This window comes from Apium graveolens, chromosome 11, assembly GCF_009905375.1.
Source record: "Apium graveolens cultivar Ventura chromosome 11, ASM990537v1, whole genome shotgun sequence".
NCBI lineage: Eukaryota > Viridiplantae > Streptophyta > Magnoliopsida > Apiales > Apiaceae > Apium > Apium graveolens.
In genome coordinates, this window is record NC_133657.1 from 198663035 (window position 1) to 198735123 (window position 72089).

Below are 72089 nucleotides of genomic sequence, written 5' to 3' on the forward strand. Positions count from 1 at the left end.
TCTCCAATTCAAATGGAGGTTCTCATTATTGATGAACAACAACTATCATAACCACATTATCTACTGTGAGCCTAATTGCGAATTCACAAGGTATAAATACTGGTGTTACTTTATCAACATTTATTTTAAATACTGATTTAGTTATTTCAGTATTAATAGTATGTTTTTCATGATATAAATCCTGTTGACATGATTACATCTAGACCTTAATTAAGGATTACCTCTAGTTGTATGATCACAAATCACTCTTCTTTAGCCACCTCTTATTTCTGTAGGACAATCTTTCTGAGCCTTTTTCTGTGAGATGTGCGAAAAGATTGAGAGAAAAACAGAATATTAAAGAGGCAGGATCCTTCCTGGCAAAAGGAGAGGTAGACGAGAGATAGGATTTAGTAATCCTTGTGAGGAAGCTCTGACCATTAAAAGTCATGAGATGTGTGGTGTGAGTAGTAGTGAGACTACTGTAAAAGAATAGAGAGATTAAGTTTTATTTTCTATATGTTTGCAGATGCTCAGAGTACTAAAGGAATAGATGTTGAACAACAGTCTGTTGAATCTCAGGAAAACTCTGATGTATCAAAGGCTATTAATCTCCCTGCAAGTCTAAGTACCGATACTTTCTTGCAGTCCATACATTCTACTATTCCACCATAAGTGATAATCCCTGTTTTTGTTGAAAAACAGTCCAAAGATTCTATTTTTCATCACCTGAGGAAAATCCATGTTGTTGCTGAAGATGTAGTAGCACAACAGTCCATTCATAAAGATTCATCCATTTCAGAATCACCACAACATTCTACAGGACCTGAGCTCTTGGAAGTTAATCTTGAAGCTCCAATTCATTTATCTACAATATTTGAAGACATGTAGATAACTGCTGAAAGTGTGGAAGCTTCTGAAGCCACTGGATCATATGTTGCACCAATTTCTCATTTTATTCTACATACTGAAGTTGGTGATACAGTTCAGCAATTAGTGCAAGATCCAGCTGCTATTGAAGAATTTGATGATGATAAAGAAACTCATGTATCTAATATTATTTTAGATCTTGAGGATGACCTTTTCTTTCCTGAAGATATGCCTGACAAGTCTAGCTGACCACTGACATTTGCACCAATGTAGAAAAAGATATGTAGTATCAATTCCATTTCTAAATATAAATACGAAAATGCTAAAATCATGAAATTGGATACTTCCTCTGTTCCATTAATGGGTAAACAAACCGTCTGGGCACGTAGTTTAACAAAATATGTACTCCCTCCGTCTCATTGATTATTATATGTTTACTATTTACAAGCATTTTGAGACCTTTGTAAAATATAGTTCCGTAATATTTTTTTCAAAAATTTTTTCTTTGAATAAAAGTTTAAATATGAAACTTTTATTCAGAAAAAAAAATTAAAAAAATATTATAGAATTATATTTTAAATGAACATTGAAAAGCGTGCCAAAAAATAATGTATAGAAATCAATGGGACTGAGGGAGTAATTTATTGTGAAAAAATAATAAATATAAATAAAATGATGGTTCTAATCAATATTTAATATATATAATTGTGTAGTCGAAAAAATGAGTTGACTTAAGTGAATGGGGTTAATTTTTATATTTTAAAATTTTACTATTTAGAATGTATAAACAGGAAAAAAAGTGTATAGAAATGAATGAGAAAAAGGAGTAGAATTCTTTTTACAAATTAAAATCTGATCGAGGGGTACATACATATCCAATCAATCAACCGCTATATGATCGAGGGAGTTCTTGTAAAATTTTAAATAGTTTCCTTCGAATTTTTTTGGTTAAAACTTATCCTTTGAAAAATTCTAAGGAAAATGTCACACGCATTTTTATTTACAGAACAAAGCTGTATGAAAATGTCAAATTATCATTACATTGTTTTTTCAATAAATATTTTGTGTGCATATATTAGGGACAATTTTATCTTTTCACTCATTATTAGTTAGAAAAAAAAATCTTAATATTCTAAAAATAATATTTCCCAAAATTATAACTTTCAAAGCTTTAGTATCATGTTGTAGAGTTGCACATATTATGGCCTGGTTGGCAATTATTTGGCAGGAGTAGAGGTTTATATTAGCCGTTTTTACAAGTTTATAGTTAGTTGTTTTGATTATATGATTGAATTTAATTATTTTAAATTTAATTATTTTGAATAAACGGCTCGATAAACACATGTTTTAATTAATTTTTTGTACTATTTGCTTGAAAAAACTCTTTCCAATAATATTTCAAAATAATATTTTTAAAGTAAAAAATTTACTTCAATCTGCTAACTACCAAACACTAGTTTTACACGTTCAAAAAAAGACACTAGTTTTACACTTTCATTTGACGAAACCACTACTTCTATACGAATGAGAAGTGAGTTTCAATGTACAATTATAAACCAAAAAAATAAAAAGGATGATTTTTCAGAAATGGAACTGACCGGAGGTTTGACAAACAAGAAACAAGTAGAAAAATGGGAGAGGATAAATATAAACCGAAGAGTTCAACAGTGTGTGGTCAGTCAAGAGTGGCACAGAGACCTAAACATATCCTTCGAGATTCTTCTGCCTATATACAGTACATCAAGAGCCGGCCAATCGTGCGTGTTTAAATCACCTATTTGGCACCTTATATGAAAATTCAATTTATTTGCATTAATTCGGGTTGGTTCAAAAACCGCACAACTCTTATAATTAAAGTATTAATTACGAATTTGAAAATTAAAAATCAGAACCAAACCAACCCGCACATAAATTGCAAGGGCAATTAAAATTGCACGGACTGGCTCGCACAATCCACACTGCTCACCCACACTGCTCACGAATTTCATATCTATAACTCATTTTCCGTTTTTTTTCCTTCGTATTGTTGATATATGATAAGTACACGTACACTGTTTATTCTCTTTCTGGATTCATTTGATTTCTTCATTCTTCACATCCTATTTTCATCCTATTTACTTACATGTAAATTATATTTAAAATAATATGAAGGTGTTATAAATTTTGTTAAAATACATAAATGTGAAAATGAATTATAAGTACATAAAATTTATTTTTGATGTCAACAAAGTAAGGCGATTAGATGACAGCATAGACATATTTATATTGTATCGTTATAATTAAATTCGAAATTAAGTAATTTAGTTTATAAAAAATGAAAGTGGCCATCACTACATACATCCCTGCACTACCACAATTTTATTTAAAATCTCAAAAACTAATGAGGCTCCCAAAGCTATATGATCGAGGGGTCCTAAGAGCAGCTACAATGTTGTAATGTCCATTTCCCTTTTTAATGTTAATTCGGTACGTCCATGTGAAAAAGCTGGGCAGAAAAAAGTGGACAAACTCTTTCAATTCAAGTGTTCATTTTTCATATTTTGCGGGGTCGTTCTTTCTCATATTATATTATGTTTCAAATTAAATAAAATTTTATAATATTATTTTAGTTTATTAACTAATATTTTAAATTGTAATTATTTTAATTAAAATGATTAAATACTAAGAAAATTAATATCAAAACATCCAACTGAATTAAAAACATTAAATTACAAATATAACACGAGAAAACATTAAATTTAAAATAATACAATAAAAAGAAATAAACGACTATATAGAACTGCGAGATGTGCTCAAATAAAAAAAAAATACTAGACTCCACGGCTAAATTTCACACAAACTCAACTTAAACAACGATTGTTTGGAATGGTTGAACTTCATAATGCAGCTTAAAATCACCGAGGCAATAGATTGAATTAAATCTACTTTGTAACTAATATCACCGATGAAGTAGATTGAATTCAATCTACTGCATAAATAATTTTATTTTATTTAGTAAAAAGACTAATAATTACGTTACAATTTATAACTTTACACTGCTTTTATGTATATATCAGCTTTTTTCAGTTTTGATAAAAATATATTAATAAAATAATAAAAAATAATACAGAGCATAGAGGTCACGCCGTCTCTTTTTTCAAATCTTCCGGTACCGTGTAAGATGAAAAGTTGAAGTTGATGACCATTTTGAGTACCCAAAAAGCAAGTGGCTTACCCGGCAGCTGCTCTAAGCAAGTACTCACACGTCCCATCAATCAAATTCCTTCTTCTTGTTGCTCACGTGCCTCACTTCAATTTTATATATTTTCCTTACATCTAAAAATAGTAAATTTTAAAAATATAAAATTAATTACACTTATTTACCATTAGTATTTTTTCCCAATACATTCACTATATATATATAATATTTAACATGTCCCACTATTTTACCCACATTTCTTACATTTTCTCACTAAATTACATTTTTTTTAAATTTCGTGTCAAAACCCACATGCATACTATCGTTGGGATGTAGAGCGTATCAAATTTAAATAATTTCCCTCGACTTTTTTTATTAAATTTTTCCCTTTGGAAAAATCTAACTTTCAAAAATATAATTTTTAATCAAGTTGTACTTGTACAGGTTATGGCCAGAGAATTACTTCCTATATTTATTTATATTTAATGTTTAATTTTTATGTCCACATCTCAAAGTATTTTGACGGTATTGTAAAAATAACTTTTTTTTTTAATTTTTCTTTTTCTGACTCAAATTATATAACTTGTACTAAAATTTACAAAAAAGGAATTTTTCAAAAATAATCATTTTTATTACCTACTCAAAACACTTTAAACTATCACTAGTGCAGAAGACACTTTAGGAGTCGCACCTATAGTGTCGGTTAAATAGAGAATCGACACTCTTTTCAAAGCTAAAGGCGTCGGTCGTTTCAATTAACCGACGCTGTAGAGTTAGAATAGCGTCGGTCAAGTTGAATGTCGTCGCTAGTTTGGTCTTCTGTGTCGGTTGGTCAAACGACCGACGCTGTTGGTGTTGCTATTGTGTCGGGTTTTTTTAGCCGACGCTATTAAGATAATATACAGTGTCGGTTTTCTTTTTGACCGACGTAAGAAGAAATAATTTAAAAAAAGATTAAAAACAAACGCGGGTTAACACAAATACGCGGGTGACTAAAATTTTCATTTCACTCGTCTCTACTACTATTCTACTCAATTACGCTCTCATTACAACTGCAATTTCAATCTCAACTGCGATTTTATCTCAACTGCGATTTCATCTCTACTGGCTCTACTGCGTGAATTGAATATATTGCGTGAATCTATTGTGACTCTGCGATGGCTTTGAGAAAGAGGGTCATCGATTTCTAGGGTTCGATTGTTGGCTCTGAGAAAGGGGAATCGATTGGGTTTATTCGATTGTGGGGTTTTGGTTGCTGCTGCTTAAACAATCGAAGAGGGTGCTGCTTCATAGAGGGGAATCGAAGAGGATGTTGCTTCAAAGAGGGGAATCGAAGAGGATGTTGCTTCAAAGAGGGGAATCGAAGAGGGTGCTGCTTCAAAGAGGGGAATTGATTGGGTTGTTGTGAAGTTTGAGACTTCTTCCTTTTTTTCCTTCTAATTGGGGTTATGTGCTGTTATGATTGGGTTATTGTTATCTGTTTCTAATTGAGGTTTGAGACTTCTTCCTTTTTTTCCCACAATGACATCTAGTGGATTATTAGCCCTTGCTTTAGAAGTAGTTGAATCTCTTTAGAGTTAATTAGCATCAGAGTTGCTGTTAGACAAGTTAATTAAAATGATTTGCAAATTGCAATTCATTGATTCTTTCCAGTCTCAATTGCCGGTATGTGCTGTTGTTCAACATCAGAGTTGCTGTTATATTAGTTTGTCTGAATTGTGGTGCATTCTGAGTACTAGCCATAAAGCCAATTAGTTATGCACTTGTATTTGAATTAGCAAAATATGCAATTTACACATATGCAATTTACGCATAATCACAATGCTCTGTGTTCTAATATTGTCGTCTTAAACCTCCCTGAGTACACTCTGACAGAAGTTTGTGAAGATAGAAATTAGGAGGACGCGTTTTTTGTAAATTTCTAGAAATTATTCGTTCTTGCAACTTCTAAAAATTTTCAAATTACAGTTTCCAAAACTGTTCGTTCTATATATCCAGTTTGGTACGTAACCTGGTAGGTGTGGAAAATATTAAAAATAAAATCGACTCTCAGAACAGAAATATAGGTCAAACAAACTACCTTTAGAAAATAGCAGTGAAGACATTATAGGAGCTGATATTAGAATAAAGAGGACTCATAATTTAAATTATCAAGTTGAAGCAATTAAATTATAATGTTATACGTTTGTTTACAGGAAAGCTACTGCCCGGGGATTTCAGAAATAGTATAATACTTACAGGCATAAAAGATATGTTAACCATTAACGTTTGGTATTTTGAATCTTCCCCTTTCTCTTGTCTCTTTTACTCTGTGGTTTTGGCCGGGATTTTCTTCTTTCAACTCTTTTAAAAGGTTTTTTCTTACTCACGGGAATTTTGTGTTGCTTCTCTTTGGACCCTGTAGCGAGACTTGGTATAGGAATTTTGAAAGGTTATTTTGAAAGTATAATAGTATAATTCGTATGACTCAACTGTTACACAGTTAGTGTCAGTGGTCGTTGTTGATACCTGGAAATATTCGTGTGCTCAAATTTTATAAGTATATGATTTATAATCGTGTAGTATCTAGTAAATTAAATTAAAAGTAAAATAAAATACAATTGTAAGCTAAAAATTAAGTTTAACTAAATGTCATTTCCTGTACTCAAAACCCGGATTATTTCTAGAATTCTCATTAGCTTGTTAAATGTCATTTTCTGCCTTGCTCACTATGCTTTCTGCTTTTCCATATTACTCTATCCCAAGTATTCATATTTTTTGTATTCTTGTTAATAATAGTTTTGATATTTATTGTGTATTTTGTTGTGCTGTTTATTTTACCACATCACCTTAGCATAGGATAGTATGCAGCATTGTGTATATTTTAAGTACCCGAGTGCCACAAGCTTTGTTTGGTAATATACCCCTTTGTTTGGTAATATATCCCTTTGTTTGGTATTAAAATGACAGTTCTGTTACTAAGTGTCTTGAATGCAAATTTGCATACTTCAGGCAGCTTTCTATTCGCTGGAGGGGGACCAAGTCCACGATCACTGAAACGCTCTGCTTCCGGCCCGTGTGATCCCTGCAAAGCATACACAGGCAAAACACAAGTACGTAACTTAACTGTTAATTAGTTCATAAATTGTTAATCCGCAGTTAACTAAATTCTGAAATGTGATTACCTGTATTAAATATTTCCACTATAATGTCGCGCTCCAGCTTCTCTTGGTATTTTGTGCTAGGCCAATAAAGTCCCATGATTTTGTTGTGTGAAGTTAGTGATATTCTGGAAAACTGAGAGCACACCATCCATGCTTATATATATAAAAACCATGATGCATATGATCTTACCTTGTGATTTATAGCACAATTTTACCAGTTTCAGGGGTCTGATCTTTATATAGATTATTAGTAGAATTAGACCTTACCTATCTTGTATAATTTTCTTGTATATTAATAACTAGTTTTGACTAACATGAAACTTTTTTATCTTTATTAAACAGGAAATAAGCGAAAAGGCAAAAGAAAGTCAGAAACATAATGAACATGTTCATTACCTAGGGCCTAGTGGATATGCTTCAAAAAGAATAAAGTGGTGTATTGATGACCCTATCGCTTCCCTCAATGATCCTGATTGCAGCAATCTGTCATTGCTATCAACTGAGCGTACTGAACGCGGTTTTGATTGGCTTGGAGCACGTGCAAGAGCTGATGGACAGGGTGGTCATTACTTTCCAAATAAGAAGATAAAGGATGTGTGCCTGACCATGGTAATTCACTATACTTGTTAAAATCAACAGGGGTATCCTTGTGAAATGAAGTGTTTCTAATGAATGTTTATTTTACAGAATGAGTTGCACAATCCAGCATCAGAAGGTTCATGGACTCCACAAGGCCATGATGACTTATTAACATGTGTACTTGGGAATAAAGAGCATGGGGGACGTGTTAGAGGCGTTGGTGGAGGCGTGAAAATGAAAGATGTATTTAAGTCAGGGCCAAGGAGACATAGTGGTCTTGTATCGACAGATGAATTGGCCACCATTACGGAAGAAATCAGAAAAAAAGTTCAGAAAGAGTGTGAGGAAATAATGAATTCAAAATTGGAAGGCATCTTCAATCAGTTGAAGCAGATGGGTGTGTCACTCGAGGCTGATCAATTTGTAAATGATGTTGGTGCCTGAAAAGCTGATAATGCTCGAAGTAGTTGTCACTCGGTGGATCCGGAAGATTATTTCTCAACTATCAAGGTATTGTCTGTTGGGAACCACGGACTTAGGGTGTTACTACGTTTTACGATAAAAATTACGAAAAAAGGATTACCTTGTTAATGGTTGATTCCACGCTCTTCTATTGTATTCCTAAATTCCCTTGAGCGAAGTGTGGCCTCCGTCTTCTCAAGTTATCCTCTCTTCTTGCTCCTTGGTGGCTACAATATGTTTTCACACAATTCCAAGCAAGAAGAGAATAAGAATATATATAGGCTACAATAGGGACCATGGATAATTAGGTTGGGCCTTCTAATTACATCTTGAGCCTAGCCCAATGTAATTAAATATTAATTCAATCCACTAAAGAATTAATATTTGCACTACCTTTCCTAATACCGTAATTTAATTAATTCGGTTCCAATATTATTTGCTTATTAAATTCTCCATGTTTAAAATATCACATGTCCATTAATTAAATAAATTACTGATAATTTATTTAATTAATATCTTTTATCCTTGATCATCCACTCAACCTTTATTTAATTATGGCAGAATAAATTCCACCTGCAGGGTTTCACATAATTAAATCTTTTTGAGCTTTCAAGGGGACATCATTAACCCGAATATTATCAGGACATGGATTCCTTCAATAAATAATATCCACCATGTATATAATTCCATCACCCAAAATATAATGATATAATTCAAAAGAATTATTTCATATATAAATCAAAGCATGTAAATAATATACACGTGTCAATTACTATTTCCGGATTAAGAACCTAAGCATTAATAATAACATAGAATCTTAGTTCTTCTTCTTAATCAGTATTAAGGGAACAATTCTAAATTTGATCTTGTTCAATATACACAAAGTATACTAGTATTATTTATTAGTCAATATAAACTAATCTAAATAATACTACAGCCATACCAGTGGATTGTCCAACACCACCTGTGCTGTGAACCTTATTATATTATATAACCGTATTTAACAATCTAATATTCTGTATCCATTTGATACTAGATTGTTCACAATATATAATATTAGACAACATGTAAACATTCAAATGATTCTCAAATAAACTGGCCAGAAATAAATGTACATACTTCAAATAAATATTTTCAGTATACACTAACAATCTCCCACTCATACTCAAAATATTCTATGTGTACATCAGTGTTTATTTAATCCACGATTTCATAAAAATCTATGTGTCCATCCATCTGACTCCTATCGCTTCCACATGCTTGTCAAAAACCTTGGTTGGCAAGCTCTTTGTGAAAGGATCTGCTCGGTTGTCTTCTGATGATATGTGAGCCACAATTATATCTCCTCGCTTTATGATTCCTCGTATGAGATGATACTTACGTTCAATATGTTTAGCTGCTTTGTGGTCTCGCGGTTCCTTTGAATTTGCCACAGCACCAGTGTTATCACAATACACCGTCAAGCTCCTAGGCAAATTAGGTACCACATCTAAGTCCAAAAGGAAGTTTCTGAACCATACAGCCTCCTTGGCAGCCTCAGAGGCCGCCACGTACTCGGCCTCCATGGTGGAGTCTGCAATGCATTTATGCTTTACACTCCTCCATATAACGGCTCCACCTCCCAAAGTAAAAACATATCCCGAGGTTGATTTCCTCTTATCCCTATCTGATTGGAAATCTGAATCAGTATATCCCAAAGGAAATAGATCTGAGGCCTTGTAAATTAACATATACTCCTTAGTCCTTCTCAGGTACTTGAGTATAGTTTTTACTGCACTCCAATATTCATGACCTGGGTTCGACTGATATCAACTAACCATGCCTACAGCAAAGCAGATGTCAGGCCTCGTACATAACATAGCATACATTAAGCTTCCACATGTTGAAGCATAAGGAACTGCTTTCATGCTCTCTCTATCCTTAGGTGTCGAAGGACACTGCTTCTTAGATAGAGCAACTCCATGCTTAAAAGGTAAAAAACCTTTCTTGGAGTTCTGCATGTTAAAACGAGCTAATACTTCATCAATGTAGGGCTCTTCAGATAAAGCCAACATCCTTTTCTTGCGATCCCTTATAACTTTGATCCCAAGGATGTATGCCGCTTCACCTAAGTCCTTCATGTCAAATTGTTTGAACAACCATGCCTTTACTGATGACAACATCTCAACATTGTTTCCAATGAGTAAAATATCATCTACATATAGTACTAGAAAAACCACTGCATTACCTTCACTTGTCTTATACACGCAGGATTCGCTTGGACTTTGATCAAATCCATATGACTGGACTGCCTGATCAAAACGAATATTTCAGTCTCTAGAAGCTTGTTTAAGCATGACTACCGGTGAAAAGGTTTCCTCATAATCGATACCTTCTTTCTGAGTATACCCTTTCGTAACAAGTCTTGCTTTCCAGGCTTTCACCTTTTTATCTAATCCCCTCATTTTCTTGTAGATCCACTTACATCCAATAGGTTTTATACCTTTGGGTGGTTCCACGAGCTCCCAGACCTGATTAGAATACATTGATTCTATCTCAGATTCCATCGCCTTTTGCCAAAGATCTGCATCTTTGTCTTGTACTGCCTCTTCGTATGTACGGGGATCATCATCATGTTCACCAGGGACCAAGTCTGAAGACTCTCCCAAAAACATGAATCTATCAGGCTGTTGAACAACCATCCCATTACAACGAGGCACTGGTGCGGTATTAGTGACAGGTTGTACATTATGTTGTGGTTGTTCTACTTGTACTACAGCTTCATGGGTATTATTTGTCCCTCCCACTAGTTCCTCTAAAACGACACTACTCATGGGTTTGTGATTCATTATATAGTCCTCCTCCAAGAATCTTGCATTGGTGCTAACAATGACATCCCGATTCTTCGGACTATAAAATAAATATCCTTTCATTCCCAGGGGGTAGCCTACAAACAACTTTACTTCTGTACGAGATTCTAACTTAGTCGCGTTCTTGTTCAGCACATGTGTTGGACAACCCCATATTCGAATATGTCTTAGACTCGGTTTATCCCCGGTCCACAATTCTAAGGGGGTTTTAGGAACCGACTTAGAAGGTACTAAGTTCAGAAGATAAGCTGCTGTCTCTAAGGCATGTCCCCAAAACGACTTGGGTAAATCCGAATAACTCATCATCGATCTAACACTCTCTAAAAGAGTTCGGTTCCTTCTCTCTGCTACACCGTTCTGCTGGGGTGTGCCTGGTGCAGTTAACTGGGATTCTATCCCATTTTCTGATAAATATTCCCTACATTCTCCAAGCAAGTATTCGCCACCACGATCTGATCGTAGTGACTTGATACTTTTATTAAGTCGCTTCTCCGTTTTAGCTTTATACTCTTTGAACTTATCAAAGCACTCAGACTTACGACGCAACAAATAAACGTACCCATATCTAGAATAATCATCAATGAAAGTGACGAAATATTCATAACCACCTCTTGCTTGGATATTCATGGGTCCACATAAGTCAGAGTGAACCAATTCTAATACTTGTTTGGCTCTATTCCCCTTTGCCTTGAAAGGTCTATTAGTCATTTTACCTTCCAAGCAGGATTCACAAACTGGAAATGCCTCCACTGCCAATGAGCTTAAAGACCCGTCTACTACCAGTCTTTGAATCCTCCTCAAGTTAATATGACCTAATCTCAAGTGCCAAAGATATGTTTGGTTCAAACTAGAAGGTTCCTTTCTTTTAGTAGAGTTAGAAGATGTATTGTTCAATTTCCTAAATTGCAGCTGCAGTGCAGGTCGACTAGGATTAATTATATACAAATTGTCTTGCAATGTACCAGAACATATAATTCGTTTATTCATCATAATAGAAACATTACGATCCAAACAAACATTATAACCATCCAAAGCAAGTTTAGAAACCGAAATTAAATTCCTTCTAAAAGAAGGTACATAAAGACAATTGTTCAAAACCAAAATCCTATCAGAACCAAAAGATAAATGAATAACTCCTACTGCAACTACTGCTACTTTCATAGCATCTCCCATGAACACGTATATCTCACCATCTCTAAGCATTCTGGATAGCTGGAACCCCTGCATAGAATTACAAACATGATCAGTGGCTCCTGTATCTACACACCAAGTGCTCGTAGATATAACCACTATAAATGTTCCTGTAACTAGAGAAAGAGACATACCAGTATTGTTTGTCTTCTTAGGAAGAGGACAATCCTGTTTCCAGTGACCTGACTGTTTGCATCTGAAACACTTTCCCTTAGGTTTTTTCACACCATCCTGAACTCCCACTGCCTTCACAGCTTTTTTTGTCTGAGCCTTTTTCTTCTTCTTAATACCTTTCGGCTTAGAGGAAGAACCTTTCTCAGCCACATACACTTGAACACTCTGCCGAAATAATCCTTCAGCTGCCTGAAGTTCTGTCAGCAGTTCCGCGAGACTATACTGCCTCTTGTTCATGTTGTAATTCAAGTGGAACTGCTCAAAACTCTTGGACAAGCTCATAAGGATAATGTCAATCTGGGTTTCCCCGTCAAGTTCAGTACCAAGGATCTCTATCTCATTCAGATGCGACATCATCTTGAGAACATGATCCCTTACAGGTGTGCCTTCAGCCATCTGAGTGTTCATTAAAGCCTTCATGGCTACTTGCCTAGCAGCCCTATTCTGATCTCCAAAAAGTTCCTTGAGATTAAAGAGCATATCAGAAGCAGTGACCATAGACTGATGCTGATGCTGCAAAACACCCGACATTGCTGCCAGAATGTAACATCGCGACATCTCATCAGCCTTAATCCGCCGTTTATAATACTCTTTCTCATCTTCAGGAGCATCAGCAGCAGGCTGTTCAGGCTTGGGTTCATAAGTGCAAAACTTGTACTCCTCAGCAGTCAACACAATGTCCAAATTCCGTTTTCATTCAATATAGTTAGGTCCGGTAAGTTTGTTATCCTTAAGTATGGTGAATAGTTGATTAAAGCCCATTTTATCCTGAGAATCATGCATAAAAACATCACATAAATAAGGGTGCATTAATTATTAAGATCTAAATTATTAAAATTTAATGCACTAACATCTAAACACCATAAGCTTCTGGTACGCCACGATGTGTGACATGTATACCACCTAATTTTTTTTAAATGTTACTTCGGTCCTATTACTAAACAATATGCCACGTTGGGGTGGACTATATTATTTTTCATAGCTAAGTGTATACCATCATCAAATCTTAAATTATTCGAAATCTATGGAACTTGGTACGCCACGATGGGTGGCGTGTATACCTTCCAATATTCGTAATTTTGCCTTGAATAGAATACTTCAATTCAATATTCATCAATGGTTTGATTTCCAGGTAGTGGAGGAGTCACATCGGTCTCGCTTAAAACCCACAACCTTACAAGTTCGATGAACCCGTTTTTGAAAAAATCACCCCAAATAAGAAATAAAGAAAATCCGTATTTATTCCTTTCAAAATTTATTAATTTAAGAAGTTTGTTCTAGTAATTTCTATAACATTCTAGACACCATAAATTACATGTCACGATGGGTGACGTATATATAATTTATATTCGTCTTTATGTTAAATTACCTACAACCAATAATGGAGACCATGGGATTTAATTTCATATTAATTCCCTCTCCCACTTAGAATTTTTTTTTAATAAAATTGAGGAATTTTAAAATTAAATGGGCCCTACGTTGTTATAATTATGTCTAATCATGCATTCAAAATACACACATAATTTTAGCAACATATAACATTTAATTAAAGCAATAAATAAAATTTTATGTCCATGTCGTCCTAAATAAGTTAAACATGCAATTTTAAAAGAATTACACACATAATTAATGACACACATAATCAATAAATTAAAGCAATAATTAAAATTTAATGGAAAAAATTAAAATAAATTTTCCACTATTATGGCCCTTGAAAAAAAAATCCAGCTCTCAAAAAAAATCTGCCCCAAGCGCGCCCCGACGCCCCCAGCAGCCCCAGCTGCCGCAGCGGCCGCAGCACGCGCGCCTATTGCTTTTCTGTGAGTTTTGTTTTGATTTTGTTCGATCCAAACGTCAACAGCAGCCCCTTGTAATCGCACAGCGGAACAAAAAACTACCGGAATTGATTTCCGATCGTACATAACTTGTTACAAAATACCCGGAACAATTACAAAAAAAATAGATCTAATACAAAACTAATTTTGTAAAATCTATTCTAACACGATCAACCCTCGTGTAAATTACAACCACGATTAAACCACGTGGAAACCAAAACAAAAATTAACCACGATTAAACCACGTGGGATCCAAACACATAATTAAAATATACATGGCCATAATAGTGGATTAACAACCTGCATCAAAAACAATACAAGCAAAATACTATATACACGCATATATAATTACGACATGGACATTATATCATAAAACGTAGAACCCATTACCAGGCTCTTGATACCAATTGTTGGGAACCACAGACTTAGGGTGTTACTACGTTTTACGATAAAGATTACGAAAAGAGGATTACCTTGTTAATGGTTGATTCCACGCTCTTCTATTGTATTCCCAAATTCCCTTGAGCGAAGTGTGGCCTCCGTCTTCTCAAGTTATCCTCTCTTCTTGCTCCTTGGTGGCTACAATATGTTTTCACACAATTCCAAGTAAGAAGAGAATAAGAATATATATAGGCTACAATAGGGACCATGGATAATTAGGTTGGGCCTTCTAATTACATCTTGAGCCTAGCCCAATGTAATTAAATATTAATTCAATCCACTAAAGAATTAATATTTGCACTACCTTTCCTAATACCGTAATTTAATTAATTCGGTTCCAATATTATTTGCTTATTAAATTCCCCATGTTTAAAATATCATATGTCCATTAATTAAATAAATTACTGATAATTTATTAAATTAATATCTTTTATCCTTGATCATCCACTCAACCTTTATTTAATTATGGCAGAATAAATTCCACCTGCAGGGTTTCACATAATTAAATCTTTTTGAGTTTTCAAGGGGACATCATTAACCCGAATATTATCAGGACATGGATTCCTTCAATAAATAATATCCACCATGTATATAATTCCATCACCCAAAATATAATGATATAATTCAAAAGAATTATTTCATATATAAATCAAAGCATGTAAATAATATACACGTGTCAATTACTATTTCCGGATTAAGAACCTAAGCATTAATAATAACATAGAATCTTAGTTCTTCTTCTTAATCAGTATTAAGGGAACAATTCTAAATTTGATCTTGTTTAATATACACAAAGTATACTAGTATTATTTATTAGTCAATATAAACTAATCTAAATAATACTACAGTCATACCAGTGGATTGTCCAACACCACCCGTGCTGTGAACCTTATTATATTATATAACCGTATTTAACAATCTAATATTCTGTATCCAATTTGATACTAGATTGTTCACAATATATAATATTAGACAACATGTAAACATTCAAATGATTCTCAAATAAACTGGCCAGAAATAAATGTACATACTTCAAATAAATATTTTCAGTATACACTAACACCGTCAACATAATTTTGTGGTTATAATGTAGTACAACAGTGTAGTTGAAATATGATACTGTCACCTATAAGACCAACATAAAGACTCAAGTCGGCAGTGAATCAAACATATAGTACTTGCTATACGACTGAATTATTTTATGCCCTCAAACGACATGACTTGAACCTGATATAAAAATGCTCTTTCTAATGAATTTTTTTTTTGAATATTGCAGGTTCCAACACTTTGTCGGCTATGTGTAATACATCCAGAAAGAGGAAAAGTTGTTGCAGTTAGATGGACTCTTTTCCCAACAAACAATCAGGGAGAGATGATCCATAATAACCCGATTGCCCCTCAGAATGTTAGAGTATCAGTTGATGATGTTATAACTGAATACCAACTTACTCCACTTCCTGTTCCATGTTACGAACACGAGACAATAGGAAATGCAACTGGTAGCTTTGTTCAATGGCCGAAGGACCTTGTGATGTTGGGACAGGTATATCTTGTTTGGTTCAATTATTAAAAGTTTCCATTAAATGGTAATAACCCAATAAATATGTCTTTGATTGGGATCCTATATTGGAAAAGAAAAAACTCTATGAGATGACGCCAATTCAAAAGTCATCAAAGGTTGAAAGTAAAGGTTCGGTGACTCCTCTGAAGCAAAGCCCTCAAGTAGTTGGTGATGACATAAATTTGAGTGATCACTGTGCAGGTTTAAGTTTCTTTCTCAAAAAGAGACCCCCTTCTAAAAAATCTGATGCATTCGTTTTTGAGGAAAATGGAGATGGTCCAATATATATCACACTTGAAGATGTCAATCAGTTTTTGAGAATGAGTTGGTTAATCACACCCATTGTGGAACTGTTTCTAAAGTAAGACTCAGTATTTCTTCCTAATTCACTTTAGAATCTATTAGCACACACTTATATATTGTGATAAATAATATTTGTAGGTATGTTAGCAAGTTGTGCAAATAATTGAAGGACGATAAGTTTGCATTCATGTTGCCATCTAGACTAGCAATACCACATAATCATGAGCAACAAAAATGCAAGGAAGAAGCAACTGATTACATGACAAGTTTTTTGGTTGCTAATAAGGATACACGTTATATCCTAGCCCCTTACATCCAAGAGTAAGAATATAATCATAGTAATTGTCATGCTATATATATAATTATATTCCTGCTAATATATTATATATGTTTTCATTGTAGAGATCATTGGATATTGCTACTTTTTTGTCTCAATGAAAGTGCTATATACGTGTTTGATTCGTTGAAAAAAGAAAGGAAGATACGGTTGACCACACCTGGATGAATGTATGTTAAAATTTCAAATTTCATGCTGTATAATTACTACATAGAACCTAGTCCTATAAGTGATGTGATGAAAATATACGTATTTTACAGGGCATTTAAATTATATGTATCTTAAGGTGGAATGAAGAATAACAGAAAAGAGTTTATTTGGCATCACACTGAGGTTCAGGTATAACTTACTTTGGTTTGTTTATTTCACTTATATTATATGCTCCTCACTTTTTAGTTATTATTTATGAATCTTGTTTGTTTATATGTAGTGTCCCCAACAAAAAGGAGGACATAATGTGATTTTTTCGTAATGAGGTACATCTATGACATTGTCATGCTTTCTCAAAAAAATGTCAACATGAATTGGAAAGTGGTAAGGAAACTAAAACATCGTAAATATTGGTTTACAATTTTTAAAATCAAGTACTAATATTTGAAGTATGTTAAATTTTTGGTAGGGTCTTGGTTCTAGAAGCTATGGTAGAAAGGAAATTAGCGAGATACAAGAGATTTGGGCTCAATTTTTTACTCTTGAATGTCTTTAGTCAGGTAATTTTTTTCAGTACATGTCATTAATTTTGTCGAATAATTTATTCCATATATAATTTTATGTACTAATATAAACTTCTTTGTTCAGGGCATGGTACTTGGAGATACAAGAAGAGAGTGCAGAACAATTACAAGGAGTCTAGATATCATCAAGAATCGAGTTAGTGTGAGGGATTTGCCATGAAAACATTAGCTTTGGATGAATTTTTGTAATTATTGGGTTGTAAACTAAAATTGAACAATTCCAAATTTATTTTAATATAATTTGTGAACTTTTTTTAATTTTTGGGTGTACCGCTATTTTTAATATGTGTAGTAAACAAGTTAAAAATGATCAGGAAAAAAAAATTGATCAGGCAAAAAAAATGCAATTATAGACCTAAGGCGTCGGCATTTTGGGACCCGACACATTTGCTCTACAACTTTTAGCGTCGGCATTTTAGTGAGACCGACACAGTTGGTTAGTTCAATTTATCGTCGGCTTTTTAAGAAGACCGACACAATTGATAAGCACAATAGCGTCGGCATTTTAAGAAGACCGACACAACAGGTCTAAGATTTAGTGTCGGTTGTTTAATTGACCGACGCTGTTTGTAAACCTATAGTGTTGGTTTTCTTGCCTTCTGTGTGTGTTATCTAACCGACGCTAAACAGTTTTTTGCGTCGACCGTTTAACCGACGTTGTAGGAATGTACCTACAGCGTCCCTTGTATTTACTATGCTAAAAAACCGACGCCTTAGGTCTTTTCTGTACTAGTGTATGTACATAAAATTCCATTATATATTTATAAATAAAAAAATAAAACGGTTAACTTTTCAGAAAAAGGAATAGACTGGAGGTTTGACATAACAAGAAACAAATACAAAAATAAAAAATGGTAGAGCATCTTCAAATAGACTCTTTTTAAGGAGTTGTATGATTGAACAAATTTTGGAATCTGAGATTTAACTATTTCAGTGCCATATTTAATATTTGATTCAAAAAAATGAATTTAATACTCATTCATTAAATCCTAAAATATGGGTTTTTCATATCTAAGTACGGAGATGGTTACGAAAGGGTAGTATGAGTATCAACTTTAGTTCTTTTATTGTATTTTTTAATTTAACAATTAAATGTAAATATTTAATAGTAAAATAAATCTATGAAACAAAAATATATTAAAATAATCATGAAATTAATATTTATAATTAAATTAAAATTATTGACTTAAAATATTTTAAATTAAAAATATTGATTCCAACACTTAACCAAACACATGATATTATATACGAGACCTGATCCCATACTACTTTAACACAATTCCTAATTTCAACCCGATACCCCATATTGAACAAAACCACCGTTAAATATGCTCTTAAATCTAAAAATAAGAAGTATGGTTTAAATCTAAAAATAAGGAGTATGGTTCAAGATGAAGTTCAAAAGACTTTTAGAAACTCTTTAAAATATGAGGAGTCTCTTCTTACTGCTCTCTCTTAAAAGCAACCGGTAACTCTTAACTTATATTTTATTAAAAAAATTTGAATGTTTTACAATTATTGCACAAGTTCTGGTTATAGTTGAGTTAATATAATTGTAAATTATGAATAAAAAGCTATTATAAAGAGTATCGTGGGAGTTTGACATATTAAACTATGTAATAATTTATTAAAAATAATTTTTTTAATTTAATTTGAAGAATAAATTACGAGATCGACAATTGAAGATGTTTTTAGAGGACGAATATAAACCGAAGACGGCGACAGTGTGAGCCGAGGTGAGTCAAGAGAGGCAAAAAAACCTAAACATATATTGGAAAACGAGTTCGAGTGAGTTCGGGTAGTACGTTGCGAAGTCGGCCCGCTTGCTGCCTCCGTTTATGTTAACGATACATGTGTTATTTATTTTTATTCACTTTTTCAATTTTTTTTATTTTCAATTTTTATATATTTTAAAATTTATTAAAATTGTAAAAAATTTATAATATAAAATTAATTACAATCACTTATATTTACAATTTTTTTTTCTACACCAATTTATATCATAAATATTAAATACTTCCGTCATTTTATTCACATTTCGTTCAGTTTTCTCATATTATTTCATTTTTTTAATGTTTCGTATCTAAAATCACATCGCATTAGTACAGAAGGAGTAGTCTTGCACTAGTGTACTAGCCTACATATAAACACATCGCTTCCACAGTTTCATTCATGTAAAATCTCACCATAAGTCTCTTAAATCATCACTTCTCTCTAAAAAATATGAAGCCCCAACAACAACAAAGTACAGTGAGGTGGGTAAGCTAGCAAGGCTACATAACGCAGCACAGATACGCGCCTGTGAGCTGTGACTCACTCCTGAAAGGCAGGATCAAGTTACCGCCGTTTTCGACACTTCTTTCTCTAGATTTTAGCCATCCCTCGAACCACTGGCTTTATCTTGCAGGCTGGTGTTTGACTGGAGAGTTTCCTAACACTTACAGAAACGCCGTCGGAGCTGAGACTAATAAAAGACAATACAAAGGAGTGAGAAACAAAACTAAGGTCTGGCTAGGCACTTTTGACACGGCTGAAGAGGCTGCGTTAGCTTATGATGATGCAGCTAGGTTAATGCGTGGCTCAATGGCCAAAACTAACTTTTTATCACCGGAGATGGATTTTGGTCTCAATCTTCACTCGACTAATGAGAATGCGGCGGAGAGAGTTCAAACGGCGTCGTATTACGGGAATATGCGGCGGGGGTTGGCCATAGATTTGAATGAGCCTCCTCCGGTTTCAGTTTGGCTTTGAGTTGTATATATGTTGGCAGTTCACTAATACTCCCTTTTTTTAATATATAATATACGACGTTTTTTTAATATATAATATACGACGTTTGATTTTTTGTTTAGACGTTTAATCCTATAGTTAAAATATTTTTTTTCAAAAAAGTATTTTTATGGTAAAAGTTTTGATCTCATATTTTTATTCACAAAAATAATTTCTTAATAATAATAATTTTAGCCACGTGACCAACACTCCTAAATATGTGCGCCAAAAAATCAAATTTCATATATTAAAAAACTGAGGGAGAAGCTTTTCAAACATTTGCTAATATATTATATTATTATTGCCTCAATCGTCCAGTTTGACATTTATGTGTAATTTAAGAAGTATTGACCGCATAATTTGTTAATTATTTTTTAATTTTTTTGTTGTGAATAACAATTTTATATTTGATTTTTTATTCACAAAAATAAATGTAGAAAAAAAATTAACGGAATTATGTGGTCAATGCACCTTATACACAATCAAACTGGACAAGTAATTTTGGTACGGAGGGAGTAGTATATTTTTGTACCACGTCCTTCTTTATTTGTCATATTTTTTTATCGTTCAAAATTATCAAATTTTGATCAAAAACTAAATATTATTTTATATTTTTTTAAAAAAATTGAAAATTATATATTAAAGTAGATTAAATATATTTGGTAATGATATTTATTTTATATTATTCTATTATAAAATTTTAATAAATTTCGGTCAAAATTTAATGAAGATAACTGCATAAAAGCAAAATATGATAATTAAAAAGGGTGAGAATTAATAATTATGTGAATATTTATCTTTATTTCTTTTAGATAGATAATCTTATATCGTATATTTCTGTCCCGAGGATTTGTATTAAAATAATATTAAAATAAATTGTACTATAAACATACACAATGATCGATATACATAAAATAAAATAATATGGTTGGGGTCGTGCTCCTTATAAAAAAGCTGACAATCAATACATTCAATTAAATTATTAAGCACATATTAACCGACATATATTAGTTCGCTCCAATATCATAGTACTGTCAATTAAAAAATGTAATTTTAAGGGTGCCATTTTCATGTGGTACTCGGCACTTGTTTGGTTCATAGTACTTCATAATATGAACATACTGGTACATAATACTCCATAATTTCATATAGTTCATCATATACATGGTATATGCTATTATTTTCACGCAATCTCTTATGTTGGCGCACATTTTAAAGAAAATGATTGAAGATAATAGGTGTGTTTTTTGACAAATCTGTCCAAACAACATATAGAGCTCGTATAACGGATGCTGCATGTACATATAACTTTTAAATCTCACTTTATATTTTGTACTTTATAACTTGTGTGGTAAATTATTATATGCTCAACTGTAAGAAAATGACATGAGTTATAAATTTTTTACATAAAATTGGTCAACATATAATAAAAGACATCCATCAAATTTTTCTAATTTTTTTTGTTATCCGATTGCATTTTCCAAATTTTAAAATAATATCATTCTGATAATAACATCAAAAGTTACATTAAATCAAGTTTTACCCTCAAATTTGGTGTAATTTTTAAGATTTTTATATATTCTAACATATTTCTTACTCTTATTATATAATTATTAAGATATTTCAATATTTTCCGTCTGCTTTCATTTTTCTTTTATTGTTATTCGAATTTTTATTATGTGCCCTTGATTGCTTCTTTTTTTATAATAATGGTGCACTCCCCGCATTGAAATCAAATCCACCAACACTACAACAAAAGCGGCTAAATTCAACCGATAATATTCGGTTGAATTTAGTATAAAACCAACCAGATTAAATTCAACCGCAACCAGTCGGTTGTAAATAAGGCCGATAAAATTAGCATTCCGGTTGAATTTACGATTATATTCAACCATTTTCGGTTGATTTTGCTGACACTATTTTCAACCATTTTTTCGTTGAAATTAACTTTACATATTTCAAAAAAAATTTGAATTTTGATTTTGAATTTCACCAAAAAAATATTTTCCCGCCCAAATTATTAAAAACAACCGAAAAAGGTTGAATTTATTTTTTCAAAACCCAACCGGTTTTGGTTGATTATGTTAGCTAGTCCATTGTTTGTATATTAATTTCAACCAAATTTTGTTGAATATAAATTTTATAAATAACCGGAAGTGGTTGATTAAATTATGATGATGTGTGTTAAATACAACCACATGTTATTGAATTTAATGGGCAATTGGTATTTACTTTCATCCATTTAGATTTGAATTTTAAAATACAATATTGTACAATAGTTTTCCAATAAATTACATCCGGTATAATTCTTTAGATACATAACTATAAAAAAGAATAAAAAAACCAAACCATAGAATCCAAACTGAAATACATATAAAAACAAGCATTAGTTCAAAAACAAGTATTAGTTCAATATCTTCATGCCTAGTACAAAATATATAACTAAAGGTTTTAAGACATTGGCTAAATTTTAAAGTTTGAAACCAAATAACAGATGCGAAATTTTAATAGTTCTTAGATAAAAATAAATATAAGCTACGATCTTCAGGTAAAATGGGAAGCTATACTCCAAGTCGTCTATATGAACATCATTGTCATCTTCGTCCACCTTCATATGATCCCGTATCCTGTAGTTAAGAATAAAAATATGATTAGACTGTAATGCCAAAAAAATATACAAACAAATTTTTTGCTCATTTAACAAAATTACTTAACTTATATATACTAAAATGACCAGTAGGTATATTAGTAGGTGTTCAGATGCAAGAACCAGGCTAATCCTCCAACAAGTAACTAGTCTCCCACATAAAAATCAATAGCAGTAAATCCTATTTTCACAATTCAAGTCCAAACATTTTATTCCTCTCGTGACAATGAGACATTATAATATTAATTATATTTTTACCATCATAATGGAGATATTATATTTTTACCCTCAGTAAAATAATAATTTTATTATAATTATATTTTCCCCCTTACCAATATTATCACTTTAAATAAGTTTAAATGTTCTAAAAAGTTATAAACATATACATTTACTTATATTATTATCATATATACATTTACTTATATAATTATCATGAAATCATATCATTTAAATTTTTAAATGAACAAAATTAAGAATTGAATTCAAGTATTTTTTAAAAATTATGTAATATTAAAAAAAACTTGTGCAGTCCGTGCATAACATGAGTTTTAAGATATTACATGATTTTTTAAAGTAATATTTAAAAACCAATATCAACTTGATAATATTTATCGTGCATAACATGAGTTTTAAGATATTACATGATTTTTTAAAATAATATTTAAAAACCAATATCAACTTGATAATATTTATTAAAGTACAGTAGCAAGTTATGATCAACTTCGTAATATATGAACTTGGCATATAAATATATTCGTTTCAAAGAATTTTGTCATATTAAACTTTGTCGTAAATTTACTAACCACATTCATAAACGTAAAATACCGGTTCACTCCAAAGTTTCCTTTGATAATATAATAATATGTTTAAGCTAATAAAATCAACGTGCTTAAACAAAAGTAATTATTAAGCAAAAATTATAACGTTGATATAGAACAAAAATTTAAAAGTTTTAGAGTGTATTTGAAAATATTCTTTTCATTTTAAACGAAATGATCTGAGTTGTCAATTCAAATTCTCATGTTTATACTAATATTTGACCGTCTTGAATTCTTTATCTACGTAATCAGAGACATGACTTCACTACAACAAAAATAACTAAATTCCACCAACTAAAAGCCACAGACATTAAATTCCACCGATTTCGGTCGATTTTAATCGGTGGAATTTATAGTCGGTCGCTTTTAATCGGTGGAATTTAATCTTAGTTGTGCTTTTATTTTTATTAAATTTAGTAATAATAGGCGGGAAATTTCCCTCCAAAAAATTACAAATATTTGAAACAACAAAAACAACTGAATTCGGTGACTTTTATGTTAACAATAAGTTTAAAATAATTTAATTTAGCTATATTTACTTTTATACATACAAATAATATTCCTGTAAATATTTATATTGTTGGATCAAAAGGAGAACGCCCAAAGGAGTTGTAATTAGAGTAACTATTAGTTATTAATGTAAAACCCAAGAATGTCCATTTGTATCAATAAGCCCATTTGGGACTTAGTATAAATAAGAGACAACAACCTCATTAAAAGGGGTTGACACATTAAATAAAGAAGATCACTCTTTATAATTGAGTCTCATATATTAATAAATATTGTAGGCACAACATTTGGCGCTAGAAGGTGGGGTTTACTTTTTAGATCCAACCGAAGATGATCGTTGAAGAGATTGATCCGGCAACTGCCGGACCACCTCAGGTGAAAGGACCAGTGGTAGAGGCTATCACCAATTCGAAGGGTCACGAGGCACAAGAGCAACCCAAACATTCGACTTTGAAGCCGAACTGTTTATTTCCTCCCCCTGAAGAAGGTTCTCATGATCAGGCACCGAAGTTATCACAGGCTGATCAGCGAGACAGGAAGATGAAGTTCAAATCGGATCAAAGAGAAAGGATCCAGACATCCAAAGGAAAAAAGGTGTTGTCAAGCGACATGCGACTTCGACATCCAAATTGAAAGGTCGAAAGCTGAAAACAATGAAGATCCGGAGGATTTGCCATACTCCGATGAGGAGCTGGAGCTCCTGGAACGTGAGACATAGATGCTTCAAGCCAAACTTGAACGACAGCGTGAAATCCATCGTCTCCGTCGTGAACTTCAGCAGGCTTCGATTAAAAATCAAGAGCAAGACGATGATCACTACATCGATGACGAAGACGCCGATTACGAGTATGAGCTGTCAGCAGAATCGACATACTCACAATCTCGAGGACGTCGACAGCGCACAATATCGTCTGCCGACGTTTCTCAGCGAACTGAGTCCACATAATCTATCTCGCATGAGAAATTTGCCAAGATGCAAGAGGAAATCGCTCAGATGCGCACCATAATGAGAAACCAGTCAGGATTTGAAATTGTATCTGAAAGCCCCCTGTCGTTGGTTCTTGAAAAAGCACGCATTGACAGGACGTTGAAAATGCCTGCCCTCGATCATTTCGACGGATCTTCGGACCCGTTAGCATTTCTAAATACTTTTGATGGTCGCATGGCTTTCTTCGGCCACTCGGAGATCGCTAGGTGTCAGTTTTTCTCCACTTGCCTTCAAGGCACGGCTCTCCGATGGTACAGTAACTTGCCACCCCGGTCAATCGACTCGTGGAGAACTTTAAAAAGCAAGTTTCAAGCTCGATTCTCTAGCAACTACAAAGGAATCAAAGTTACAACATCCTTGATGACAATGCACCAACGCTCTGGTGAAAGTCTCTGGAGTTTCTTAACCCGGTTCAGGGAAGAGATAACAGAAATTCCAGACTTAATAGAGCAGATGACTGTCAATTTCCTGACGGCAGGTATCGATAAATCCAGGCATGAGCTAATTTTAGAAGAAATCTTTGAAAAAAGGCCAAAAACCCTCCAGGACGCATTCCAAATTATAGAACATCGCGTGATGCTTCAAGAAGCAGTAAGCTGCATACAATCCCCCCGGTGGTCGTCAAAATACGAACGATGCCGCATCTATAGTCCACGATCCCCCGCGAGGGAAAGGCGCCGAGAACGTCGCCGATCACCCCCACCACGCACATCGGATCTCCCTCAGAGGGATAGAAGAGAAAAAGATTGGCAGCCCCGCAATCAATCTGAAAGAGAGTTTACTAAACTCAACACCGAAAAGACGACAATTTTGGCAGTGTTAAAAAGAGAGCCAGACTACCGTCCTCCAAGACCCATGAAACCGGGCAGGCCCCCAAGCTCCAGATACTGTGAATATCATGAGGATACTGGCCATACAACAGAGCAATGCTTTCAACTCAGCAATCTCATCGAAGGAAAAATTCATCGAGGACAACTAGTCCACTATGTACAACACGATGATGAGCCCAGGCGCCACCATCGAGGTGAGGAAGATCGTGTAATCGACGTCATTTTTGGCGGTATAGCCGTCGGGGGCCTCTCCCCCAATTCTCGCAAGCTTTACGCTCGAGAAGTTTTTAATGTCAATCCCTCGGCAACTAAACGCCCTCGAGCGAATCCCTCCCCATTCATCTCTTTCTCCGATGATGATTACCGTCCCGGTCTCATCGAAGGCCACCAGAATGCTCTTGTCATCACAACGTGTGTGGGAAACAATACGGTTAAGAAAATGCTGGTCGATAATGGTAGCTCCGTCGATGTGCTATATCATCATGCTTTTTCCCGAATGGACATCGGAGATCGAAGACTTAAAAATTCCCGAACCCCGTTATACGGGTTTACAGGCAATGAAGTCCATGTGGTAGGAACCGTCGACATACCAGTGCTTTTTGGTTCTCCACCATGTCAGGTTTGGAAAGTGGTCAAATTCCACATGATTAGTGCTTCCTCAAGTTTCAACGCCATATTGGGGCGAACAACGATTACTGCACTCCGAGCTATAACATCTATCTCCCACTTAAAAATGAAGTTTCCCACAGACTTCGGTGTTGGAGAAATGATCGGTGATCAGGCAACAGCAAGACAATGCTACTTAACCACCGTTTCTCCAAGAAAAAAGACTGACGAAGAATTAGACGTTAATCAAGTGCTCGACATCAACCCCAGGGACCTTGTTGACCCGCCCACTAGCAATTCTTGCTCTCCCGTCGAAGAAATTGAAGTGTTCGAAGGTAATCCTGAGAAAACTACAAGGATCAGCAAAAATCTTCCTGATCAGTTAAAGAAAGATATCACGTGCCTTACCCGTGAATTTTCTGACATTTTCGCCTGGGATCCAAAATATATGCCTGGAATTCCCGAGGTCGTCGGCCGACACTCTTTACACATCAGTAAACACATCAGGCCAGTGAGGCAAAGACACCGTACATTTTCTGCTGAGAAAAGAGCGGCCATCGACCAAGAGATTAATAGGTTACTCGAGGCCCATTTCATTGAGCCAATACAGTTCCCCACATTGATCTCGAATGTGGTCCTGGTCAAGAAAAGTAATGGAAAGTGGAGAATGTGCATCGATTACTCAGATGTAAATAAGGCATGTCCTAAAGACTTTTACCCACTCCCGAATATCGATCAACTCATTGATGTAACATCGGGGAATGAACTTCTCTCTTTTATGGATGCCTTTTCGGGGTATAATCAGATTAAGATGGACTCACAAGACTGGCAGCAGACTGCATTCATCATACACCGGGGAGTCTTCGGCTACCGAGTGATGCCTTTCGGTTTAATCAACGCCGGAGCTACTTTTCAACAGATGATGGATAAAATATTCACCTCGCAGATCAGGAGAAACATGTTGATATATGTCGACGACATGATCACAAAGTCGAAGATTTCCTCCGACCATGTGTTAGACCTTCGCGAAATATTTGAAAACGCAAGGAAAAACAACATGCGGTTAAACCCAGCTAAATGCTCATTTGGTCTTACTGCCGGAAAATTCCTTGGCTTTTTGGTCACACAAGGAGGTATCGAAGCAGATCCATCTCAAACAAGAGCAATCTTGGAAATGTAAAATCCAAAATCAGTAAAAGATTTACAAAAACTAACCGGTTGCATCGCCGCACTTCGAAGGTTTATTCCCCAATCGTCAAAAAGATGCCTTCCCTTTTTCTCAGCAATAAAGAAAGCTTCCAAGTCCTCGCACTTTGAGTGGAGCGAGGAATGCGAAAAGAATTTCTCCGAGCTAAAAGCATTCCTAACAAACCCACCCATCCTCACTCGACCTTTACCTGGCGGGCCTCTGAAGGTATACCTCTCTGCATCCGATGAAACTGTCGCGGTCGCACTGGTTCAGGTCGATGAATGAAAAGAAATCTTGGTATACTACATTAGTCACTCTCTTCGAGATGCCGAAGTCAGATACCCGCAAGTAGAAAAATTGGTCTATGCTTTAGTTATCGCAAGCCGAAAACTGAGACACTATTTCCAGGGAAGGGAGATTCATGTGCTTACGAATCAACCCCTAAAGAGGATCCTACACAAACTCGACATGACGGGTAGACTTGGTGCGTGGAAAATTGAATTAAGTCAGTTCTACATCGAGTATAAGCCTCGAACTGCGATAAAAGCCCGGGTTCTTTCAGACTTCGTTGCCGAGTGTCAATTCCAAGCTAAAGCCCAGAGCTTCGACGAAAATTATTTAAGACCGTGGTTACTATTCATCGACGGATCATCGACAGCCGACTCTGCAGGAGCGGGAATTATTTTAATAAGTACGGGGGGATTCAAAGTCCAGCAAGCTCTAATGTTTGAATTCCCAGCTACAAATAATTTTGCCGAATACGAGGCACTTATCGCAGGGTTAAGACTGACGACGAACCTTGAAGCTGAAATTATTGACATATTTGGAGATTCTCAGTTAGTCTCGAAACAAATAAGCGGGGAATTCAAGACACATATTGAAAAAATGACTCAATATCTGGAAAAAACACAAGAACTACTCAAGAAATTCTCCTCATGGAAACTTTCGAATGTCGATAGAGAAGAGAACCAGTGGGCCGACTCCTTGGCCAAGTTAGCATCCTCCAATCTACCAATCAATCTCAATCCGGTATACGTCGACGTCCTAGCAACTCCCGCCATCGATGAGTTTTCTATCAACCAGATCCAGAGTAGCTCCGACTGGCGAAAGCCATTTCTCGAGTACATTTTCGACAACAAACTCCCAGACGAGAAACGCGAAGCTCGCTCACTCATGTTCAAGGCAAGAAATTATTGTGTAATTGGTTCATCGCTATATCGGCGCGCTCTATCTGAACCACTCCTCCGATGTTTGACATTAGAAGAAGCTCATCTAGCAATGGTCGAGGTACACACAGGAATCTGTGGTGATCACCTCAGGGGAAAGAACCTAGCCCTTAAAATAATCAGACAAGGTCTGTATTGGCTCACAATTCAGAAAGATTACGACGAATATGTTAGAAAATGCCAAGCATGTCAACTACATGGAAACGTAGATCACCGATCCACGACTAAGCTCAATTCTGTCCTCGCACCATGCCCTTTCTTTCAGTGGGGCATCGATATCGTAGGACCCTTTCCAAAATCTAAACATCAGTGCCAATATATCGTGGTCACGGTGGACTATGCTACAAAATGGGTCGAAGCAAAACCTCTTTCAAAGATCAGAGAGAAGGAAATGATTGAATTTTTCATGGAATATATGGTATTTCGCTTTGGAATCCCGCGAATCCTAGTCTCAGACAATTGGACGCAGTTTGTGGGGGCATAATTTGAGAAAACCTTAGAAGAGTTAAAAATCCAACATATCAAGGCCTCAGTCACATATCCACAAGCCAATAGACTTGCAGAGATAACGAACAGAACCATCCTACAAGGGTTAAAGAAAAGAATTGAAGAAATTCCTCGCTGATGGGTTGATGAACTGCCAAATGTGTTGTGGTCATAAAGGACAACCCCTCGAAGCTCGACAGGTGAGACCCCTTTTCGCCTAGCGTATGGCGTCGATGCAGTCTTGCCAGTTGAAATAAGCCTAAATTCCCCAAGGGTCGAGGTTTTCGACCCTTCCCTCGCACTCGAGGGTTTGCGATTTCACAATGACTTGCTTGAAGAAACAAGAGAGGAATCTCAACTACGCATGATCGCGCAGCAAGAGAAAACTGCAAATTACTTTAACAAGAGAGTCAAGAGCAAGCACTTTAAAATAGGGGACCTCGTCCTCCGAGATTCCGCTGCATCCCAACCTACTATCACAGGAAAGCTCAAGCCAACGTGGGAAGGCCCATACAGAGTTTCGAGGATCGTCAGCATGGGAACTTATGAGCTCTCACACCTCGACGGTTAGCCAATCAAGAACGCCTGGAACGGTATCCACCTCAAGAAATTTTATCAGTAACGTGCTCATATGTGTAATATTTGAAACTTCAAGGCTACAACTGCCCTACCAAAATTAATCCCCAATGCAATGAGGGTCGTTATGAGATCCCCATCGAGGGACACTTAATTTATGATTATGAAAGCTTTTAAGTTATCTTTCGAATTTTCAACCATACTTAAAGGCGCCTCAAATAAGAAAGGCGTACGAAAGGAAAAAGAAACTTACACAAAACATGAGTTGTAACTCTTTAAAAGGGCATTTATATAAAATAAATTCTCCAAATTTCATGAACTCATGATAAGATCTCATGAATTGATCATGAAAAGTGACCAAAAAAAAATCTCTCGAAATTCGACGATTACTAAGTCAAACTCGAGAATACGAGCCCAACACATATGGCTAATCAAAGAAAATTTAAAACTTGTCGTATATAAACCCCACCTTATTATCTGTGGCGCCGAATTTCGCTACTTATTATCCCCTTTCATGCAGTAAATTGTAAAAAATATAGACAAACAAGGTTATAATTGAACAACTTTCACTCATTAGTTTCCGGTCATTTCACCGAGAACAAACCTAGTTAGTATTTTGAACTTAATCGTTTTCTAACGCAAGTATGGAAAAATAACAGTTCAGTGGTTACTTGTAGCGGTGTGCGTGCTACATCTTCAATATTCAGATTAAAAGAATTCTCAGGCCGAAAATTAAAAAGATAGATTTTTACCCAAGCTAGGGCTTACATTTTTCTCTATCCACTCAACATTAGAGTTCTTAACACTTAGTTTTATCACAGAATATAACATAACTTGGGAATGAAAGGGGGGTACGCAGTTTTGATTTCGTCAATAATTTTGTGAAAACTATAAAATGTTGTTTCAAGTAACCATCATTACCAAAAACCAGCAGCAATAACAAATCAGTTCGAGAATCATCCAACAAATACCAAAGGTTCAGAAGTACTATTATTATTACATCACAAACGGGGCATTCCCCGCCTTCAAGCATCATCGTTAGGAGAAGGATCCTTATGCAGTATTCCTGGCATGAGCAAAATCACGAATATGATCGTCAAATGAATGACCATCTATATCAACCCCAGCACTCGATAACCTCGTCAAACAATGACCATAACCTTCACCCAACGCCTTTGCGATATCCTCAATGATCTTCTCCAATTCCACCTTCATCTGACAGTTATCTTCAATCAAGGTTCGGTTGGAAGCAGCTAGGTCAACAAGGTCTTTCTCAGCCTTCTCCCGCATCCCCTTCTCATCGTCCCTCGACAGAGTAACATTGCGTAAGGCTTCCTCCAATTCAGCTATCTTCTTATTAGAAACATCACATTCTGCTTCCAACTCGCTAACCCGTGTGCTTAACTGAGTATTAGCCACTGTCAACTCACCAGCCCTGTGATCCGCCGCCGAATACAAATCTTCAAACCTCTTCTTCTCTCGAGTCATTGACCCAAGATCAGCGCTAAGCTTAGAGGTCGACCCGCCATCATAATCGTTCTTGAATTCACTCATGATGTAAGTGAAATCCGAAAGGAACTAGAAAGAAAACAAAATACATACGTCAAAATGGAACTACAAAATCAAACAAGAAACAATATTAGGCATCAGAGATGCATACCCGACCAACACGACCCATACATCTGTCCACTAAGTCACTGCGCTTCTTAGCAGAATAAGACACCATGTCTTGTGGAAGCTGGAAGGCCCTAAAAACCTGTAGCGGCACTGTCGAGCCTCCGGTCCACCTCTCGTTAGGCTAAATCTCCACGCGCACGACATCCCTCGATGCATTGACATCTGAAGACGTCTTTAAAAGCCCCTTTCCTCCGACGATTGTCAGTATTTTATTCAACGGTACACAATCAGCCACAACCCTCGCACCATCGACATCCGAACGCTGCCTTTTCCTAGGCACCAGCTCAGGATCATCCGCAACAACTTCTTCACGATCTTCTACAACCCGATCACCATTGTCATCCAGCAATTCAATGGAAACAGACCCGCCAACTTTGGATTCCCCAACATTCGAACCACCCACTCTCACTCCCTCGCGAGCTGACCCACTTGCTTTCTGAATTAGGAACATCATCGCCTTATCCATTTTTTCCCTCGAACTCCGCTGTCAAGCACATTCTTCAAAGAGCTTCCAGCAACTACAGAAAAAGATGATTCTTAATTAAACAATAAAGAAAAACAGAACAAGAAAAAAATGACAGATATAAAGGGAACATATCCTTACGAGAATGACTCTCCAAAAATGCACTTTCCTTTAGTTATAAATGGGAATATAAAGACATCGACCCATGAAAATCAACCAAAAACTCAGAATCATACTTGTCTAGTCTATTCAAAGCATCAAGGGCCTCTCGACTAACTTTACGACAAGACTGTACAAACTCTAAGTCAGGACCCCCAAAATACAACCACTTAGCGTGATACCCGGAGATCGATGAACGAACACTAACTATCTTCATTCGCTTATGTCGCGAATCAAAATAAACTTGACCCTCGTGATATCGAACCCCATAAATAGAAAAGAATAACGGATTCGTAGGAACCCGACCCTTTTCATGACACAACGCAATAAAACCATTTACTTGAGTAACAGAATTGGGAGTCAGTTGCGCGACACCATACCCTATTGCCTCGAAAAGTGCTAACTGGAAAGGGTGCATCGGAAGTCAAAGTCCAAACTCAAATAACAACAAAGGGATCCCATGCATGCCATACTCAGGCATCATCCAGACCCGGTCGTTAGGACCCGGAACCCGATACCTATACCCGTTACCAAAATCGACCCAGTTCTTTAATTTACTCGAAGGCACAGGCTTGTTCACATAAAAACTAATATAGTCTAAACTCGATTTATCCCCAAATTCAAGCCTACCCATCGATAAATTATCTGCTAACTTTCGCTCCCTAAACGCTACAGTCCTGGGACTCAAAGGAACGGGATCCCGGGACTCAACACATTCATCCCTAGACAACTCACCCTAATTCATAAAATCAAAGGAATTGCAATTCTCTAGGTTCTCAGTAATCTCTAGGTGGTCAAGATTAAGCATGGATTCTTGATCCCCCTCATCGAGAGGCCTCTTCCCAGGATTCTGGTCAGACACGGTCTCAATAGAGGCTGAAGAACTATCCATGACACCGAAACGAAAAACAATAAAAAATAAAAAAGGAAGAGCAAAGAAGAATTACAGGAAAAGAAAGGAAATCCACACAACAAATACAGCCGAATTAGACCCGACACCACAACGTAAACTAAAGAAATGAAAAAGAAAAGAGAAGATCGGAGAAGAAAGAAACTTACAGGCGAGAGATGAAATGGCGGAGCAATGGCTGAACCTTTATGAAATCCGGAGAGAAACTGAACGGTTTTTTGGCTCCCCCAATAAAAAAAAGAAAGAAAAGGGGGAAAGAGTGAGAGAAAATATAAAAAAACAACAACAACAGATATACACGTGCAGGACATACACGCACGTGCCAAAAAAAAACCAAATCAAAAGGTTTGTGATTTTATATTAAAATTGTCTCTCTTTTTCTTTTCTTTTTACTCAGGTGGTGAACCAGAAACAGCAAATCTGAAGATATTACAAGAAAGGGGGGGGGGGAATGTTGGACCAAAAGGAGAAGGTCCAAAAGAGTTGTAATTAGAGTAACTATTAGTTATTAATGTAAATCCCAAGAAGGCCCATTTGTATCAATAAGCCCATTTGGGACTTAGTATAAATAAGAGACAACAACCTCATTAAAAGGGGTTGGAACATTAAGTAAAGAAGATCACTCTTTATAATTGAGTCTCATATATTAATAAATATTGTAGGTACAACACTTATTTATATATTTCATTTTGACAAATAAAAAGATGAAGCACAAAATGTTCTGTATCACTGGTGTCCTAGTACTTATCTTTTTCTTCACCAATATCTCATCAGCGTTTAGTGGAGGACGGAAGATGGGTTATGGGTCTGGGTCATCGTCAACTGAAGGTGGCACTGGGTAAGCACATGGTCGTAACCGGGAATACAACTGGGGTTGGGGATCAACGTCAAATAGTAGATGGGGTTATGATTCTGGATCAGGCAGGTCTCCAAATGGGTTTGGCAAGGGTTTTGGCGATGGTTCAGGTTCTGTTTCTGGCTCTCAATCTGGGTATGGGTCTGGGTATGGTTACGGAACTGGTGGAGGTGGTGCTCATGGTGGTGGATATGATTCTGGAAGTGGTTATGGAGGTTTAGTTTTTGAGAGCTCGGAGGATTGGTAGAGGGTATGTTGCTTTTGTCAGTTTTTTCTTTTTATATTTACTACATTTGTGTTTAGTATTTGAATAATGTTTAAGCTAGTGAAGTAAATTGATGACTCTTATTGTTTTGTATTTGCAGGAAGAGAGAAAGGGAGGGAGGGGGAGAAAGAGAGAAAAGGTAGGGAGAGCGAGGTAGGGAGAAGCAAAACGGAGGGTGAAATGGTGAGAGATGGAGTTGCCGGAAATTTGTGGTGGCCGGAGGTTACACGGTTGATTGGTTCTCTCTTTTTTTTGAAATATTTTATGTTAAAATCGACCGATTGTGGTGTAATTTATTCAAGAGCGGGAGATTTAAATTTTCATAAAATTTTGAATTTCAAATTTTATAAAAGCGACCAAAGATTCGGTCGATTTTATATAAATTCCACCGCAAAATTTAAAATCCACCCTCTTAAAAGCCACCAACATGTTTCGGTCGATTTTATACTAAAATCCACCGGATATGGTCGATTATATATAAATTCCACCGATATTTGGTGGTGTATTTTAGTAATTTTTGTTGTAGTGCTTAAAATTATGAGACAATTTACTTAGTTGAAATGACTAATTTGTCCCTATATTTAAAATTTAGTTAAAAGTAATGTTGATGGTTGGAATCGAACTCGAGACTATACATAATACACATAATATGTGAGTGTCGTGAATATTAAGACATTTTATTTTTGAAATTTGTAGATAATTTGAATAGTTAATTTAAAAATAAATAAATTAATTTATTCATCTATCTATCTTTATATATCCACGGGTATCAATGTGTTAGAGAATAAATAACGTATATCAAAATTGTTATCTTGATTTATTATGAATTGTTAGGGGTTTGACCCGATTTTTGAAAAGTATTCAATATTTGATTCAGATTCTCACACGACCGGGTAAAGCTACGGCCTACGGACTTTATACTCAATCAATTTTTTTTTAAAATTCCACTTTGTTAAAATACTATGTACATTATAATAATAATAATAATAATAATAATAATTATTATTATTATTATTATTATTATTATTTTTATCGTAGCGAACCTGCAGCCACTACCTTTCGGGTGCGCACTGGGTAAACCCCACGGGGCTCACGCAATAGCTTGCAAATCACATAAACCAAGATAAACCGCACTTAAGGGACATGCTCTCGTTCAGGAGGCATAATCATAAATTCTCCTCCCGTGAGATTCGAACCTATGATCAATAGTATAATTATCCTCTCTTTAACCAGCTGAGCCAATGCGTATGTGATTTTTTTAATAATAGTGAATTCTTAAAGAGTACATTTTAATTTTTTTTATACAAAATTAGATTAATTTAATTTAAAATATTATAAAGAAAATAATTCTAGTAGTTAATGTAATTTGGAAAATATGTTAACTTAGACGATTTTTAGAAATACTCTATTAAAAAAATGTAAATTATTTCTTGTTTCATATAATTAAAATTACATATATTTAAAAGTCTATAAATAAAACGCGATACTTTTTGTAATTGTTTATTTAGTACGAAACAATTAAATGTTATTATATAATTATTTTTTAAATTTTAACACATGAATATAACTTACGCGCACATACAAAAAAAATGATTTCATTCGATCTATTATATAAGTTAAAAATGTAAAATAATGATATTGATCAAAAAATGATCGTATTTTTTTCATAATAACATTAAAATATTAAAAAAAATTAGTACTAATGTTTATGACAATTTTATCGAATTTATAAATGTTTGGCACATAAAGCCAATATAATTTAAATATGAAAAAAGGTTGAAATCATCCACGAACAAAATGAAAAATGGTAAAAATAACACTACGCCATAGATTGGATACTGCAACCCCAAGAAACCGTAACTAACGGCCAAAAAAGCGTTGCTAAAGGCCAAAAAAATGCTATGGCGACTCTTTTTCGGGATTGCAATTTTAGGCGTTGCAATAGAGTTTTTTGCAACCCCGGTGACACCCTATTGCAACCCTTGGTTATCCGTTACAGAAACGTGCTATTGCAACACCAATGGGGTTGTAATAGGTCTTGAAAAGTGTTACAGTAGGGTTTGGGCTATCAGTACAATATTTGGGGCCCACATGTGGGGTATTGATGCAACCTTTTTGCAACGCTTTTTAGTGTTTTTTGCAATGTTTTTAGTGTTTTTGCAACATTTTACACTGATTATTAGCAACACTATAAAGACATATTGCAACGCTTTTACAAAAAAAAATGTTAGGAACTGTTTGTAAATTAGCATGCCCATAAATAAGACATTATCTTAAAACCAACAAAATCCACCAACCATAACACCAGTTACCCCATCAGAACCTTCATTATATTCAAAGATAAACAGAAGCTATATATCATACACTAAAACCTATACTAGACTGTGAAAACTCTGTTCTAATAGAAGAATAGATTGAAGCTTTGTCCTGCTTTACAAAATAAAACCGAAATCAATATTATGGTTAAAATTAGACGACAGCTGAAACTTCATTTGCTGATATTGCTTTCTTCTTTAGTGAATCTAGAGGTTTCTGTACAGTAACAACTTTATTTGGTACCATTACGAGAGTCATGCTTCTTCCTCTGAAGGTTTTGCTCTCTTCAACTGCAAGCTGCAAAGGAGGCTGATAAAAAATGCAAACAATTCAGTAATGAGAAAAAGGGAAGGTCTTAAATATGATGATAAGTTAATATATAACTTGATAGATTTATAGCTTTGGAAATTGAGAATTCATATTAAAACACTATCTGCGGAAAGAAAGTCACGAGTTGCTTCCGCTAAAAGCTGCTCTACTTAAAATAAATATTAATGAAATGATTTTTGTTTCAGGTGCAGTGGTGAGCAAAGAGAGCATGCTACCCATATTCTTTGGCTTTGTGCAAAAATCAAGAGAAACGTGAAAGAGAAGTGGCTTTTGTTACTGATTTGGTGTTTTAATACTTTTGTTTACAAAAAATGATATTAATGATTAAAATAAGCATAATTCAGGGACATAATCAACTAATCGAAAATACTCTCACCTTTTCACTTACCACCAATTCAAAAAGATGATAGATCTGGAATGATATTCAGAATTTTCTGTTTCATTACCCTTTTCATCTAATTGCTGGTACAAAGCTGCAGTCAAGGAAAAAGGTATGAACTAGTAAAGTGAAAAGATAGTAGAGTAGCAATAGGGAACATGTAAAAAGAAAAATTAAAACCCAACATATGGTTGTCAACCATGCTGTAAACTGGTCCAATCAAATCAAGTGCCTGCGCTTGAAACACTAGTCAGAAACAACATGCACACGGAGATGCGACCACTGAGTATTTCAACACAATATGGAAGAAAATTAGTGTACCTGGTTATTCCTGACACTGTTATTCCCTTTTTGACTATTGCAGGGAGGAGAAATCCAGAGGTCGAGGTCCAGATTATTGTGTGCGTCTGCAGGCTCTGCCCAAATAACGTAGGCACATATTGTAGAACTATTTTCAAAAAAACTTTACCGAGAAACATAATAGATAGATAGCAAGATTGAATTTCTGTACCTTGGTTATTGTTTGCCAAACTAAAACTACCACTATAAGTGCCAGGATTCAAATTCTTCTCTGTTATGGGTACTTTACATTCAACAGCTGCTTCATTACAAGCCCTGGATCAGAAATTGAACATACATATTTTGTTGAATAGAAAAAAAAATAATTGAACTCTCTAAAGTTTCACTCATAAGCATTTCTGTAAATCCTATCTGACTACCATATAATGGCATGAAGGCGGTGTAATCTTTTACATTGTGAAAAAAAATAACAATTTGACATGCAGGTTTACTTCCTATAATGCTTCCATTATATTGGATGTAAACATCACATAAGCACAACAATGTTGGACATACTAGTACAAAGAAGGTAAGAGACATTATTAAAATTGATATCAGCATCAGGCCCCCGGAACATAACAGCAGCGCGATCATACGCCCTTTGCCAAAAAATCCACAGTACTCAAAACAATAGAAAAGATACAACTAATATGAAATCAAGATTCATATTAGTAAATAAACTAATAAGTTCAAAATTCTGGGGACCACAGATGGTTGAGATATGGTCTAACCATGATGAACTCGATACCAGAACCATCAAGACTGAAGAAAATAACAGGACTCGGGGCAATAATATACCCTGGATATCCAGACACTCTAGTATTACTTCACAAACAAAAGTTGATGAACCACCTGTAGAGATAGCACCTGCTGAAGACCATATTCTGGATAAGTTTAATGATAGTTCGGGTGATCTTTCTATTGCTTCAGTCAATATTTCTGAAAACATTATTGAGGTAATTCCCAAAAAGTATGGCGATCAAAATTCATTGGATAATCTGCTCGCAGCAGAACATGAACAAGATAGTTGCATTAAAAAATTAGAAGATACTCAAATTAGTCTGCCGCATACAGCTATTTCACAAGCAGAAGTTGAACCTTCTGTTCCATACTCTTTGGACTCTGAAACAAGCTACACAGTTCTGCATCCCGATGTCATCAATTTTGTAGATAATGTCATTCCTTCAGCTAAAGAGATAACTTTTGACTCTAAATTACAATCAGATAGTTTCAGTAATTCTTCAACTAAGGAGCAACAGAGAGCAGAGTGCACAAATATACCTCCAGTTACTATTGGTTTAGATGTTGATACCTGTCATGAAGAGGAAAAAATATCTGATAGGGTTCTACCTAAAATGGACAGCTGTGAGTTTGGTATAATTACCTGCATCACTGGTTTGATGGAAAGTGAAACTACTGCAGTTAATAAGAATTCTAGTTACATGGACTCTGAAAGCCCTAGATCTTTCACCAGTGTTCCAGTTCCAAGCAAAGAGCATGATGTTGAAGTAGGTGAAATTTCCTCTAATATGAATTTGATTGGAAGCGAAACTATTGGGCTTGCAATTTCTTTGGGCTCCCTGAATACTACAACTCCTGGATCGCTTATTGATGAAAACCAAACTGAAAATGATCAAACAGAAAACATTATCGTAGAAGGCATTATTGCAAATCATGATAGTGATGGCGAAAAAGTTGATTCAACACATGACAAAAATCTGACGGAAGAAGAATTCCCCTGTGTATAGAGTCCAGATCAGTATGGATTTGAAATCTGTGACGAATTTCTTCCACAGACTGAATCAGTGCAGACAACAATGGTTAATCAGGAAATTACGTCTTATTCTGAGTTAGACTCTGTCCGATATGAGACGGCCTTCAGTGATCATTCTGAAACTGAAATGTTTAGTTATGTTCCTGAGTCGAGTTTGCAACCTGTTGAAGCTCATGCGCTCTCATCATCTTCAATATACAGTCTTCAACATACAGACCCAGTATCTTTCGTGCAGAGTGAAATTCATGAGCATTCTGGTGAATCATTGCTTTCAACCCATCACTATCCTGAGGCAAAGACATATTTTGAACCAAAGCTCACCTTATAGACTGATCAAATTAATCTCAAACACCTGCAACTGGATGAAGCAAATCATGGGGGGACTCAGTTAGAACAACCGCGTTGTTTAGATCATCTAGATAAAGGAAGCGTCGAAGAGAATTATGAACCTTACAACTAATAGGTTTGTAAATAAACTTAAACCAAGCTACAGCATGAGCAGTGTCAAATCCACCTAAAACAAATGAAGCAGAAAAAGCACCATCACCTTAATAGTAATTGCAGAAACATATTTTAAACATTACAAAACATAATAGATTCATCATATCAAGAACATGATCCCAGTAAGTCACGGGAAATGCTTAATTAAATCAACATATAAGAGACATATTTCAGCTAAATACTAACCTTCCTATCCTAAAATCAACACAGTAATGAAGACTGTTAGATATATTTGATAATGTCATGACTAATATGTTTTATGTTTAGCTTTCAGATCTTACGTGAACAGGATAAATCAGTACTTAACTGTTGATCAGTACTTATACTGGAAGTCAGGACTTAAGGATATCAGTACTTATATTATCAGGAGATAATCATCAGAACTTAAGTGCTGAAGGACAATCAGATAAGGACAGTAGCTGATTAAAGGAAAGAAGATCGAGATAAACATAAGAAGAGATATGCATGAAGAAGGAATTCCGTGAAGAATGGAATACTTGGAAGAAAAGATATCTGATTGATATATTTTAGGAAGCAGAATTATATTCCATATCAATTAGCGATTATCTTGTAACTGTGTAGTATATAAACACAGGCATAGGGTTTACACTATAAGTGTTATCATTATCGAAGTTATTATTCTATATAACCCTAGCAGCTCTCGTGATATTTGTTCATCACTGAGAGGTAACAGTTCCATACTGTAACAGAGTTTATTGTTTCAATAAAGTTTGTTTTCTGTTACTTAAGTTCTTAAAGTTCGATTTGAGTGTACTATACACTGTATTCACCCCCTCTACAGTGTGTGTGTGACCTAACAATTGGTATCAGAGCCTATCTGTTAACTTACATACAGTTAAAGATCCAAACACAATCATGTCGGACACAGAAACTCCAACTAAGCCTACCACAACTGAGGAATCACCAAAGACACTAATTCAGAGTCGGTATGAGACCATCAGAGTCCCCATACTGAGACCATCTGAATATCCCATATGGAAGGTAAGGATGACCATGTTCCTGGAAGCAACAGATCCAGAATACCTGGATAGAATCAAGGAAGGTCCTCACAAACCAACCAAACTCGCTGTTGCAGTTGCAGGTGAAGCAGCAATGACCGTACCAAAGGAGAAGAGTGATTATACTGCTGAAGACATAGCATCAATTGCTAAGGATGCTAAGGTACGACACTTACTGCATAGTGCCATTGATAATGTAATGTCAAACAGGGTAATCAACTGCAAGACTGCTAAGGAGATATGGGATGCTCTGGAAACAAGGTGTCAGGGAACTGACACAATTAAGAAGAACAGGAAGACAATACTCACTCAAGAGTATGAACACTTTGACTCAAAGACTAATGAGTCATTGAATTATTTATATGATAGATTTGTCAAACTTTTGAATGATTTGTCATTGGTTGATAAAGAGTATGATCTTGAAGATTCAAACCTTAAGTTCCTGTTAGCTCTTCCTGAATGCTGGGATTTGAAGGTAACGACAATAAGAGACAAATACAATCTTGATGAAACAACTCTTGATGAAATCTATGGAATGCTCAAGACTCATGAGCTGGAGATGGAACAAAGAAGCAAGAGGAAAGGAGGAAAGTCAAGGACCGTCGCTCTTAAGGCTGAAGAAGAATTCCCCAAGGCAGCTTCCTCAAAGAAAGACAAGGGTAAAGCTCTTTTCATAAAGTCTGATATTGAGTCATCAAGTTCTGAGAGTGATGATGACTCAGATTCTGAAAGCTTGCCTGAGACCGATGCTGATGAGGAGATGATGAAGCTGTGTGCTCTTATGGTGAAAGGAATCACCAAGATTGCATACAGGAAGTTCAGGAAGGGAAAGAAGTTTTCCAGAAAAAGCATAAGTTCTGATAAGAAGAATTTCAGAAGATCTGAAGGCAGAGGAGGAAAGTCTGACAGAGGAGATTACACCAATGTTAAATGCTATAACTGTGGTGAGAAAGGCCACATATCTCCAGACTGCAAGAAGGTAAAGGGTGACAGAGGCAAGGCTCTTGTCACAAAGCAGAAAAGTTGGACAGACACTTCAGACTCTGAAAGTGAGGAGAATTATGCATTGATGGCAAATGCTGATAAAGAAAGTGCTGAGAGCAGTTCTGAAGCTGCTGAAACAAAGGTACCTCAGACTACTTATGCTTTTCATACTGATGATATTAATGAGTTGAGAAGATATCTTAAAACCATGTTTGTTAGTTATAGAGATCAAACCTTAACATGTGAAAGATTAACTTCTGAAAATCTTGCTTTTAAGAAAAGAAATGATTTCTTAGAAAAAGAGTTAGTTATATTCCATCAAACTCAGAAGGATAGAGATGATGCTTTTTATGTTAGGGATGAAGTGCTAAAAATGAATGAATCTCTAAAAACTGAGTTAGAAAAGGAAAGAGAGATAATCAGGACTTGGACTAACTCTGGCAGAACAACTCAAAATTTGCTAAGTAGTGAAAATTGGAAAGAGGATTTAGGTTATGGAGAGAATAAGAATGACAAAGGAACTGAAGAAATTAAGCATGTTGTTAAGCAAAAGCCAAAGTTAAAACCTGTTAAGTTTGTAACTGTAAAATCTGATAATGAGAAATTAGAAGTTAAAGAGGAATTAACTTCTGACAAACTAAAACAGGAAAAGACAGCTGAAGTAAACATAGGCTTAATGACAAAGAAGCAGCTTAAGCATAAGCTGAAAGATGTCAAGAATGCAAACAAGTTAAAATCACCTAGGAAAAATAGGAATGGAAAGGAAGGTGTGAATAAAAGTAATGATTATAAACCTGTTCCTGATGCTCCTAGGAAAACATGTCATAACTGTGGAAGTTCTAACCATCTGGCTTCTTTTTGCAGGAAAAATAAGAATATTAACTCCTTACCTTCAAAATCAGGAGTTAAGAGTCAGTCAGTTAGATACAAACCACAAAATCCTTGTTTTCATTGTGGTAGTTTATGGCATTCCATTTATACTTGTAAGGAATATCATAGTTTGTACTATGATTATTATCAAATAAAACCTTCTTTGAAGAAAGTTTCCATTGTTCCTTCTAGTGTAAATTCTGATTCAAAGTCTGATAATGTAAATTCTGATAAGAAAAATGTTAACATAAACTCTGATGCTAAATCCGCTGTAAATGTTAACAAACTTAATAAGGCCAAAGGATCCAAGCAAGTCTGGGTCCTTAAAACTAATAATTAGTGGTCTTTGTGATTGCAGGGCAACAGGAAAAATATTCTAGTTCTGGACAGTGGATGTTCAGGTCATATGACTGGAAATAAGGCCCTGCTATCAGACTTTGTGGAGAAAGCTGGCCCAAGTGTTTCTTATGGAGATGGCAACATTGGAAAAACATTGGGATATGACAATATCAATCTTGGGAATGTCATCATTAAAGAAGTAGCTCTGGTCTCAGGACTTAAACACAACCTACTGAGTATAAGTCAAATCTGTAACAGAGGTTATCATGTTGATTTCTTTGAAGAACACTGTGAAGTTGTGAGTAAATCTAAAGGCAAAGTTGTTCTGAAAGGATACAGACGTGGTAACATTTATGAAGCTAAGCTTTCAACAAGTACTGATGGCTCTGCAATCTGTCTGTTAAGTAGAGCATCAATTGAAGAAAGCTGGAATTGGCATAAGAAACTCTCTCATTTAAATTTCAACAATATAAATGAACTGGTCAAGAAAGATCTTGTGAGAGGATTGCCAAACACAGTATTTGCTCCTGATGGTCTTTGTGATTCATGTCAGAAAGTCAAACAAAGAAAATCTTCATTTAAGAGCAAGACTGAATCATCAATTCTTGAGCCTTATCATCTTATACATGTTGATCTATTTGGTCCAGTAAATGTCATGTCTATTGCAAAGAAGAAGTATGTGTTGGTCATAGTGGATGAGTTCACCAGATACACATGGGTGTATTTCTTGCACACAAAAAGTGAAACTGCATCTATCTTGATTGATCATGTCAAACAGCTGGATAAAATGGTCAAAGATTCTGTGAAAATTTTAAGGAGTGATAATGGCACTGAGTTCAAGAATTTGATAATGGAAGAGTTCTGCAAAATCCATGGAATAAAGCAGGAATTTTCTGCTCCTGGAACTCCACAGCAAAATGGAGTTGTTGAAAGGAAGAATAGAACTCTCGTTGAAGCTACACGTACAATGCTTGAAGAAGCAAAGCTTCCAACCTATTTCTGGGCTGAAGCTGTGCAGACTGCTTCTTTTACTCAAAATGCAACACTCATTAACAAGCATGGAAAAACACCATATGAGATGGTGAAGAAAAAGAAGCCAAATCTGAAATATTTTCATGTATTTGGATGCAAGTGTTTTGTTCTCAAGACTCATCCTGAACAGCTATCAAAGTTTGATCTAAAAGCCGATGAAGGAATCTTTGTTAGATATCCATTTTCCACAAAAGCCTTCAGAGTCTATAATTTGAGAACAAAAGTGGTCATGGAATCTATCAATGTCTCTTTTGATGACAAAAAGATTACTGGTCTTAAAGATTTCGTTGACCATGATCAACTGAGATTTGAAAATGAAGACTCATATTCTGATACTGAAAATCCTGACAGTCTAAGTCCTGATACTACAAACTCTGATGGATTAAACTCTGATGTTATTGAAACTGTGGTGACTACGTTAAATGAAGATGTTCCTATGCAGGGGGAGCATACTCAAAATCCTACCACATCTCAAGAAACATTCGAACATGCATCTGGCTCTTCAAGTTCTGATTCGTCAAGTTCTGATAAGCCAAGTTCTGATAGTACTGAAAATCTAAATACTGAAGAATCCAACTGAGAAAGCATAGTTTCAGGGGGAGCATCAGAAAATGAAAATGAAGATAGCATGGATCATGGGGGAGCATCCAGTTCTAGAGAAAACCTTCCATCTGTAAGGAAGTGGACAAAATCACATACACCTGATTTGATAATTGGAAATCCTGATGCAGGTGTCAGAACTAGAACAGGTACTTCAAATGAGTGTCTTTACAATTCTTTTCTCTCTCAGACTGAGCCAAAGAAAGTGGAAGAAGCTCTTCAAGATGATGATTGGGTGCAAGCAATGCAAGAAGAGTTGAATGAATTTGAAAGAAACAAAGTCTGGACCCTAGTACCAAGACCAAAGAATAGATCTGTTGTTGGTACAAAGTGGGTATTCAGAAACAAAACTGACAGTGATGGCATAATTACAAGGAATAAGGCAAGGCTGGTTGCAAAAGGATATTCTCCACAAGAGGGAATTGATTATGATGAAACATTTGCACCAGTTGCTAGGTTAGAAGCCATAAGGATATTTTTGGCTTATGTTGCTCACAAAAAGTTTACTGTCTTTCAAATGGATGTGAAAAGTGCTTTTCTCAATGGAGAATTGGAGGAAGAGGTATATGTTGAACAACCTCCAGGTTTTGTAGATACCAAACATTCAGATTATGTCTACAGACTTGACAAAGTACTTTATGGACTTAAGCAAGTACCTAGAGCATGGTATGAGACTTTAGCTCAATTTCTTCTGGAAAGTGGATTCAACAGAGGGACAATAGACAAAACACTGTTCTACCTCAACCATGGAAAGGACTTACTTCTGGTCCAGATTTAGGTTGATGATATCATTTTTGGATCTACAAATGACAAACTTTGCAAGAAGTTTGCCAAACTTATGCAGTCAAGATTTCAGATGAGTATGATGGGGGAACTTAGCTACTTTCTGGGCCTTCAAGTCAAGCAGAATGAGGAAGGCACTTTTATTTGTCAAACCAAGTACACCAGAAACTTGCTAAAGAAATTTGGAATGCAAGATTGTTCAAGTGCATCCACTCCAATGGCCACTGCAACAAAACTGGATAAGGATACCGGTAAATCAGTAGATATTACTGACTACAGAGGTATGATTGGCTCTCTACTCTATCTAACTGCTAGTAGACCTGATATCATGTATGCTACCTGTCTTTGTGCAAGATTTCAAGCAGATCCAAGAGAACCTCACTTAACAGCTGTAAAAAGAATCTTTAAGTATCTTAAAGGAACAGCTGCTCTGGGATTATGGTATCCTAGAGAATCAGATTTTAAACTAATAGGTTACTCAGATGCAGATTTTGCAGGTTGCAAAATTGACAGGAAAAACACAAGTGGAAGCTGCCAATTTCTTGGAGGCAGATTGGTTTCTTGGTACAGCAAGAAACAAAAGTCAATTTCCACATCAACTGCAGAAGCAGAGTATATTGCTGCAGGAAGCTGTTGTGCACAGATTCTTTGGATGAAGAATCAGTTACTGGATTATGGGTTAACATATTTCAAAATCCCTATTTACAGTGATAATCAAAGTGCTATTGCTATGACAGGTAATCCAGTTCAACACTCAATGACAAAGCACATCAGCATCAGGTACCACTTCATCAGGGAACATGTGGATGAAGGTACAGTGGAATTGCATTTTGTTCCCACAGATCAACAGTTGGCAGATATCTTCACAAAACCATTATGTGAAGCTACTTTTACAAGATTGGTAAATGAACTTGGAATGGTTTCAGGTTCCTTCTCTAAATCTGCTTAGACTTGTTCTGTGTTATCATACTTTATGCTCAGTATTTACAGAATTCATCTCATTGTGTATTCTGTGCTTAATTGATAAATGTCTTTAAGTACTGACTGTTGTCTGATATATGTTTCTAAACTCTGATAAGTGATATGTCTGTTCTAGTACCTATTCAATCCTATGAGGATAACTGTGCTAGATACTGACCAAGTAGTCTTCAATAAACAAATGATTCCATGGAAGAAGTAATTATTTCAGTGGAAATCTTATGACACTAGCAAATTCTGATAACTGAGTTTAATTAAGTTCACTTTGTATATCTTATTACTAAGTCACAAATTAGAATAATGCTACTCATCTGTTAAGTTCTGATACTAGTAAAACTGCTGAATGTACTAAGTGCTGATAGACCTCTCTTATCAAAAGCAAAAGCAAAAAGATCAAAGATTAAAATCAGGTACTCCTTGAGATCTAGAGTAAAAATGTGGAAGGGACGACCCAAGTGCATTGCTGGTATTAAGTAAATATGCATCAGAAAAGCAAAATATTTTCTTGGTGACTTTTCACACTCTATGATTACTGGAGAAATACTCTGAAAATAACATAAATTCTGATAAACAGTCGTGACTCACTTACACTGAGAAGCCACTGTAAAATAGAATTTCAAAAGATGCATAAAATTAGCACAAAATAGTTGAGGTGGACTCAAGCATAAAATCATTCTTCAGTAGGTTTCAGGACAATGACAGATCTTTAGCAAAATTTTAGTTATGCCTTATTTCTAAGATGTACTGCAGTGAATCAGACTTTACTCTTTGTCTGTTTTTAGCTCAATGCACACACTAATCACTCCATCTGAATGATGAAAATTTCTGTGGTGGTCTATGTTATTTTAGATAAAACAGTCAATGTGTCATTATTGCAGAAATTCTGAGGACAAGTTCTAAGTTACACGTTCTGATGATTAAGTACTGACGTCCATAACTCAGAACTTGTATGAGTACTTACTAAGATAGGCATTCCTTTTTCGAGTTAAGAAATTATGTTCTGATGATTCAATCAGTGCTAACGGGTTAAATTTTGAATTAAAATTGTTTCCCTTGATAAATGGAACAGTTTTTCCTTGAAACTCGGCAAATGGGTAAGTAATGATTACTATATTCTCGAGCCCAGTAACTATCCGTTATTACTGCATGTCTGACAGGTGTCCAACGGTAATATTTTTTTTGTATAAGTACAGCAGAGAGAAGATTTCTTTAATCTTTTTAATTTCTTCATCTTTTATCTCTCTTCTTACTTTTACTCTCCTTCACTTTACTATTTCCGTTGTTTTCATACAGATATTATATCAAACACCTATCAGGCATACTTAATTCTCAATTTTTTCACATGGCACCAAAGGATTTAATCATTGATGGAGCTAAGTTTGTTCCAAACAACTATGCTGCAATTCTTGATCATGTTGAAGCTCCATCTGAATTGCACTTTGTGCAAGATCTTCTTGCACATAGTGAGGTTGGGTACGCCTTAACTCAGCCTGAATTTTCAAGTCAACAAGTTCTGAGGTTCTGGAGGACTGGCATTTTTGATGATGGTGGTAACCGTGGAACTCCCAGTATTATCTTCCAAGTGGGTGATTCATCTTTTGTAGTCACTCCTGGTACAGTACGCAGGGCTTTACATCTTCCCGAGGATTGTACTTTCTCAGTTCCAGAGGACTCAGCCCTTCGGGAGTTAATGGCTGAATTGGGATATGAAAAGAGTCTGACGAAACTTGGACAGTTGAAACGGGCTAATATCAGAAGAGAATGGAGTTTCTTCTTTGATTGCATCACCAAAGCTTTTAGGAACAAATGTTCAAATTTTGATGCTATCCCAATTCTGAGTCAGCACATAGGGTATGCTATTATCCATCAAACTCATTTTGACTTTGCAACTGGAATAATTAGTTTTATTGGGGATAGGATGACAGAGGATCGAGATGTTGTTTATTTTGCTAGATTCTGTCAACTTATTTATACGTATTGTACTGCTGAACCCCAGTTAGTCAGCACTCAAACCCCACCTTTTAAGGTTGCAAAAAGGTACTTTAACGACCTGATAAATGCTTACACAAAGAAATCAATGGTGAGATAATTACAGATTCCTCAGTCTGTGAAACAGATTCTGGTAAATGCTGATCCTGCTACTTACAAATCTGTTTACTCAAATGTTCAACCAACTCACCATAACCAAAATCCATCAACCTCAGTACCTACCTCTCATTCTACTCAACCTACCCTCAGAACTTATCTCAAATCCTATCTCTCCACTTCACAGACTGCTCAACCTTCTTCTTCAGCACCTACTGTGAAGCCTACATACTCTAAGCCAAAGAGAACAAAGCCTGTTCCTCAAACACCTCAAAAGAGGAGGAGATTTACTTTGAGAGATGAATCAGATTCTGAGGAACAGATTCCTTCTTCAGAACCTGTGGTGGTTGAAGCTGAGAACGCAACTTCTCAGAAGGATTCTGCAATTGGGGGTTCTAGGCTTCTCAAGAGGCTTAGACGCATGATAGTTTCTGAAACTCCCAAGGAATCCAAATCAACAAGGAAGTACAAGAAACAGAGGGCACAAAGGCCAGTTTCAGATGATGAGGAGGAAACAGCTAAGGAAGGGGATCAGGAATCTCTGATCTCACAAGGCAAGGAATTTGCTCCAGTCACTTCTTCTCCATCAACTCCATCTCAGGAAGCTGTATCTGACAAGGCTAACTCACCATCTGTGTCTCTTGTTGATCCAGGCACAAGTGCTGAAATTGATATTCAGAACCTGGTTGTGCCCGAAATACTTTTCTTAGAAGCTCCAACAACAAATAATACTTCTACAACACCTGTTATTGATGCTGTTCAAACTCCAGAGTTATCAACAACACCTTCTCTGCATCAAAATGATGATGATCAGATTTTAGGTGAGCATCAGGATATGGCTGTTGATCAGAACTTAATATCAGATCAGCAATTAGAGGATGCTGAAGCCTCCATTGCTACTCACACTGTTGTCTTATCAGAAGATACTGATTCTTTAAGTTCTGATGCTGCAAATGTTGGAGATACTGGTGAAGCTGCTACAACTGTAGATGCTGATGAAGCAGGTCCTTCAGGACATACTCCTCCACCGACTCTTCCTAAGTCTGAACTGGTAAAGGAGTTTGTTATCAGGGATGCACCAGTACCTTGGAGTGAAACTCCTGCAGGTCAGGAGTGGACTAAGGAATGAAACTCAGTTTCATGTGTTCCAAATGCTTTACATCTTGCTGAGCACTTGACTAAAGCTGATGAAATGTTAAATTCTGATGATTTTAAAACCCAGCTTAGAGTCACTGCATTGAGTACTAAACATCTACAAGGTCTTCATTCCAATACTCATGCAGAGCTACACAAGATTCAGGAGAACTTTATCAAACAGGAACAAGTTTGGAAAATTGATAAGAAAAAGTTCTTCCAACCTACCATTGACAGGGTTGCTTATATTGAGAAAACTCAAGAGAAGCAACAAGCTCAGATTGATCAAATTCTGACAAATCAAGCTTCTCAGCAATCGCAACTTACTGAAATCCAGACCTCAGTGGAACTACTTATCTCTCTTTTATTACCTGCTGATGCCAAAAAGGGGGAGAAGGTAATTAAGTCCAAATGCAAAACCAACAAGACACTGCAAGGAAAGGATGATGGAAAAGATGACCAAGGAACCTCTGGAATGGGTAGTGGTCATAGTCAAGGTAGAAGGTTTACATCAAGACAAGCTAGTCACAGAACAAGTTCTGATACTGGGAAAAGAATAAGTTCTGCTGCTGGTAAAAGGATAAGTTGTGATAAACTTCTAGATCTTGATGAGGAAATGTCAAGACAGTTATTTCTTCAAGAAAATCCAGGGATGGACTTGGAAAGTTTAAAGGAAGAAGAAGCCAGACTTAAATCAGAGAAAGTCACATCTAAATTTGAAGCTTCTGGTAAAAAGTTACTTCCAAAACGTAAAGGCATTGTGATCAAAGAAAGGATACATACTGAAGCAACTTTGGCTAGATCACAACCACAGATAGATCCAAGATCCAAGGGTAAAGAAAAGGTTGGTGAACCTATCAAGCCTTATGTACCTCCTGAGGAAGAAGAAATTACTGATGGAAAAGATGATCTTGCTTTGACTACAAGAAAAGTTCTTTAAACAACCTCTGACATGGCTCAAGTTGTTCAGAGTCAAGAAATTGTAAGTTCTGATATTCATAAGAAGCAAGTAACCTCTGAAAGTGCTCAAGTTAACTTGATATCAGAAAATAGATCTAAAACACTCCTACCAGGATTCACTAAAGCAAAACAGACTCAATCTTTGAAGACTACTGCAAGTGGTTTTGAAGCAAGAGTAGTTACTGGAAAGGAAGCTAGAGATAAAACTGGATTGGGAAGTGCTGATGAAAGAAGAGTACACAACACTACCAATGATCCAACTTCCTTGAGTGAACCAGCTATTGGAGCAACTCCTGAGAGATTGAATCAACTGGAATCTGTACAGATGGTTTATGTAATATCCGGAAAAAAAAAATTATGTGAATATTATATGTTAAATAAATAAATATTGTGTGTTTTATAAATTTAAAGTAATTGTTGCTATGATATGAGATGTTATAACTGTTATGTGTGTTTCTGTGCGGGCCAGAAATTTTTTTTCGATTGATTAAAAATATGTTTAAATTGCAATTATATGAACTTATCTGCAAACGGGACGCGTAATTATTAGTGTCTTTATTAAGATACCTGTTTTATTTGATTTTATGCACGTTTCAATGTATTTTATGTGTTTTCGGGATTTTCTGGTAATTTAGGGATCGTTTCCGTTTTTCAAAAATCAACGAACCGGGACCCCACCGGGACGTCAAACCCCACAAAATCCGCGTTTTCATTTTTATAAAATTATTCGTATTTCAAATACCCCGTATCTTTGTATTTTTGAATTATTCGCAATTTTTGGGGAATTTTGACATTAATTTTGTATTTTATCATTTTTAAAATTATTCCCCGTAATTATTATTTTGGGGCCCTAATTATTGTAATTTAGGGATAAAAACACCCTTAATTTATTTTGGGGATATAATTTCAGATTTAATATAAATAGCTGAACTATTTATTTATTTATTTTTATTTTATAAAAAAAAAAATCAGAAATTCATACAACACCAAGAACAGCTTTGGGGGTGAAATTCTCTGCACAAACTTGAATCACTGTTTTTGATTGATTCTGGGAACCAAATCGAAAGCTCTGCACACCAAAACGATCCTTATTACGAGCTCTATCTATTGATACCATTTTCAGAATCTGAGGTGGGGTATATTGCAAAATCGATTTTTGATTTATGTTCTTGAAATTCGATTTTCATTTTGGATGATTATTTATTGTTTTTAAGGTTATAATTAGCTTTAGGATGATCATTAGAGTCGATTTCAGTATTTATTTGCATTGTTTGATCCTCGGAATGATTCCAACGAGTTCTTGTTTTATTTGAGTTTTTGATTTCGAATATTTGATTAATTTTGAGGTTCTTGATGATTTTTGATGGTTAGAATAGTTTTTAAGTAATCTAGGCTTTATTTTGGTACCAGAATCTTCAATTTTGGGTTTGATTTGATTGGAACTCGTATTTTCCGGTCGTTCGCCGGAGTTGAGTTCGGATTTTGGCCGGGATTCATTTCTGTTGTTGATTTGAGGTTGATGCTGTGTTGTCTGGACTGTAGAACTGATTTGGAACGGTTAGGGGTCAAAAACGGAGGCAACCGGCATGGTTTTGGCCTGTTATGGGCTCGCCGGCGACGAACCGGATTCCGGCGGAGCTCACCGGTTTCTGGGATAAAGCCCAGATTCCGGCCGAGGTCCGGCAGAAATCCGGTCGTTTTCCCCGACCTTACCGCCCTCTGATCTTTTCTGTTTCAGAACAAATTGTAGAAACTGTTTCTACTAAATTTTCTTTTATTTTAATTCAAAATTCAGTTTAAATTTTTCAGATGATTTCTTTTAATTTCAAAAATCATTTACTTATTAATTATAAATTCTAAAAATTATTTTCTTAATTGTTTTAAATTCATAAAACTATTTTATTTTATTATTTTTAAAAATCCAATTTGATTTAATTATATATAATTCATTTTAGTTAATTATTTATGAATTTAATTAATTGATTAAAAACAAATTAATCAATTAATTTTATTTATAAGTAGTTAAATAAATGTAAATTATTTATAATTAATTCAAATAATTTCTAAAAATTATTTTAAGGTTTTAAAAATTATATTTTGGTATTTAAAAATCAATTAATATTATTATTAATTGATTTAAATCTATTTATTCCTTATTTTATTCATAACAATTAAACCGTTCGTCCGTTTAATACGAAACGAACGTGTACAGACTCAGAAAAATATTGCGCTTCCAATAAAAATACTTTTGAGACCTAATTTCTTTTATATTGCAATGTCATTTGATTTGTGTATCAGTTTAAGTCGGTATTTGATCGGTAAATGCTAATATTGACCTAATTTTCATTCTGAATGCACTGAGACGTATTTTTTTAATGATTTGACTTATGTGTTACATAAAATATGTGAGTACGTGTTATATAAATGCCATGATTACGTGTTACATGCTATCTGTTATAATTTTAAAATGCCATGCTAGTTATAAACGATCGGGTAGATGTCAAGACGTATAGTTACGTCGATTGAGTTTAGTTCTGTCAATTAAGATAGTCCTTTTGTTTATAGAATCGAGTAGCAAGGAGCGCAGTCAAGTGTTAGACGGAGATAGTAGCCAGCAGTTAGAAACAGAGTTAAAGTAAGAGGTTATTGAGCATACCAGGCAAGTACCCTAACTTCACTTATTGTTCCAGTGACGTTTATTTTGAATCTTATTATGCAAATATTTATATGTTCACATACCATTCAAGTGTTATTGACTCTAAATTTATCCTTTTAATTTCTCTACTATTCTAAGTTCAGAATAGTTAAATATTTTTACATTTCGCTATAACTTACTCTATACAGTGAAGCTTTGAATTGAGACTAGCGAATAACTAATTGTTCTGGTTATTTCGCCATTGGTTGTTGAGAAAACTTCGGACCATGAGAAATGGGGAGTTATGTGGTTAAGGATGTCATTTGATTCGGCTCCTTTGACGGAAAATGGTTTTATGGGTTGGATGGTTGCGTAAGAGGCCGTGGCGGCGGTCCAGTGTGAGCTATGTGTTATACAGGATATAACACCTTGCTAGGCCGATATGTGCCTTGGGTACCTTTTGTTTAGTTGGATATGCTTCGGCATACCGGTGTTGCTCCGCGGCTGATCACCGGCGGCAACACACCGTCGTTCGAGGATTCCAATCCCAAAACATAATATATTGCGAATGTTGTTTATTATCAAATTTATATCAGTTTTGATACTGTTCAGTTATTGTAGTTGGTTTTGTTCATCAGATATACTGTTGTTATTCCAAATCATAAGCTATTTACTACTTGCTGAGCATTTCTTTCGCTCATACTTGTTTCTTATCTTGATTCTTTCAGCTAGGCCAGGGCAAGCTTAAGTTCCAGGTCTGACCAGAGGTTATGTGTTTGTAAATAGTTGGTGTGTTTCCAGGTAGACAGTTTGGGATACTTAATTAGTCTAGAGGTTTGTAATAAAATTTGAATAAGTTGTAAAACTAATTAGACTATGGTTTGTAATAACACTTGATTTGTAGTAGTGCCTGTTCCATACTATAACCTGTGATCGATCCAGTGCGGGTAAAGGGGTCGTATTTAATATATTATTCCGCTGTGATTATTTTATTTTAGTTTATTGGCGAGTGACCCCCAAATCTAGACCCCGGGTTTGGAGGGCGTCACAGGTTGGTATCAGAGCTACAGGTTATGGTCACTGAAACAGGCGTAGGATTGTCATAGATGAGTCATAGGAAGATCACATAAGATAGGCGCGTGTAATTTAGCTTTTATAGGAGTAAATTTAGGATATTGGGCTGGGTTATAGTTAAGTTGTTTAGGTTTCCTGTTTTGCGTTTAGCTTTAGGCCTTGTGTCATTGCCCTGCTATTTTGTTGGTTTAGTTAAGATGAAAGCAAGGATTTAAAAGGGTTGGATAATTCGGAGTAAATTTTCTTTGTGTTATTATTCTTAAGATAATAAGCAGGATTATGTGATAATCATGTCGCTTGTGTTAATATGGTAGCAAGTTTATGATATTCAAGGAAGAGATACTATTTGCGAATTTTGATATGCTAAGGAATTGCTACATATTTGACACAATGCTTGACAGATTATTATATATGTTGCTTGTTTCTTACCAGAATAATGGCACCAAAGAGAAGGAATAATTCAGGAGAGGGTAGTACCGAGAGTCGTACAGATCCAGCGATTATCCAGATGTTGGGACTGATGCAGCAGCAGATGTTACATCTTACGCAGCAGCAACAACAGCAACAACAGCAGCAAGCAGCAGCACCACCTGCAGTGACTTTTAAGCAGTTTCAAGCAGTGAAGCCACCTGAGTTCAAGGGAAGTGCTGATCCTGTGGAAGCCAATGCATGGCTCAAGGAAATGGAAAAGGCTTTTGAATTAGTCGGAGCAGGAACTGAGCAGAAGACCAAGTTTGCAAGATACTTTTTGAAGGGTGAGGCGAACTATTGGTGGGAATCCACGCGAGCATTGGAAGGAGGTGAGTTTATAACTTGGGAGAGATTCACAGAGTTGTTCCTGGAAAAGTATTTCCCGAGGTATATGAAGAATCAAATGGAGATTAAGTTCTTGAATCTGAACCAGGGTGATCTTACTGTGGCTGAGTACGAGGCTAAGTTTACTGAGTTAGCAAGGTTCGTGCCAGACCAGGTTGATACAGATGAAAAGAAAGCCAGAAGATTTGAACAGGGATTGAAGTTTTGGATTCAGAACAGAGTGGCCATGTTTGAGTTGACTTCATATGTGGCAATGGTTCAGAAGGCAATGGTGATTGAGAGTAGGAGTGATATGTCTCAGAAAGGAAATGATGGGAAGAAAAGGAAAATGGAAACCTCAGAGGGAGGTCAGCAGTCAAGTAATTTTCAGGGCCATTTCAACAAAAGGCCAGGATTTCAGGGTAATAGGAATGTGGGATTCAAGAGACCACAATCAGGAAATGGAGGACAAGGCAACCGTTTTCAGAATTCAAATCAGCAGAGACCCAATCGTCCACCTGCGTCAGAGTGCAAATTTTGTGGTAGAAGGCATTTTGGGATTTGTAAGGCTAATGTGTTGTGTTATAAGTGCAATCAGAAGGGACACTATGCTAATGAGTGTCGAAGTCAGACTACAGCTCAGAGATCAGGGACAGTATGCTTTAAATGTGGAAAGATGGGGCATATTTCCAGGGACTGCCAGACAATTGAACCAACTGCTAATGTGCCAAGGATTGAAGGACCACCAACAAAGGACCAGCCAAAGGCTAGGACATTCAATATGACTATGAAGGATGCTGTTCAGAGTTCAGACGTGGTGGCAGGTACGCTTCCAGTCAACTCCATAGATGCTAAAGTTTTATTTGATTCTGGAGCTACAAGATCATTTATTTCTCAAGATTTTGTCAATAAACTGCATTGTGAAGTTAAGTTGTTAGAACAAGCATTAATAATAGAATTAGCTAATAAGGATCAAGTTTCCGTCGACCGAGTGTGCCCGAAGTGTAATATTGAGGTAGGAGGACATCATTTCTATGCCGACTTAATACCTTTTAAGTTGGTAGAATTTGATGTTATTTTAGGAATGGATTGGTTGTCAGAAAATAATGCTCAGATTGATTATAAGAATAGGAAAGTAAGACTTCAAACTTTGGATAGTAAGAAGAAAGTGATATTTCGGGGGAATAAACAAGAGAAGAAGTTCTTAACGATCACTCAAGTGAAGAAGTTATTGCGTCAGAATTGTGAAGCATATTTGGCCCATGTGGTAGACACCAGTAAAGAAGTTCCAGCACTAGAAGCGATTCCAGTTGTCAACGAATTTTCAGATGTTTTCCCAGACGATCTACCAGGATTACCTCCCGACAGAGAAATTGAATTTGCGATTGATCTAGCACCCGGAACAGAACCAGTTTCTAAAGCCCCGTACCGGATGGCACCAGTGGAGATGAAAGAATTGGCAACTCAGCTGCAAGATCTTTTAGAGAAAGGAGTGATAAGACCCAGTGTATCCCCATGGGGCGCACCAGTACTGTTTGTCAAAAAGAAGGATGGGAGTATGCGGTTGTGTATCGACTATCGAGAACTGAATAAGCTAACCATTAAGAACAAGTATCCGTTACCAAGGATCGATGATTTGTTTGACCAATTGAGAGGCGCTGTATGGTTTTCTAAGATTGATTTAAGATCCGGATATCATCAACTAAAGATCAAGCCTGAAGACATTCCGAAGACCGCATTTAGAACCAGATATGGGCATTATGAGTTTCTAGTGATGGCATTTGGATTAACCAACGCACCAGCAGCTTTCATGGATCTAATGAATCGAGTATTTAAGAAGTATTTGGATAAATTCGTGATCGTGTTTATAGAAGACATCTTGATCTATTCCAAAACAGAAGAGGAGCATGTAGAGCATTTGAGGATAATTCTGGAGATACTGCGACATGAGAAGTTATACGCAAAGTTTTCCAAGTGTGAATTTTGGTTAAAAGAAGTACGATTTCTTGGGCACGTGATTAGTAATAAAGGAGTGGAAGTGGATCCAGCAAAGATTGAAGCCGTAATCAACTGGGAGAGGCCAAAAACACCAACGGAAGTAAGAAGTTTCATGGGACTGGCAGGTTACTATAGAAGATTCGTGCAAGATTTTGCGAAGATAGCTACGCCATTGACAAAGCTCACCAGGAAGAATCAGAAATTTGAATGGGATAAGAAATGCGAAGAAAGTTTCCAGGAATTAAAGAATAGATTAGTATCTTCTCCAGTGCTAGTCTTGTCAGATGATCAAGGAAATTTTGTAATTTATAGTGACGCATCGTACAAAGGACTGGGATGTGTTTTGATGCAGCATGACAAGGTGATAGCCTACGCTTCAAGACAGTTGAAACCACACGAAGAGAAGTATCCAACGCATGATCTGGAATTGGCAGCTATAGTATTTGCATTGAAGATTTGGAGGCATTATCTTTATGGGGAAAAGTGCGAGATCTACACGGACCACAAGAGTTTGAAGTATATCTTTACCTAGAAGGAATTGAACATGAGGCAGAGGAGATGGCTAGAACTAATCAAGGATTATGACTGTACTATTAATTATCATCCAGGTAAAGCAAATGTGGTGGCCGACGCGCTGAGCAGAAAAGAAAGGTTGAACATGATAACTTCATCCGAGGAATTAATCAGGGAATTTGAGAAGCTGAAAATAGAGGTTAGTATTCCAAGTATGTCTACAGAGGTGTTGTGTGCAATGTCTTTTCAACCAGAATTATTAGAGAAAATAAGAAGATGTCAGGAAGAAGTAATGAGCCATGAACGAGACAGTTTGACAGGAGAAGAAATAGGGAGTCAAAAGGATGATAAAGGGATATTAAGATTTTCTTCCAGAATATGGATACCCAACATAGCCGAGCTGAAAGATGAAATTCTTCGAGACGCTCACAACTCTAGATACTCAATTCATCCCGGGAGTACGAAGATGTATAGAGACTTAAGAGAAAACTTTTGGTGGCCAAGCATGAAGAAGGAAATTGCAGAATGGGTAAGTAAGTGTTACACTTGCCAGCGAGTCAAAGCGGAATATCAAAGGCCCAGTGGACTGATACAACCATTGGACATTCCAGAATGGAAATGGGAGCATATAGCGATGGATTTCGTAGTTGGATTACCGAGGACCAGGGCGAATCATGATGCTATTTGGGTTATTATCGACAGATTGACGAAGTCAGCGCATTTTCTTCCTATCAACGAGAGATTCTCAATGGATAAATTGGTACGGTTATATCTTAAAGAAATTGTGACAAGACACGGAATTCCAGTATCCATAGTTTCAGACAGAGATCCTCGATTTAATTCAAGATTTTGGAGAAGTTTTCAAGATTGTCTCGGAACGAAGCTGAACATGAGTACCGCGTATCATCCGCAGACAGACGGTCAAAGTGAAAGGACGATTCAGACTATTGAAGATATGTTAAGGGTATGTGCACTAGATTTTGAAGGTAGTTGGGACGAGCATTTGCCATTAGTTGAATTCTCCTACAACAACAGCTATCATGCCAGTATTGGAATGCCGCCTTACGAAGCTTTGTACGGTAGAAGATGCAGATCTCCAATATGTTGGGAAGAAGTTGGTGAAAGAAAGATTTTGGGTCCAGAATTGATCCAACAGACGAAGGAGAAAATAGAACTCATTCGGAAAAGATTAACAGCAGCTCAAGATCGTCAACGCAAATATGCTGATCCTACCAGAAAAGATATGGAATTTGAAGTTGGAGAGGCAGTGTTATTAAAAGTTTCTCCTTGGAAAGGTTTATCAAGATTTGGAAAGAAAGGAAAGCTGAGTCCGCGTTATGTTGGCCCTTTTGAGATTTTGAAGCGTGTGGGAAAGGTTGCTTACGAATTAGCGTTACCACCTCACATGCAGCATATTCACAACGTGTTCCACGTGTCAATGTTGAAACGTTATTTGTCTGATTCGAATCATGTGATTGAATACGAGCCGATCGAGATCCAGTCAGATTTATCTTTTGTTGAGCAACCAGTGCAGATTTTAGATAAGAAAGAAAGAGTGCTTAGGAATAAGTCTGTATCTTTAGTGCGAGTCTTGTGGAGGAATTCCAAGGTTGAAGAGTCGACCTGGGAGTTGGAAAGCGAAATGCGATCCAAGTATCCTCATTTATTTTCCTAGACTGATTCTGAGGACAGAATCCTGTTAAGGGGGGAAGGATGTAATATCCGGAAAAAAAAATTATGTGAATATTATATGTTAAATAAATAAATATTGTGTGTTTTATAAATTTAAAGTAATTGTTGCTATGATATGAGATGTTATAACTGTTATGTGTGTTTCTGTGCGGGCCAGAAATTTTTTTTCGATTGATTAAAAATATGTTTAAATTGCAATTATATGAACTTATCTGCAAACGGGACGCGTAATTATTAGTGTCTTTATTAAGATACCTGTTTTATTTGATTTTATGCACGTTTCAATGTATTTTATGTATTTTCGGGATTTTCTGGTAATTTAGGGATCGTTTCCGTTTTTCAAAAATCAACGAACCGGGACCCCACCGGGACGTCAAACCCCACAAAATCCGCGTTTTCATTTTTATAAAATTATTCGTATTTCAAATACCCCGTATCTTTGTATTTTTGAATTATTCACAATTTTTGGGGAATTTTGACATTAATTTTGTATTTTATCATTTTTAAAATTATTCCCCGTAATTATTATTTTGGGGCCCTAATTATTGTAATTTAGGGATAAAAACACCCTTAATTTATTTTGGGGATATAATTTCAGATTTAATATAAATAGCTGAACTGTTTATTTATTTATTTTTATTTTATAAAAAAAAAAATCAGAAATTCATACAACACCAAGAACAGCTTTGGGGGTGAAATTCTCTGCACAAACTTGAATCACTGTTTTTGATTGATTCTGGGAACCAAATTGAAAGCTCTGCACACCAAAACGATCCTTATTACGAGCTCTATCTATTGATACCATTTTCAGAATCTGAGGTGGGGTATATTGCAAAATCGATTTTTGATTTATGTTCTTGAAATTCGATTTTCATTTTGGATGATTATTTATTGTTTTGAAGGTTATAATTAGCTTTAGGATGATCATTAGAGTCGATTTCAGTATTTATTTGCATTGTTTGATCCTCGGAATGATTCCAACGAGTTCTTGTTTTATTTGAGTTTTTGATTTCGAATATTTGATTAATTTTGAGGTTCTTGATGATTTTTGATGGTTAGAATAGTTTTTAAGTAATCTAGGCTTTATTTTGGTACCAGAATCTTCAATTTTGGGTTTGATTTGATTGGAACTCGTATTTTCCGGTCGTTCGCCGGAGTTGAGTTCGGATTTTGGCCGGGATTCATTTCCGTTGTTGATTTGAGGTTGATGCTGTGTTGTCTGGACTGTAGAACTGATTTGGAACGGTTAGGGGTCAAAAACGGAGGCAACCGGCATGGTTTTGGCCTGTTATGGGCTCGCCGGCGACGAACCGGATTCCGGCGGAGCTCACCGGTTTCTGGGATAAAGCCCAGATTCCGGCCGAGGTCCGGCAGAAATCCGGTCGTTTTCCCCGACCTTACCGCCCTCTGATCTTTTCCGTTTCAGAACAAATTGTAGAAACTGTTTCTACTAAATTTTCTTTTATTTTAATTAAAAATTCAGTTTAAATTTTTCAGATGATTTCTTTTAATTTCAAAAATCATTTACTTATTAATTATAAATTCTAAAAATTATTTTCTTAATTGTTTTAAATTCATAAAACTATTTTATTTTATTATTTTTAAAAATCCAATTTGATTTAATTATATATAATTCATTTTAGTTAATTATTTATGAATTTAATTAATTGATTAAAAACAAATTAATCAATTAATTTTATTTATAAGTAGTTAAATAAATGTAAATTATTTATAATTAATTCAAATAATTTCTAAAAATTATTTTAAGGTTTTAAAAATTATATTTTGGTATTTAAAAATCAATTAATATTATTATTAATTGATTTAAATCTATTTATTCCTTATTTTATTCATAACAATTAAACCGTTCGTCCGTTTAATACGAAACGAACGTGTACAGACTCAGAAAAATATTGCGCTTCCAATAAAAATACTTTTGAGACCTAATTTCTTTTATATTGCAATGTCATTTGATTTGTGTATCAGTTTAAGTCGGTATTTGATCGGTAAATGCTAATATTGACCTAATTTTCATTCTGAATGCACTGAGACGTATTTTTTTAATGATTTGACTTATGTGTTACATAAAATATGTGAGTACGTGTTATATAAATGCCATGATTACGTGTTACATGCTATCTGTTATAATTTTAAAATGCCATGCTAGTTATAAACGATCGGGTAGATGTCAAGACGTATAGTTACGTCGATTGAGTTTAGTTCTGTCAATTAAGATAGTCCTTTTGTTTATAGAATCGAGTAGCAAGGAGCGCAGTCAAGTGTTAGACGGAGATAGTAGCCAGCAGTTAGAAACAGAGTTAAAGTAAGAGGTTATTGAGCATACCAGGCAAGTACCCTAACTTCACTTATTGTTCCAGTGACGTTTATTTTGAATCTTATTATGCAAATATTTATATGTTCACATACCATTCAAGTGTTATTGACTCTAAATTTATCCTTTTAATTTCTCTACTATTCTAAGTTCAGAATAGTTAAATATTTTTACATTTCGCTATAACTTACTCTATACAGTGAAGCTTTGAATTGAGACTAGCGAATAACTAATTGTTCTGGTTATTTCGCCATTGGTTGTTGAGAAAACTTCGGACCATGAGAAATGGGGAGTTATGTGGTTAAGGATGTCATTTGATTCGGCTCCTTTGACGGAAAATGGTTTTATGGGTTGGATGGTTGCGTAAGAGGCCGTGGCGGCGGTCCAGTGTGAGCTATGTGTTATACAGGATATAACACCTTGCTAGGCCGATATGTGCCTTGGGTACCTTTTGTTTAGTTGGATATGCTTCGTCATACCGGTGTTGCTCCGCGGCTGATCACCGGCGGCAACACACCGTCGTTCGAGGATTCCAATCCCAAAACATAATATATTGCGAATGTTGTTTATTATCAAATTTATATCAGTTTTGATACTGTTCAGTTATTGTAGTTGGTTTTGTTCATCAGATATACTGTTGTTATTCCAAATCATAAGCTATTTACTACTTGCTGAGCATTTCTTTCGCTCATACTTGTTTCTTATCTTGATTCTTTCAGCTAGGCCAGGGCAAGCTTAAGTTCCAGGTCTGACCAGAGGTTATGTGTTTGTAAATAGTTGGTGTGTTTCCAGGTAGACAGTTTGGGATACTTAATTAGTCTAGAGGTTTGTAATAAAATTTGAATAAGTTGTAAAACTAATTAGACTATGGTTTGTAATAACACTTGATTTGTAGTAGTGCCTGTTCCATACTATAACCTGTGATCGATCCAGTGCGGGTAAAGGGGTCGTATTTAATATATTATTCCGCTGTGATTATTTTATTTTAGTTTATTGGCGAGTGACCCCCAAATCTAGACCCCGGGTTTGGAGGGCGTCACAGTTTACCATACCTACTTGAAAGAATACATCATGTTGTATTTCATGACAGATGGTAGGGTTTATCATATAAGACAAAATGTCATTCCTTTGAAGTATTTTGAAGAATTGGAGCATGTACTTTTCTTACTTCAAGTGGATGACAGAATAACAGAGACTGCTGCAAACTACTTAAAAGAACAAATTCAGAGACAGAAAAGGCTTTATTCTGTTAAGTCTGACAACATATATGTTCCAAAGTACAGAGATCACAATGGTGATATTGTTGATATGAAGCCTAATACTGCACAGACCAGAACGTATCTTGGTATTAAGGGACTTGAATTCAATCTTGAATCTGACAAAGCTTATGTCATAAGACTAGATCAGGAGTTAAGAAAAGCAAAGATTAATGATCTCAGAGCTGCAATCTTTCAAACTGGTGAAGATACTGCAGAGCTTAAAGGTGTTAAAAGGAGAATGATTGATGAACTAAGATATGCTGAGAAATGTTTGTTAAAGAACTATCTCAGAACAACTCCTGACATCAGAGAGATCAGAAAATGAAGAAGCCAAGTCGAAGATCTACAACTGCTTAAATTATGATATTTATACAGATTGAAGTTGTTATCAGAAGTTGAAATTGGTAAAAACTTTAAGGACTGTAAGTTGTAGTTATCTAGTCTATTTCTCATGCATTTGTACTTAATGTTTTTGACATCATCAAATATCTGTTAAACTTGTATATTTTGTTAATTTAAAAGTTGGGGGAGATTGTTAGATATATTTGATAATGTCATGGCTAATATGTTTTATGTTTAGCTTTCAGATCTTACGTGAACAGGATAAATCAGTACTTAACTGTTGATCAGTACTTATACTGGAAGTCAGGACTTAAGGATATCAGTACTTATATTATCAGGAGATAATCATCAGAAGATAGATATCAGAACTTAAGTGCTGAAGGACAATCAGATAAGGACAGTAGTTGATTAAAGGAAAGAAGATCGAGATAAACATAAGAAGAGATATGCATGAAGAAGGAATTCCGTGAAGAATGGAATACTTGGAAGAAAAGATATCTGATTGATATATTTTAGGAAGCAGAATTATATTCCATATCAATTAGCGATTATCTTGTAACTGTGTAGTATATAAACACAGGCATAGGGTTTACACTATAAGTGTTATCATTATCGAAGTTATTATTCTATATAACCCTAGCAGCTCTCGTGATATTTGTTCATCACTGAGAGGTAACAGTTCCATACTGTAACAGAGTTTATTATTTCAATACAGTTTGTTTTCTGTTACTTAAGTTCTTAAAGTTCGATTTGAGTGTACTATACACTGTATTCACCCCCTCTACAGTGTGTGTGTGTGTGACCTAACAAAGACCTATCCTAAAATGTGATGAAGTCGAAGGCATACAAATTACCAAGGCATTATACATACACTGCGATAAAATCAACACATATAACTATATTATAAATGTACCTCAGAGTCACATTTGCCATAACAAAGTCCTGAAGACCAAATCCTGGACCTCTTTCGGAAAACGAAAACTGCTAAAGAAAAAAGAGTTAGTAGAAGTGCCTAAGACTAATAAATTTGAAAAGAACTTACAAATTGCACATGAACAGAGCTATAATTTGAGACAATTACCAGATCAACTTTGATTCCAACTAATTGCAATTAACAGAAATTAGGGTTTCGCCTAATTGAAAATTGACCAACTCTATTCAATCTAAGGTTTTAGTGTGAAGAAAAAAGCTAGGGCTTGTGGATTTGTATGTGGGTCTTTGAGGGTGGGTTTTGAGAGAGCAGGGAGAGAGAGAAAGAGGGGTGAGAGAGGCGGGGGAGAGAGTACTGAAAAAAGAGGGAGAAAGTCGGGGGAAATGAAAAATTAAAGGGGCAAGTGTTTCAAAGTAGGGAAAAGTATGGGAACCTGTTATTTTATTTTTAAAAAAAGTAATTGAGACATCGGTTTTAATAACAACCGATGTGTATAAACTAATTTAACATCGATTCTAGTAAAATTGATGTAAAATATTTCATTAATATCGGTCCGCAACTTAATTTTCAACCCTGCCCCCATCTCAAATCTCGACCCAAATTTTATTTAAAATAAACACCCGGCACAACTTTTTTTTTTCAAATTTAAATTATTAAATTCTTTTTTCTTTTAATAAATATTTTTTTTAACACTTAACTATAAAAAATTAAATAAATTCAACAATATATATTGTAAATCACTCCACCAGTGACATGTTAAGTTATAAAACTTTCAACTGATAAATATATTATAAATTATTTCTCATTATTATTAACTTTAATAAATAAATAAAATATATATTTCAATTATTAACTCATTTCTATGTAAATAATTATGTAAATAAAATATGTCATTTAATTTGGTAACACATTTTGACTATACCGCAACATCAAAAAAAAAAGGGTTGCGATAGATATGGGTTTAGAAGGCTATTATTACACTTTTGTTTGCAACCCCAGTGCGAACGGTTGCAGAATCCAATCTATGGCGTAGTGTAACGTTACATTAGTTTTTATACTAAAAAATAATATATAGCCTCACACCAACACTATCACGCATAATGACATATTCTAAAGTACATGTCACATGGATAAATAGTATATATGTCAATATTTGCTAAATAAACATTATCGCAAAGGATTTAAAAATATTATGCTCACACTTCAACATGAAATATTTGAGATTAGACCGAAACATATTCTACTTCGTATGCAATATATTTTCAACACCTTGTACTCGTATATAATGGAACTAAGCAAATTATAATACACAACAAAATATTCGTCTAAGAGATCACTGACAATAAAAATATATGTTTTCAGCAGAATTACCAAATCTGAAAAAGAAGAATAATAATTGTAAAACAATAAACCATTACTAAAGCGTCTAAATAATCATTGAGTTTAAAGTACTTTCTTTGCTGTTTTTTGTACACTTTAATTAAATTATTACGGATTACGTATTTTATATTTTTACCGCAAAAAGCTAATATTTCAAAAATTATAAATACCGTATTTTGATATTGCTAAAAAATAGCCCGTAACTCGCACGACCTATTATTCTAGTTTTAAATAAAATCTAAATTCAACATTTCAAATACTTTATTTGATTAAATTTAGAATTTCAAATAAGTTCAAACTTTCAAATGAGTTATTATGTCAATTTCTGGTTTACTGGGTCCGTCTTCAACTACTTCCAAGAATAAATGACTTCAATATATTAGCAGACTTGACATAGTTCACTCCAATATCATAGTTAATGTTTTCTGAAATTTTTTATATACATAAGCTAAAAAACCGTTGTGCATATATAAAATAGTATTCGTCAATCAAAAAACTTGTCGTAAAGCACATGAAGTGTAAAAATTTCGAGCTAGTAGGCTTTTGTTGTAGTTTGTATTCATACATTATTCACTCACCCACGAAATGGATGGGTTACCATGATAAACTAAAACGCATGACTTTGGAACAAGATTGAAATGTCCAGTATATTGCAAGAGGATCTGTGTTTATTTACGGCTCGCGGACAAATTTTAGTAATCGCGTCGAGGTAATACTCTAGTTCAATTGGGAGTTTCGTTTAAACTTACAGTATTTGGATTGTTAAATTTAAGTTTCGTAAAATTTTGACAAATCGCTTAAAAATACAAAACAAAATTTCATTTCAATTTTTAAATATAGTTGTACCATTAGGAAAAAAAGGTTTTATATTAAATATCACTTGAAATGAAAAGTTCTTCGCAAATCAAATAAAAATTATTAGCCTATCACAATATTTTGTAAAAATTAGGAATCGGGAAAAATCGGTCGAGTTATCGATTTGAGATTAATTAAATATCGGGGATTAATTGAAAGGGTAAAATATGATGTTTTATAAGATTAAATTATATTTAATATATTATTATAATTATATTTATTATTTTTTTAAAAAAATATATTTATTCTATCATATTTTTTATAATTATTTAGATTTAAATTAATATCGTATTTTAATTTTAATAAATAATTATATATACCAAAAAAGGAAATTTTGTAAGAAATAATCAGATTTTAAAAATTTAAACAATCAATAATCGAATTAAATCGAAAAATTTTAGAATACTATTTGTCACAGAAAAACTACTTTAGAATAAATTTTCGTTCATAATATAGCATCTAAAAAAATTACATCATACACCAAAAAACTGACAATCTCCGATCACCGGAAATGGAACCAGCCCCAAAAATACCCCATTCAGTCAATACCGCCGGAGAAATCGCTGATGTAAGAATAAAAACACTACTGCCCCTATAATTCATAAATATTACTATAGCTTCACGGTAAAGACAGCCATTCAAATTCCGGTCAGTAACATTCCGGCGCCGGAAGAACGTTCAAATCAAAATCATACTCTCTGGCACTCAACTTCAAGTCAGTAACAACCGAAGACTCCTCAGAATCACTCTGCGAACCTCCGTTGACTTTATGCATCCCGCCGTTGACCAGTGAATCTCCGGCAAGTCCTAAAGTGAGTTTCAAAGCTTCCTGACACGACGATTCATTAGTACTGCTCTGACTCATACTACCATGCACATAATTTTTTGTCGAATAAAAGTTGGTACATGCTTCTGTTAGGGTATAATTGATATCGAAAATTTCTTCAGGTCTTGGAAAATTAGTTTTCGCATTCCCGCCGCGGAAACTTCGCGCCGCGGCGTCATATGCCATAGCAGCTTCCTCGGCTGTATCAAATGTACCTAACCATACACGATTCTTTTTATTCGGGTCTCGAATCTCCGCGGCGTATCGGCCCCAAGGCCGCTTTCGTACGCCGCGGAAATGTGGTTGTTTTAGGGTTGTGCTAGGTTTTGTCGTAAGAGGTGCCATTCTTTCTTTAGGTGCCATGTAAAATATGTAAATGCTGTGTTAATTGTGGAGGTAGTATGGTTGTTAAATTTGTGTGAATATATAGGAAAATGATGGGAAGATTAAGTAACAGCAACAGCAGCCGCCGCCCTATGTCACTAATTTAACTAATTAAAGTAGTTTGTACGAGTTTAAAGTAAGTGGTCAATTATTTTTGTTTTGTGGGCAGCAGAGTGTATTTTCTTTTTATAGGCTTGTAGCCTGTATGTAATAATAGCCGAAGCCTGTTATCCAACTTTTTATTTTATTATTATTATTTTGTTTTTCTTCGCATATACTCCCTCCGTCCCTCTGTTTATATTTGGGTTGGGCACGGAGTTTAGGAAAAATGATAAAATAATGAACTAAAGTAGTGGAATTGATTAATATTGTATATATAAAGTGGTTATAGTGTAGAGAAGTAGTGGATGTAGTTATTTTTTATATTATAAAACTTTACTTGTTATTTACCAATATTTTATATTAAAAAATATATTTTTTAATTATTTTCTGCCTAGACCGCCTAGGACCGATTTTTGACCGCATAATCCGTCTAATCCCGATTTTGATCCGATTTTTTGAAAAATGATCTAAATCACCACCTAGGTACGAGTCGAAAGCGCCGCCTAGACCGATTTTTATAACACGGTAAACAAGTTAACTGCTAGAATAACAAATAAACAAAAAATAGATTAATAGAGGTAGTTGGATGGGAAAGGAACCTAAAAAAGACGGCTAATTGGGCTTTGGTGTCTCTATCTCGTACATGTTCGCCTCCATGGGTTTGTTGTAACTAGCAGATGTAGCAGCCCGCAGATTCTAGACAAACTCAAATGTTTTCAAATCTCACGCGTTCACATTAGCCGCATAGTCCTATTTGTTGTGATTACATACTTTATTGTTAAAAATAAATATTCTTATGCACATGCTCGGATTCACATAATTTAAATACTAAAAGAAATCCCCTCAAAAAAATACTAAAAGAAATTATACGATGGGACTTAATTTAAATACAGAAAGAAATTATACAATAGGTTATTACTGTTATATGTTATACTATCCTATAACCCCCGTGCGATGCACGGATTGATTATAATATTTGTAATTTTATTATTTTATAAAAATAAATTATAAAATACCATAATTATATATTATTCAGATTAACGAAATTAAAATATTTACGTATTATTTTATATGTATTATATTATTGAAAAATTCAAAATTTAGATAGATAAAATATTAAAAAGTCCTTATACTACAGTATATATAGGTCGCTTGAAATATTGAATAACAACGGTGTATGTTGATTTGGTATTTTTTTAATAATTCTTGATTTATTAATTATTTTGTTACATTATAATATGAATTATTAAAAATAATTCTGGAAGTGTTTGGTTTCTTATAAAAAAGCTAAGAAAGAAGTTGAGTATAATTAGAAATTAGGTTGAATAATAATTTATAGAGTTTCTAGTTATATCGGATACATAATTTATTTTTGGAATGTGTTCACATACATTTTAAGAAAGCGTTAACCAACCGACCAAACGAAACCATGTTTTGCTTATAATAATATAGTATAGATTTGTGTTCCGAAAGAAAAAGAAAAAAATGAATTTTTCTTAAACAACCCGTTATTCTAAAATTGCTAAATGTTAGGAAGTGAATTTATTAGAATTATATCTCATATCATCATTATATCTTACTAGCGTATCACATGTGCGATGCACGAACTAAATATAATATTTATAATTTTTATTTTTAAAATTAAATTATAAAAATAATTATATATTAAATTGAGATCAATGAAGTTAAAATTTTTACGTATTATTTTTGTTTGTATTATATTATTGAAGGATCCAAAACTTATATAGTTAAAATTTTAAAAAGTCATTCTAGTGAGCCTATAGAAAAGTGGAAGTTTTGAATAACAGTACGTGGATTTGCTAAGTTTTTTTTTAATATTTTCTTGTTTATTACTTATTTTATTATATTATAATTTGAATTACTAAAATTAATTTTGGAAGTAGTTGGTTGACTACGAAAGAGTTAAAAAGAAAAGTTGAGTGCAATTAGAACTTAAATTGGATAATAATTCATAGAATTATAGTTAAATTGGATACCTGATTTATTTTTTTTAATTAAACTATACTATTTATTTAAATTTTATTTTGGAAGATGTTAACATATTTTTTAGAAAAATATTAATCAAACGAAACCATAGTTCGCTTATAATAGTAGAGTGTAGATCCAAAAACACGTTTACTCGATTTTGACGAGCGAAATTTAAACTAAAGATAAAAAGAAGTTGTGTGCCCACCAAAATTTGAACCCTCACCTTCTATCTGAAAGTACATATCACTACCACTATGCTACATATCTCATTGAATCCTTATTAAAAATCTTATTAGATAAAGTACATAATCTCTTTCTATTATAATCTTTTTTTATTATTTTAACTTTTGAGTAAATAAAATATTATTTTATATTATTTATGTAACTCTATTTTCTTAGTTTCCTTGGTTTAACTTATAATTGTATATCCTTCTATATATTAAAAGAGGACTAGGGGAAAATTGAGCCCTTTTAATAACAATAGAATTACAATTTTGCCCTTTTATGTTGAAATTTTTTAAAAATTTCATTCCTCACATAATTTTTGTTAAAAATAGATATATTGCTGAATCTAAACCGAACCCCAAACTTTCTGCTCAAAAACTTCATATCACTACCATTGTGCAACATAACTTCTCAAGTTTATTTAAAATTCTTATTAGATAAATCACATCCTCTCTTTTTATCAAATTCTCTTTTTATTACTTTAATTTTTGAGTAAATAAAATGTTGGTTTATATTATTTACGTGCCTCCTTTTTATTTAGTTTTGTAGAGATATATATTATATATATATATTATTAAATATTTTTTTTGTAAAAAACAGTATTTAAAATTTATAAAAATTATAAAATTAATCAGTAAATTTATTGATCAATCCTTTTACATTATAATATGATAAATATTTTTAATTTATCATTCATTTACATTAAAAATCATTTTCAATATGATTTGATACAAAAAAATATAAGATATTATCAATGTTTTTATATATTAAGAATTAGTAGACTGTTTTTTATTTAAAAAATATACTAACAATATAAAATTAGAGAATTTAAGCGATCAAACTACAACTGAGTAATTTAGTTTGGACCAAACTACTACCAAGTTTATCAAAAATTGACGTAGTTTTTTTATTAATGATTTACTTTGAGAGATATTAGCGTGTTAGTTTTAATGCTCATAATATATATCTTTTTAGAAACTTTTGTTTTGGTTCAGCTTTAAAACGAAAAGTCTGAATCGGGACATATACAATTTATATCATAATAATTTGTTTTAGTTGGACAGGAACTTGAGTGCACACCAAGATTCGAACCCTGACCTTCTATTCTGAAAGTACATATCACTACCAATTTCTACATATCTCATTGAGTCCAAATTAAAAATCTTATTAGATAAAGTACATCATCTCTTTCTATTATAATCTTTTTTTATAATTTTAATTTTTGTGTACATAAAATGTTATGCTATATTATTTATGTAACTTTATTTTCTTAGTTTCCTTAGTTTAACTTATAGTTGTATATCCTTTTATATATTAAAAAGAGAACGAGGGGAAAATTGAGCACTATTAATAGCAAAAAAATTACAATTTTGCCTTATTATGTTGAATTTTTTTAAAAATTTCATTCCTCACATATTTTTTGTTAAAAATAGGTATATTGTTGAATCTAAATGAAAACCCAAACTTTATGCTCAAAAACTTCATATCACCATTGTACAACATAACTTCTCAAGTTTATTTAAAATTTTTATTAGATAAACCACATCCTCTCTTTTTATCAAATTCTCTTTTTATTACTTTAATTTTTGAGTAAATAAAATGTTGGTTTATATTATTCACGTGCCTCCTTTTTATTTATTTTTGTAGAGGTATATATTTTTTATATATATATTTTATTAAATAATTTTTTGTAAAAACAGTATTTAAAAATTATAAAAATTAT

The 72089-nt window shown here is 34.7% G+C and overlaps 2 protein-coding genes across 2 annotated transcripts; both read left to right on the plus strand.

Annotated features, from left to right (window-relative positions):
- Positions 1-25353: 25353 nt before the first annotated feature.
- Positions 25354-28278, plus strand: LOC141696464 (uncharacterized). The gene is made up of 2 exons (XM_074500604.1): positions 25354-27937; positions 28088-28278. Exons 1-2 carry the CDS (start codon positions 25354-25356, stop codon positions 28276-28278), a joined length of 2775 nt encoding a protein of 924 aa, XP_074356705.1.
- A 183-nt stretch (positions 28279-28461) lies between these two features.
- On the plus strand, positions 28462-30276 carry LOC141696465 (uncharacterized). Its single transcript, XM_074500605.1, has 2 exons — positions 28462-29687; positions 29883-30276. The coding sequence occupies exons 1-2, from the start codon at positions 28462-28464 to the stop codon at positions 30274-30276; spliced, it is 1620 nt and encodes a 539-aa protein (XP_074356706.1).
- The last annotated feature ends 41813 nt before the right edge of the window (positions 30277-72089 follow it).

What these genes read in the sequence shown, in the direction of transcription:
- LOC141696464 (XM_074500604.1), top strand. Translation starts at nt 25,354, where the DNA reads ATGCAAGAGGAAATCGCTCAGATGCGCACCATAATGAGAAACCAGTCA. An exon ending in CTTTTTGGTCACACAAGGAG is followed by an intron (nt 27,938 to 28,087) that starts GTATCGAAGCAG and finishes CCTTTTTCTCAG; the next exon opens with CAATAAAGAAAGCTTCCAAG.
- LOC141696465 (XM_074500605.1), top strand. Translation starts at nt 28,462, where the DNA reads ATGACGGGTAGACTTGGTGCGTGGAAAATTGAATTAAGTCAGTTCTAC. An exon ending in GTCTCAGACAATTGGACGCA is followed by an intron (nt 29,688 to 29,882) that starts GTTTGTGGGGGC and finishes GTGGTCATAAAG; the next exon opens with GACAACCCCTCGAAGCTCGA.